The sequence below is a fragment of the Hibiscus syriacus genome, unplaced genomic scaffold (genome assembly GCF_006381635.1).
Source record: "Hibiscus syriacus cultivar Baekdansim isolate YM2019G1 unplaced genomic scaffold, ASM638163v2 tig00112383_pilon, whole genome shotgun sequence".
Classification (NCBI taxonomy): domain Eukaryota; kingdom Viridiplantae; phylum Streptophyta; class Magnoliopsida; order Malvales; family Malvaceae; genus Hibiscus; species Hibiscus syriacus.
In genome coordinates, this window is record NW_024063319.1 from 1,232,057 (window position 1) to 1,304,145 (window position 72,089).

At 33.7% G+C, this 72,089-nt stretch overlaps 2 protein-coding genes and 1 long non-coding RNA gene across 4 annotated transcripts; all 3 read right to left on the reverse strand.

Annotated features, from left to right (window-relative positions):
- Positions 1 to 2,617: 2,617 nt before the first annotated feature.
- On the reverse strand, positions 2,618 to 5,721 carry LOC120178877. 2 transcript variants are annotated; one of them, XM_039184653.1, is made up of 5 exons: positions 5,494 to 5,721; positions 4,248 to 5,395; positions 3,363 to 3,782; positions 3,064 to 3,275; positions 2,618 to 2,972 (listed from the first exon to the last, which is right to left on the reverse strand). In XM_039184653.1, the coding sequence occupies exons 1-5, from the start codon at positions 5,643 to 5,645 to the stop codon at positions 2,715 to 2,717; spliced, it is 2,190 nt and encodes a 729-aa protein (XP_039040584.1). In that variant the 5' UTR covers positions 5,646 to 5,721; the 3' UTR covers positions 2,618 to 2,714. The 2 variants fall into 2 exon arrangements, with proteins under 2 accessions (XP_039040584.1, XP_039040585.1); XM_039184654.1 differs by having other exon boundaries at positions 4,248 to 5,400; positions 5,507 to 5,678.
- Positions 5,722 to 19,075: 13,354 nt separating this feature from the next.
- Positions 19,076 to 32,271, reverse strand: LOC120178887. Its single transcript, XR_005521560.1, has 3 exons — positions 32,160 to 32,271; positions 31,947 to 32,044; positions 19,076 to 19,086 (listed from the first exon to the last, which is right to left on the reverse strand). It is a non-coding gene; the product is annotated as an uncharacterized LOC120178887 (long non-coding RNA).
- A 9,570-nt stretch (positions 32,272 to 41,841) lies between these two features.
- LOC120178886 (zinc-finger homeodomain protein 11-like) lies at positions 41,842 to 42,817 on the reverse strand. The gene is given in 2 exon segments (XM_039184661.1): positions 41,842 to 42,493; positions 42,495 to 42,817. Coding segments are annotated over 2 exon segments (633 nt in total). The 5' UTR covers positions 42,735 to 42,817; the 3' UTR covers positions 41,842 to 42,100.
- Between the last annotated feature and the right edge of the window lie 29,272 nt (positions 42,818 to 72,089).

The following is a 72,089-nucleotide window of genomic DNA, read 5'->3' on the forward strand; positions in this document are numbered from 1 at the left end:
AACCCAAACAGGGACCGATTCAAGACCTTTGTTAACATCCCCGACGACCATTTCCCCAGGACGATAGCTTTCTGCTGAATATGCTAGAGCCAAATTCTAAAACCCAGTCCTGAACACAGCGAGAAGGAAAATTTTGAATGTAAACACTCGGTGCCAGAAAACGAATCTCTACCGACCCTTCTTGCCCCCACAACTTATCGGCAGTCTTTTGAAAAATTCCCAAATTCGTAGATTTGCCCAAAATATACCCAGAAGAGAATTTATCTCACTGCTATGTTCCCTCAACTAAAACTTCCGTAGGGGGCTTAACTAAGACTTTCCCATCCCTCTCTACCGAAGGAAAATAACGCAAAGATTGACTTAAGAAAAGGACTTTCCAGTCATTACTTGAAGACAGAACGTCGACTACATGTCCAGCAGAACCACCCCCACAGCTGAAGACAGAGCTTCACCTGGCATAGAACCCCCCCCCCCACAACTTCATGCAACGACGGAAAATCCAACAAATTGGGGTCACTAGATCCACGAGCATCCAAATCTCGACCAGCAACAACTGAATCCACCACGAAGAGAGCCAAAACAAGAATCAAAGCAAAGAATGGATTTAATCAAACGGGTGGTGTGCCCAAATAACATGAACTCTCATTGTTAATCTGAAATCCTTTACCGATAATAAAGCTCGAAAACTGAAGCTGAACCCAAACAAGCTTACGATATAGTGATGAGAAAAGTCAAATAAATGAAATTGAATCGGTAAGCTTTAGGACCAAAGCTGACTGCCCAGAGCCGAGGCGGAACCTCAATTCCCCCAATTCGTATCTAGAATGTATGGATGGATCTGTTTCGCAATTTATCTATCCATCATTTCCAACAAATTTACTAATTAAAATTAGTAGTTAACCAATAGATTTATTTGTTCCTAAAGCAAAGCAAAGTGTTGGAAAATTGCGAATCAAAACTCAAAATTTGAACGAATTCTGAATGCTACAAAAAAGTGTGGGATCTGCCATCTCTTCTTGGTGGTAAAAACAATGCCATCATTATCCACCTCAAATTTGATTCTTCTTTTTATTTTGGGTAATCTATACATTTAGTACTTAAACAAATATTAGTTTTGTTTCATTTTATTACCTAAACTTTCATTTGTTTCAAAACCACACATGACATTTATTTTTCGTTTTATTTTAGTGTCTTGTCATTAAAAACTTAGCAGGTAGAATATATATGATACTTTTTTTATGGGTAAATTGTATTATTCATCACTAGGCCCGTTTCTGAGATTTTGATGGCCCTTGGGCGAACCAAAAAATTAAGCCCCTATCATGGATTTAAATTACAACTTTTATTTATATTTTTGACCGCATTGCGTTTATCACTATTGCAGATATAACAGATGACATTGCAGTCACTACAAGTATCGTAATTGTGAATTTTTAATAACATATGTTATTGTGGACATAGCAATTGTAGATATCGTAATTTCAAATGATATCGTTGTCACTGAATAACGGTCATTCTTGTGGTTACTATGCTCCTAATAACAAGTATTGAAAAAATTAGGCCTTTGGTAACAAATGTTAGAAAAAAATATTGAAAAAATTGGACACTTATACAAATATTAAAAAAAGTTATAAAAATAGGCCCCTAATAATAAATATTAGAAAAAAATAAACTCATAATAATAAATAATAGAGAAAATTAACTTTTATAATAAGTATTAAAAATAATTGGACCCTATAACAAATATAAGATTAATTTTATAATTATAATATACAATAAAAATTATGGGCCCCTGCCCAGGCCAGATACGGCTCTGTTTATCTTTCAACTATCTTTTCACTTCTATTGAGTCACTAAAGTTCAATTTTTTTTAATTTAATTATTTAACTTTTAAATTACTCTTAATTTAATCACTCTAACTTTTAATTTTTTTAATGATATATTAATAAAATAATAATAAAAAATGCATGTCGCAAAAATTATTAATAAAATAAATTAGAGTGATTGAAATAGGAGTATTTTGAAAGTTGAGTAGTTAAATTGAAATTTTTTAAATTTTAGTGACCAAAATAAGAGTGAGAAGATAGTTAAGTGATTCATGTAATTTACTCATAAAAGTGTAATTCGGGTACTAAAATGAAACAAAAAATAAACGTTGAATATAATTTTAAAACAAATGAAAGTTTAAGTATTAAAACTAAAAAAACTAATAATTTAAGTACTAAATCGTGTAGTTTACCTTTTTATTTTTAATGCATGTTTTTCCTCTAAATTTTGAACATTACAATGATTGTTATTTCATTTTTTTTACTTTTATTCTTTGTATTTTAATACTACTTATTAAAAAAATATTTTTTTAACCTCACAATTTACATTATAAAAATTAAACTCGAATCACCTCACTGGTTAAAGAGAATTTTATTCTCTTTTAAGGTTATGAATTCAAACAATTGCATCTGAATTGTGCATATGCATTGTCAATAGTTAAGAAATATTATAAACATATACTACCTTATAATCATCTTTTACTACTAAACAAATATATAACATGTTGATACTCTTGGGAAAGTAAGAAAAAATGGTAAAGACCAACTAAATAAAGATTTTCCTTTTAGGTATCAAAATTCCAATATTTTTTGTATTGCAGTATAAATGAGGTATATAACATATTCACAACTGATAACAAGTATATTGGTGGTCTGTCACCACCAAAGCTAACATGGGAACAGTGTAAATAAGGGTTCTATTTTTATCTTCCTACTTCTTAAGTTAATCCTCTGTAATCTCTCATGACACCACACTAACTGATCCGTGCTTATTTTCACCATGTTTAATACTCTTGAAACCAATTTCAGCTCAACTTGAGCTATGAACAATGCATTATCTAATAGATTTCCCCCTTGTTGTTGCTTCTGCAACTTCTTTACTATGCAGTTCTTACTTCTCTGAATTTCCTTAAACCTTCTCTCCTTCTGCATATGAGAAAGAACAGCATGTTACCTCGAATATTCGAGTCGGGAAAAGCATGAAAAGTTGGTATTCAAAGAGGCTTAGGATGGAAACCTTGTGAAGATCTGCTCTGACATCCATCAAAAGTTCCAAGTCAATAGGGTCATGAGGAGCAACCTGTGCTTGCTGGGCAGTCTTTGGGATCACACTCGAATCGTCTTTTTCGGCGCGAATGAATTCCCATAAAACGTGCATCGATTCCTCTATGATATCGCTTAACATTTCATTCGACACGGCATCGTCTGATTTAATTTTCGAGCCATCATCTGCAGGAGCAGGCATCGTGATGCTTTTCAAGAATTGAAAACATGTTGCAGGCTCCAAAAGATAGATGAGCAGTTCACTTTAATTACCTTTAATGACTGGAACCTGGAGAAGATATCGAAGTGCACATCTGTTCTTCGTGTAATTCTCGATTCTGGGCCTGTTTTGAAAGGGTTCATCCTCTAGAAATCTTTGCACAAGCACTTGAAAACGTTGAAATTCCCCGGCAACTTGGTTATACTGATGAATGCCGAGGCGGTCGGATTCCGACAACATTTTTAGTTTTCCATATTGCCAGTGAAGTATTTCCCAGGAAAGACATACTTGTCCAACATAGACCGTCTCAAAATCCATGTACAAATCTCTAATCAACTTCATCGCAGGCTCAGCTCCAGCCTTCCGTTGTTTCAATAGCCATACATTTTGTGACAGAAGTGACTTAATTCCCGGTGCTGAAGCTTTTCCAAATGAACTGTTTACTCGAGCTGGGTCTTTTAGTTGAAGTAAACCTTAAGATAAATAAAACACAAAAGTTAACACTGTTCAAACTCGAATCTTATGAAAAACAATATTTATTTCTTACGACTGAGATTATTAAATGAATTTTCGTGTGACAATTTAGAAACATGGAAGTGGGATAATAGCAATCTGCGATGGCTAGAGTGGCTTTATCAAGAATTAGAGGATTGAAAAGGACATAAATGAACATTTATTGGAATAATAAAGATGGGAATAAATAGAGACGAAGACCCACCAAGCAATTTTAATTATTTTTAAAGATCCTCAGTCGTGATGGGGAAAAAACCTTCCACGGGTAAAGCCAGATGGCATTTTCTGGTATTTAAATAGAAAAGAAAAACAGAATCTGAATTTCCTAAATTTATGTGACTAATACCCTCCCACGATTACTATAACAAAAAAGAAATAAAAGCAGAAGAAGAAAAGAATTGAAATGAGGTTGATTGGGGACTTACTTATTGCATGCATGGTCTGGGAATTCAGAATGTCCAGTTTCTTCATCTTATCACAGTAACTCTTGTAAACCTTTTGAATCTCGGCAATATGGTCCTTGTGATCATATTTTTCATCAATCTGTAATGGCCCCAGTTGTTCCACTATCTTTGGAGACTCGGACTCTTCTAGAATAGTTGGAAGTCCACCGGTTCTTGCCATTTTCATTTCCATTCTCAGCCGCTCCATGAACTCGTCGTCCTCTTCATCCGACTCGAACTCCGAATCACCTTCATCGTGGACGCTTAAATCTTCTCCAGGCTGTGCTCCTCCCATTACACACAGTTCTATGAATTCATCGTCGGAATCATTGATTGGACCACTCGTGTCCGCTGCTGCTGCATCATCTGAGATGTTCCTATCTGCCGATATTTCATAAGTAATTGACTCTGCCTCAACCGTGTTTGTGGGGCTAAACATCAACCCTTCTTTGTTAGGTTCCTCTCTTTCGTGATGCCATTTTTCTATACACATGTCGATCACCGGACTCTCGAAAAAGTTGTCGAATCTCTCTTCTATGTCACTTCCGTGTTTGTCTAAACTCTCCTCCATGATGTAATTCTTAACTGATTCCTCTGCTTTTTCTTCAAAAATGTCTCCTTTTTCAACCTTCACGCGCTTAGGTTCATCCGACAACGTTTCAACAACATAATCCTTTCCCGTCTCTTTAACATCTTGTGTTGTGATGATATCATGTTCTGTGTCCCCCTCAACTCCAACCTTTGCATCAATCGACTTCTGTTCTTGTTTGATATGTTCAACAAAACCCCAGTCAAAGGAGAACCTCAGAGCAGATTCCTCTGGTTCTTCCTCCAAAACGTTTTGAAGCTTGAAACTTTCGTTTGATTTCTCTTCAACAAGATCCTCTGTTGCCAGAAAATTCTCCAAATCTTTTGCAACAGTAAAACTATCGCCAGGATCCGTATAAAACTCATGAACTGTAAAGCTCTCAGCTTTGGGTTCTTCAATGAATCCACTAAAACCATTCCTATACAAAAACTCGTACTTGCTTGAGCTTGCCGCCATGGAAGAAGAATTCTCTGCTTCTCTGTTCCCTTGATCACTGCTCTTTCTTTCTTTCAACTCATCAAAGCATTCATTAACTGAAGACCTGAAAAAAAAACCAAGCCAACAAAAAGAAAAAAAAAATTAATCCAATACCTTAGCCCCCAAGAAAAAATACAAAATCAACAATAAAACAGTCCAAACCTAAACAAGTATCCAAGTGTCGATCCAAAAACAAAAGCAATGAACTTGGAGAGAAAACCCCAGAGAGAAGCAACAACCGGAAGCATGTTTGTGTACAAAAACCCATGAATAAAAGCGGAAAGAAAATCAAGATGGGTTTTCTTCAACATCATAAACGATTACTCTATTGGCACACATGGATTCAATCCGAATAATCTCTCTCCCTAACAAAAGAGTAATGTTTAATGGAGAAAGTGGAGTATCCACTCTGATTTTGAAACGAAACCATAATTGAGGAAAGACGAGATTTATGGGAGGAGGAAGGAGAACAAAATTGCTTTGATTTCGATAATGATTCTTTAATCACAAAAGATTTTTTAAGTAAGAGTTGACAGACACGTTTTCGAGTTATTCAATTCTTCGATGATGTAAATGTGAAATATTATTATAATATCAATTTATTAATTCATTTATTAATATATTATTATCTCTGATAATGTGGAAAAATTATATACGAGATTTATATGTTACTGTCATTTGATTTATTTAGATTTTAAATTTAATATTTGATATTATAATAATATTTAAATCTTGTGGAGAATTTTCTAATGTCAGAATAAAGCAACAATTGATGATTAATTGATTTGTTTTGTTTGTCTTGTAATAACATTGAAATCGTACATCGTAGTACGTGGATTCTTCTTCTTGCTTCTTCTTTTGGTTTTCAATACTTAATAGAATAATTCAGTAAACCGACTTAACTAAATTATTTAAAATTTATTAATTAATTTTTTTTCTTTTAACTGTTAATTGAATTGAATTTAAAAAAAATAAACGAATCAAACTTAATTCAGTTAATTAGTCAATTAATCAAATTAAATAATATTTATAAATAATATATATTATACATTAAATATTTAATATTTTTCATTTATTCGATTATTTCGATTAAAATTAAGGTTTAAACACCCGCAAAATTAAATAATAATATATATATAGTAAATATTTAATAATTTTGATTAATTCAATTAATAATTAATTAATTTTAAGCTGAATAAGCCGATAATTTAAATTTAAAGGAAAAAATTATTATCTGTTAACCGATCGAACCTAAGATTAATCGACCGAAATTTTAATACAATTGATTAATTCAATTTTAACCGAATTATGAATATCCCTAAATCTGGTAATAGAATTATTATAATTATATTGTGGGATATAGAAAGAATGAGAAAACAAAGCGAAAGCTAACAATCTAGAACTAAATTTGAATCATCCTTTTAAATTTAAATTCTGAAATGAAGGACCATCATTCTGGAGCGAATGTATGGAGGGGATAATTACATATTTATTATTTAAAAAACTATTAAATTTAATTTAATATGTTAAAAAACGAAAAAAAATATTCAAAAAGTATTAAAATCTATTTTTTGATTGTAGATCAACATTACAATCTTCAAAAATAAAGTTAAAAAAAAGGCCTAAATAATTTAATCGAAAGTGTGAAATTCAGTCGGGTACGTGGTGGGATATATAACGACACCGTCGGGAAACTCACAAAAACCAAAACTAACACAATTATTGGGAACGCCACTGACGCCACCACTATATGTCCTCTATACATCCTCTCGACACTATTTTTTATTCGGGCAGACAAAGATCGATATCGATTCAAGATTTTTCTTTGAAAAGTATTTTTAAAATGTAAAAAGTCGTCACCAATCATTTAAGGTACGATTGAGATACTATAAAAATCGGATGATTTTAATAAAAAAATTTATTTTTATCAAAATACCGAATTTTAGGGTCTACAAAAATCCAGAAATCGGGTTTAAGAGTCAGTTACGCGTGGGGAAGGATTAGCACCCCCACAAGCGCCGAAAAATTAGTACCTAGTTGATTACCCTATATTTAAAATCGAAAATTTTGAGTTTGATCTTTATTTAATTTGAAAATTATTACAGATGCAAAGTTGAAAGGGGTATTCGTTTATCGAGACCGATATCATTCACTCCCAAGCGTAAATGTGGGAGATCAGTTATTGTGTCTAATAACTGAATATTGCCGTGTTTTTAGAAAATCATAATGCGATCTTTGAAAAGGATGTCGACCTATTTCGGGAATTACCAGTAGTCAATCCTTGAGCATACTTGTAGGAGATGTACCATTAATTCCTTAATAAGTGAACATTGTTTTAGGTTTGAAAATATAATGTGATCAAACAAATTTTTATTTATCCTAATTAAGCTAAGGGTAAGTTAAGGTTTTTTATAGCTTAAGGAGTCAAATTATGAAAATTAAAAGATCTAAAGCCGCAAACCAAGAAACGTATGTTCTAATATTAACCTTATTTAATTTTAAACCAATTATTGAATCGAATAATTGAGATGGTCTCTCGAGCATTTACGCGAGGGTCGACGCGAATTATCCTCTAAATTAAAAGACTAGTTTGAAATCTAACCTAAATTAGAGGTTCTAACATTAACTTAAATTAATTTTAATAAATATTGTTTCAAATAATTAAATTGAAACCTCGAGCAAAAGCGATGACCAAATTAAGAATTCACATAATTAAAGGACTAAATGTGAAATCAAGCCTAAGATGGAGGCTCTAATGTTAATCTTAATTAATTATGTCAATAATAAAGTTCTAATCGAAATTCTGGGATTAAAAGGTCAAGATATAAAAATATTAATTTCTAAAAGATTTAAAAGCGTAGGACCTAAATTGATAATTTCTAAAGTTGATGACTAATTAAAAACCTAATTATTATCTAAATTATTAAACTTAAATTTTTTTAGAAAATATTAATCATTAAAAAATTTAGAAGTCGAGCAATCAATTCGAGTAATCGGACATCTTATGCGAAAACTCAACTCGAATTGCTCCCTAATTAAACTAGAACGTCGTCCTAATTTCTAGATCATATTCAATTATTAATCCGGTCTAAGAACAAATCATGTAAAAACTTAACTAAATAAAACTAAAATAACAAATTTAAAATAAACAATAAACATGTAAAAATAAATAAATAAATAATAATAATAATAATAATAATAATAATAAAATATATGGATTAAAATTGCAATAAATTAAAAACACAAAGCCGAAATCAAAGCATAAAGCAAAAGGACCACAATGCAAGAAATCAGAATACAAGTATTAAATAAAATCAGTACAAAAATTAAAAGCTAAATTTTAAAGAACTATAATGTAATACAAAAAAATTGCACAAATTAAAATAACGAAAATATAAAGGACATAAATATAAATAACTGAAAATAAATTAATCAAATAAGACTATAAGTTAGAGATTAATTTTTAATTGCTGCTCAAATCATGAATATCAAAAAACATATCCTAGGGCGGGTCACACAAGGTCATATTAAATGTTTAACATTCACATTTCAACAACGAGGACCAAACTATAAAAAAACAACTAATTCAAATCAAACAGAAAAAGCATTATGGGGACTAAACTAAAATAAAAAGAATACCTAAATCGAAGTAAATAAAATGTAAATAAGTGACTAAAAAAAGAAAATGAAATTAATAAGTCAATTTCCAAATAATAATAATAATAACAAAGGAAAATAGTGGCCAAACTGCAAATTCACGTCTAAAGTAAGGGGATATTAATGTGAATAACCCATAAATTTCAACTAGCAATATTAATTAAATGTAAAATTACAGCCTGAGTACATGCATTTAAACAGAAAAATAAAAAGGACGAACATGTGACCACTTTGTAAAAACACGAGAAACGTACAGGGACTTAAAAAGAAATAAACCAAAAGTTAACATTAGAACATAAATTGGAAATATAACAAAATAAGGACAAACATTATAAATTAATAAGAAATTAATCCTAAAACAAGTGACTAAATTATAAACGCATGAAAAGTTGAAGATTTCGGAAGGGATTAGACCTTTCGGGTCAACACACACATACGGGGGTCGAAACGACGTCGTTTGGTCTGGGCTATAAATACCCATTTCCTTTCTCTTTTTTTCATTTTTCTCTTCACACTCTCTCTCATTGGTAAGTTCTCTCTCTTCTCTCTTTATTTCTCCAGAAGCCAGTGGAGAGCTCCACCGTAAGAGACATCACTGATCGGCGGCGACCGCCGCTCGTCATCGACGAAAAGGTAAGACGCGACCACTGTTCGAGATCTCTCTACTCCCCGAGCAAGGATCTGAGCTCTGATTCGCCAAAAACTTCCCCTATTGTTGTAGATCTGAGTTTCCTCTATAACCAATTGCTTTAGCGGAATAGTTTAGCTTTATTGTATATATATATTCTGGGTATACGGATTCCACTTCTTAAGCTTGTCAATGCGAACATGTTATAGTCCCGGTGTTTGTTGTAGGTCAAAAAACCTCATCGTTAGAGTTCAATTTCCAAGCAACTGACCTAAACTAGATTCACCTACTCGACCATTCTATCTGTGAAGATCATGATCATCATTGAACGTTATCAACAGAAGTAGGAACCCATTAGCTTAGCAATCTAATGTGCAAGTTACCCCATTTTATCAACCCCTAACACATACTTTAATGCCAAACCCTTGATTGACTCTACATGCAAGGAGACAGCTAGCTCGATCCCTTCAAGAGAAGGGTACGTATTCTGGTGTATATTTAGATTAGAATCAAGGGGTCCTTGTTTTGCTGGGGTTCAATCTTGTCATTTGTCAAAGATTTACAACCTCGATTATTAAAAAGCTTAACTAAGATGATATTCAAGGAATTTCAAGATTAATATTTTCTCATTGCTCATTTCCTCATAAGGAAACATTTTATTTAAAATTTTCTAACGTCAAGTGACTTACAAAATTTTTAACGAAAAGAGAAAGAAAAGAAATTCAAACAAGACAATATGTGAGTGCATCAAAAGTTCATAGTGGATGCAATGATTTTCTTGGTTTGCATCAGAATGCCCCTTCATTCATCGAATTTCCATGCCCCTAAATCAATTAAATTTTAAACCTTGCACTTCAATGCCCCACCATTCTCAATGAGGTGCCTTGATCTTCAGATGGTGATAGCGCCACGTCCATAGCTTTCAATTCTTTTCTAGGAACGAATGGGGTGACTTCATCTTACCTCAAAACCTTTGTCACAAGATTCTCCACGAGTTACTCTCGGGACCCGTGATTAGTGCATGTTGGGATGCAATGTATACCATGTAATGTACAATGTGTATATACTAATGTAAAAATGCAAAGATGCAAATGCAGATGCAAATGCAAATGCAAATGCAAAAATGCAAAAATGAGAGTGCAAAATACGAGATGCAAATGCAACAAGGAATTGTTCCAAAAAAATAATTGTTCCTTGAACAATTCTTGAAAAAACGAGAATTTCTCGATACATTGGGAATGAAAATCTGGTCCATCTGTAAGTTGCCTAGCTCCTGCGAGCATCTGGGTACTGTGTCGTCTTCAAAGCTTCTACTTCATTTCATACTTTCAGAAATCTTTTGAGCTGGTTCATGATCTTCAACTGTTGGCCTCGGCATCGAATCATCTCAAGTCCAACTTCTTACTCAACAGGAAAATGTCTGGCTCGTCTCCTTGGTAGGTAGACTCCCTCTTGACGCTACTCGATTTACGTAGAGCATCTTCGAAATCCTATCGATCCCTGCGAAAGGCATTGTTGTGACATTGTTTTTCAAGAACCTTCTAAACAATCAGTTATTTATGGATCAATACATTTGAATGATATGTCATGTTCATGAAAAAATGCAACAAGACCAGACAAAAAGAAATCAATGTTAGTAGAAACAAAACAAAAAAATCAAATTAGTTGAAATGATTAATCAAAAAAATGTAATCTTAGCAGAAATAATTAAATTCGACTCAAAGTTGAGATTGAAAAATAAATCATATAAAATAAATTAATAGCCCTAATCGCATGCGTTATAGTTCTGCTAGGTTATCCACATAGCTCTAGCGGGGTAGGCTCACTAAATTTTCTATATGAGGCTGGGTTCTAGCAAAGGATTCCCAAGCCATCTTTACAACCTGCTAAGGTTGCCCCCGATTCTGTGCCATTATAGGCTTGCAAATCGGATTTCGCTTAGGGGATCACACCACTAAAAGCGTATCTCGGAACTGATATCCGGACAGGCAACTTAGGATGCTTTCCAGAGATACTTTATCAGACCCACACAAAGAAGCTCAATGCTCCTCATGAGGTGTGACGTTTCTCCTTACATAGGTAAACCGGGTTAAAGCTCGGGCTTAGAGGTATGATATGCAACAATCTTAAATAATTTCATGGAAGTGTAAGCATTAAACAAAAAATCTATTTTTTATTTTGAAATAATATAATAAACCGTGAATTAAATAAGATCGATCTCGTAATTTTTAAAATAGTAAATACAGGGTAACCAACTCGTGGCTCGACTCTCAATTTGTTTTAAAAAAACAAAACGTCCCCAATGGAGTCTCCAAGCTATAGACACAATTTTTCTCCCGGGCAGGGAAAATACCTATACTGACTTCGGGGGTTTTCTCTTTGAAAAGTGTTTCGAAATGTGAGGAGTCACCACCAATCATTTAAGGTGTGATTGAGACACCATAAAAACCGGGTGATTTTAATAAAACATTTTATTTTTATCAAAACATCGAGTTTTGATGATATGATCTCGATTATGAATTTCGAATCATATATATGATTGCCCAATCGTGATTCTAGTAAGAAATTGAATTGCTTGCTTTGAATGGAAGATGATGGAAGTTGTATGAAATATGGATTGAAAAGAAAATGGATTGTGACCCTCTAACTATATGGAGATAGGAACCAACAATATAAATAGATGGAATCGAAGTGGAAGTAGATGGAACTTGACCCACTAGCTATAGATGAGCTAGGAACCAATGCTATAACAAAAGGAAATGGATGAAGACAACAAGACTATCTTGAAGCCGATAAAGTTCTACAAGAGAACAAGAATGAAAGCAACCTCTCAAAGATGTTTTATATATGTTCAAATATATGTCTACAAATGATCCCAAAGGTGCCTATTTATAGTGTTTCTAAGCAGCATATGAAAAGACTCAAAAGATGAAAAATTCTCATCGATTTAGCAATAAAATGCACTTGAATGCTTTGTCTTCTTATCTTCAAGGTTGGTTGAATATTCTAGATCATTTTGGGGATGAATATAGACAATTTGAAGCTGAATTTTACCTTAATTTCGTCCAAGGGGTGGAAGACTCTTGTTATTCCAAGCTGAAAATTGTCTTAACAAGTGAATTAAATTACCCTTCATTGCATGCTCCCTTGAAGAATATGAACAACCCTTGAACTTAGATGATAACAATCAGCTTTGAATGCCTTGAATGGCTGAATTAAGAGTCCTTCAATGGCTTGTCACTTGGCTGAAGTTGAAAAGGCTCTCCCTTGGCTCAAACTCATCCAAATCATTCATGCATAAAATTCCCGTAAAAAAATTTCAGCCTACACTGTCTTCAATAAATCGATCATATATCAAGCTCCCGATATCGGATTAATGTGATTAAAAAGGAGTTGGAAAGCTAAGAGATAGAGGAATAATTTAAAATTGATTTCTAGAACCAAACGCATCTGTATCGCATCCAGAATTAGAAGACATTCTGACTGACATTATTTCATATGATGAAACCATTCAACTTTTCTCATGCACCTAGACACAAAGGTGAACTTTATTCAATATTTAATTGAAAATATGCATGAAACAATTAAGAGTTAATTTAATAAACGAACTAGTTTGATGAATGAACTAGTTTAATTAATGAACTACTTCCCTAAATGAACTAGATGATTTAAATGCAATGCATGCTTGAATGAACAATACATTTATTAAATGCAATGAATGTTATGAAAACTTTAAATTCTCATGCAAACTCATGCATAAACAACGTAAAGTGTTCTTCCCTTATTATTCCTCATTCATCACATTCCAAACTTGATGTAAACATACTCTCCATGGCTGCTTGAAACTCCTTAGCCCTTGCTCGTATGATGGGGCCACTTAGGTACTTCTCCGGGTCTTTGCTATTGACGATCATATCAGTCCCTCCCTCTTTAAGGAGATTTGTCCCCAAATCATCACTTATATCATAAAGATACAAGTCAACAACATTGAAGGTTGTACTGAATTAAACTCACCTGGAAGATCTAATTGATAGGCGTTGTCATTGATCTTCTTGACTATTTGGAATAGTCCATCTCCCCGGGGCATTAATTTGGACTTTCGTTGAGCCGAAAACCTTTCTTTCCTCTTGTGCTGCTACACCTAATTCCCTGGCTCAAAAGTAATTCGCTTACGACCCTTATTTGCTTGCTGCTAGTATTGCTTAGTTCGCTTTTCAATGTTCTCCCTCACTTGTTGATGAAGTTTCTTAACAAACTCAACTTTGTTAAGTCCATCTTTATTCATAATTTGATCAACAGGTAATGGTAACAAGTCTATCGGTGTTAATGGATTGAACCCATACACCACTTCAAAAGGCGTACGCCCCTTAGTAGTATGGATTGAACGGTTGTATGCAAACTTCACATATGGTAAACTCTCCTCCTATGTTCTCAAATTCTTCCGAATGATGGATCGAAGTAATATGGAAATACTCGATTCACCACTTCAGTTTGACCATCTGTTTGAGGGTGGCAAGTGGTGGAGAATAGTAGCTTAGTACCAATCTTACTTCATAGGGCTCTCCAAAAGTGGCTTAAGAACTTCACATCCCGATCAGACACAATAGTTTTGGGAATACCATGTAGCCTTAAAATTTCCCTGAAAAACAAAGTAGCAATATGTGAGGCAACATTGGTTTTGTAACAGTGAATGAAATGAGCCATTTTGGAAAATCTATCAACAACTACAAAGATGAAGTCTTTGATGTTCTTTGTGCGTGGAATCCCTAGCATAAAATCCATTGAAATATCCATCCACGGTGCTTCCGGTATGGGTAGTGGTGTGTAAAGTCCATGTGGCATAACTTTAGATTTGGCCTTCCTGCAAGTAATGCAACGCTCACATAACCTTTCCACATCTCGTTTCATTTTGGGCCAATATAGATGTTCTTGAAGTATAGCCAAAGTCTTTTTTATCCCAAAATGTCCCATTAATCCTCCTCCATGAGCTTCCTTAATGAGCAATTCTCGCGTGGAACCTTGAGGGATGCGTAGTCTCCTTTCCTTGAATAGAAAACCATTATGCTTAAAGTATTTATCAATCGTCCCTTTCTCACAATCTTTGTAAATTTATCCAAAATCACTATTAGAAACATATAAGTCTTTAATAAAAGTAAAACCAAACAACTTAGATTCCAAAGTGTTTAAAAGAAAATACCTTCGTGAAAATGCATCGGTAACTATATTCTTCTTACCTTTCTTGTACTCGATAACATATGGAAAATTTTCAAGAAACTCTACCCATTTGGTATGCCTTTTGTTGAGTTTATGCTGCCCCCAAATATGTTTCAACACCTCATGATCGGTGTGAATGATGAACTCCTTAGGCCAAAGGTAGTGTTACCATGTTTCCATTGCCCTCACAAGAGCATACATCTCTTTGTCGTAGGTAGGATAGTTAAGCGTAGCTCCACTTAAATTTCACTAAAATAGGCTATAGGAAATCCACCTTGAGACAAGACTACTTCAATTCCTACACCTGATGTATCACATTCAATTTCAAAAGTTAAATTAAAATCAGGTAGATCAAGTAAAAGGGCATGAATTAAACAATCTTTAATGCTATTAAAGGACTTATCTTGATATTCCCCACAAAAGAATTTAGAATTCTTCTTAATAACACTTGTTAGTGGGGCGGCTATGGTGATGAAGTTTGGGACGAATCTCCAATAAAAACTTGCAAGTCCATGGAAGCTCCTAACTTGATAAATGTGTGTTGGTCGTGGCCACTCTTCAATGGCTTTAACCTTCTCTTTTTCAACCTCTAAACCTTCAGAACTCACAACGAAACCTAGGAATACAACCCTATCAATACAAAACATACAATTTTGTAATTAGCAAACAGTTTTTCCTTCCTCATAATAAGTAAAACTGACCTCAAATGTTGAACATGTTCTTCCATGGTTTTACTATATATTATAATTTCATCAAAATAAACCACACAAAACTTACCCAAGAATGTCCTAAGAACATGATTCATTAACCTCATAAATGTGCTTGGTGCATTAGTTAAGCCAAAAGGCATAACCAACCACTCATAAAGACCTAGCTTCATTTTGAATGTTGTTTTCCACTCATCACCTTTACACATTCATATTTGGTGGTAACCAATCTTAAGATCAATCTTGGAAAAGAGGTTAGAGCATCTAAGCTCATCTAACATGCCATCTAAGTGAGGAATAGGGTGACGATACTTTACCGTAATTTTGTTTACCGCTCGACAATCTACACACATGCGCTAAGTTCCATCCTTCTTTGGTACAAGTAGAACCGACACGACACATGGGCTAAGGTTTTCCCTCACGTAGCCTTTTACCATCAACTTAGATACTTGCCTTTGCAATTTTTTAGTTTCTTCGGGGTTGCTTTGGTAAGCTGGTCGGTTTGGAATGACGGCACCAGGAAAAAAGTCTATTTGATGTTCTATGCCACGAATAGGTGGCAACCCACTTGGTATTTCTTCCGGAAATAGGTTTTCAAACTCCTTTAATAAAGGCACAACAAAAGCAGGCAAATTTTGATCAAGGTAGTTAGTTTTCAAAAACATTTCCTTGTACATGGGCACAAGTGCTTCATTTCCCGTCATTAAACACTTTTTAAATTGTCTCTCTTTAGAAAGAATTATGATTTTCCTTCCCTCATTTTGATCACACTCTTTTTTTTACCTCCATTTTGGTCTTTCTCTCTTTGGCTCTTTCAAATTTTTATCTCAATTAAATTTGATCTTCATGGATTTGCTTTGGTGAAAGTGGAGCTAAAGTGATATTCCTTGCCCCATGGGTGAATGTATATCGGTTGGTATAACCATCATGGATCACTCGCCGATCAAATTGCCAAGGCCTTCCAAGTAGTAAATGGCTTGTGTACATTGGTACGACATCATATAACACCTCGCCTTTGTACTTCCCAATGGAGAAAACAATTTGAACTTGCTTTGTCACCTTGATTTCTCCTCCATCATTGAGCCATTACAGTTTATAAGGTTGTGGATGCTTTGTTGTTGCCAAGCCAAGTGTATCTACCATTAAGGTACTAGCAACATTAGTGCTACTACCTCCATAAATAATAACAAAGCATACATTTCCTCCAATCTGGCAGCGAGTATGGAAGATATTTTCACGTTGTTCATCTTCTTCATTAGATTGCACGTTTAGGCTCCTTTTGACAACAAGAACATCTCCTTCCACGGCATGCTCTAATTCTTCCATATCAATGGTAGCATCTTCATTCACATCCTCTTCTTGTTCCGATTCAACTTCTCCATCATCTAGAAGAAGCATGGTGTTGCGATTTGTACATTGGCTTGCAATGTGTCCTTAAAACATTGTATGTCACGAGAACGATTTAGAGTGGCAGCAAACTTACCCTTGCTAGTTTCAGCAATGGGCTTACTTCCTTTGGGTGGTCCTCCTCTTTCATGGGATGGCAATAGAGGAGTCTTCTTGTATGAACTTTACCCCCATTTTGAAGTTGCACTCCCATAAGATCGTGTGGCACCCTTCCTTTTGAGTTGTTTTTCCACCTTTATTGCAATATGCACCGTGTCTTCCATCTCCATATAATGTTGTAACTCAACCACGTTTATAATATTCAGATTAAGTCCCGCTAGGAATCTTGCCATTGTGGCTTCTCGATCCTCATCAATGTTGGCTTGAATCATGGTCACCTCCATCTCTTTATGATAATCTTTAACACTTTGGTTACCTTGTGAAAGGTTTTGAAGACGGTTGAATAACTCCCAATGGTAATTGGTTGGAATGAATCGCCTTCGTATCATTGCTTTCATTTTATCCCATGTAGTGATAGGATGTTCTCCATTGCGTCTCCTACTTGATTTCAATTGATCCCACCATATTAGTGCATAATCCATAAACTCAATGCCAGCGAGTTTTACCTTCTTGAGTTCGGAATAATCATGGCACCCGAGATGTGCTCTACCTTCTTTTCCCACGCTAGGTAAGCCTCAGGATCTGTCTTGCCTTAGAATGGTGGAATGGAAATCTTGATATTAACAAGATTATCATCCATTAATGGACGAAACCTTTGGGGCCATATACCTCGATTTCTCATTCTTTATTGAGATGAATGATCTTCTTCTGGTCTTTTCACTTCTTCATTTCCTCCTTGATTGGCATATTCTTGATCTCAGAATCCTTAAGTATGCTCTTCTTCAATACAGTCAATACGTTCATGGAAAGGTTACAACTCTTCCCTCAAAATCTTGGTCAATTCACACACCATGACTTGAATTTGTAGGTTTGGTTCAACGTTACCTGTAACTTGAGAATTGTCTCCCGAATGATGAGACATAATTAGTAATAATAAAATAACCTCACAAAAAAAACCTCACCAAACACTCCTAGAAAAGTCACTCCCACTCGTGTTTCACTCGGGATGGCTTTTACCCTTAATGATCACTCTTGCCTTTTACCACTCGTTCTTTGATTTCAAGTCCTTTTGGGAACTTGCTCAAGGCTTACAAGGTCTAGTTGACTTCGGCTGAAACAATTGTGGCTTGGTAGTAATGATAGTGAAAAGAAATTGGCTACAAGGAAAAGAGATGGTAAGTAAAGGTAACAAAATTGAATAATTGAATATAAAGATGAAGTAAATATTTTTTTTCTTTAAATATGAAAAGAATTACTCCCTCCCTCTTTAAACTTTTTTCTTTCTTTTGCTTTTTTATTATTTTTATTTGTTCTTGATTTTTTTATTTTTTACTAACCCTAGAGAGAGAAAATGAAACGATACGCTTATTGAATCGGCTAGCTCTGATGCCTAATGATATGATCTCGATTATGAATTTCAAATCATATATATGATTGCCCAATCGTGATTCTAGTAAGAAATTGAATTACTTGCTTTTAACGGAAGATGATGGAAGTTGTAGTTTGGATGTAATGATAGTATGGCGAAGGTATGGCGTGGAATATAAAAGATGGATTGAAAAGAAAATGGATTGTGACCCTCTAACTATATGAAGTTAGGAGCCAACAATATAAATAGATGGAATCAAAGTGGAAGTAGATGGAACGTGATCCACTGGCTATAGATGAACTAGGAACCAACGCTATAACAAAAGGAAATGGATGAAGACAAAAAGGCTATCTTGAAGCCGATAAAGTTCTACAAGAGAACAAGAATAAAAGAAATTTCTCAAAGATGTTTTATATATTCAAATGTATGTCTACAAATGATCCCAAAGGTGTCTATTTAATGTGTTTCTAAGCAGCATATGAAAAGACTCAAAAGATGAAAACGTTATCATCAATTTAACAATAAAATGCACTTGAATGCTTTGTCTTCTTATCTTCAAGGTTGGATAATATTCTAGATCATTTTGGGGATGAATCTAGACAATTTGAAGCTGAATTTGACCTTAATTTCGTCCAAGGGCTGGAAGAATCTTGCTATTCCATTCGGAAAATTGTCTTAACAAGTGAATTAAATCACCCTTCATTGCATACTCCCTTGAAGAATATGAACAACCCTTGAACTTAGATGATAACAATCAGCTTTGAAAGCCTTGAATGGGTGAATTAAGAGTCCTTCAATGGCTTGTCACTAGGATGAAGTTGAAAAGACTCTCCCTTGGCTCAAACTCATCCAAATCATCCATGCATAAAATTCCCGTAACAAAATTCCAGCCTGCACTGTCTTCAATAAATCGATCATATCTCAAGTTCCCGATATCGGATTAAGGTGATTCAAAAGGCATTGGAAACCTAAGAGATGGAGGAATAATTTCCAATTGATTTCTAGAACCAAACACATCTATATCGTATCCAGAATTGGAAGACATTCTGACTGACATTCTTGCATATGATGAAACCATTCAACTTCTCTCATGCACCTAGACACAAAGGTGAACTTTATTCAATATTTAATTGAAAATATGCATGAAACAATTAAGAGTTAATTTAATAAAAAAACTAGTTTGATGAATGAACTAGGTTAATTAATGAACTACTTCCCTAAATGAACTAGATTATTTAAATACAATGCATGCTTGAATGAACATCGCACTTATTAAATGCAATGAATGTTATGAAAACTTTAAATTCTCATGAAAATTCATGCATAAACAATGTAAAGTGTTCCTCCCTTATTATTCCTCCTTCATCACGTTCCAAACTTGATGTAAACATAGTCTCCATGGCTGCTTGAAACTCCTTAGCCCTTGCTCGTGTTATGGAGCCACTTGGGTACTTCTCCGAGTCTTTGCTATTGGCGATCATATCATTTGAGGTCTGCAAAAATCCAGAAACCGGGTTAGAGATTCAGTTATGTGTGGGGAAGGATTAGCACCCCCACAAGCACCCAAGAATTGGTACCTAGTCAATTACCCTATATTTAAAATCAAAAATTTTGAGTTCGGACTTTATTTAATTTGAAAATCATTATGGATGTAAAGTTGAAAAGGGTATTCGTTTATTGAGACCGATAACATTCGGTCCCCAAGCGTAAATTCGAGAGATCAGCTATTGTGCCTTATAACTGGACATTGCCTTAATTTTAAAAATCATGATGCAGTATTGAAAAGGATACTGACTTATTTCGAGAATCACCAGTAGTCACCCCCGGAGCATAATTGTGTGAGATATATTATTAATTCCTTAATAAGTGAACAATATCTTAGAGTTAAAAAATGCGATTGTAATAATGCAAAATAAAATATTTACAACAAGTAAAGCCAATAATAATTATTTAATATAATACAAATAATTACACAATATACAAAATATATATTAAATATAAAGGACTAGAATACACATTAGATAACATTACGGATTAAAATACACACAATAAAAATAAATTCATTCAATGATTTATGGGACCAAAATAAAAATAATAGAAACTTAAAGGACTAAAATAGCAAAAAAAATAAAATTAAAGGACTAAAATAGCAAAAAAATAAATTTGAAGGGTTGAACAGTAAATAAAAAAACCAGAGCCAAGATCAAAAATATTAAACATTACATGGTCTAGTAATAAAATAACCCATAAATAATATAAAGGACTAAAATGAAATAAACAAAAACATAAAGGACCAAACAGTAATTAAACCAAATACCAAAGAATGACTAAAATAAAATATGTACAAATGTCATGGCCAAATTCGAATATCGACAAAATTAACATAATAAGCAAGAACGTGACTAAAATATAAGAATTAAAACATCAGTGCTCAAAATCAAATAAAGCAAAACTTCATTAAATGGATGTAATAAAATATTACAAAGGAGAAAGGACTGAAATTGTGATTCCTTAAAAATTGAAAAATACGGGTGAGATTACAAAAGGCAGGAACCTAGGGTGTTATTATCCCCTAAATCGAAAACACTCTGAACCCCTTCCCCTTATACGACGTCATTTTGGATGTATTATATAAGCCCAAAATAAGGCTTTCTTCCCTAACCCTTCTTTATTTTCTCATTTCAGTAAAAAAAACAAAGAGATGCTCTCAACTTTCTCATCGGTGAAGGTATCAAACGCCGCCGCCGATGGCGCTTACGGCAGCGCTCACAGCGGCCGGAGGGAGCAAACGGTCCCAAAAACCTCCCCTTTACGTCCTCAACCCAAAACTCAACCCCCTTAACCTAAAATCCCCCCTAGAGTCCTAGATCTAGATCTAGGTTTTTAACCTTTGAAAATTTTGAAAGATGATGACCTTTGGGCTTCCAGATCTCCAAACGAGGTACGATTCTCTCCTTATTTTCCTTTTTCTCTCTCAGCTTTGTTGTTTTGGTTTGACTCTCTGTGTTTTTTTTTGTTCGAGCTCTCTTTTTTTCCTCCCGAATGTTTCCCTTTTTTTCATTTCTCTCACTGGTTTCGTTTTTATCTCCCCCTCTGATGGCTTCATTTTCCCACGAAATAGGGTTTGAGTGCCCTAGATTCACAAACCTGATTTTCCTCGAGATAGTGTTTGATTTGTTCTCCCTTTTATTTTATTTATCCTATGACTGTTGATATGTTTTCTTTTGACTGACAGATGATACTGATGGAATGACGGCGTCAGGGTGTCGGGCTGTGATGAGAGACTCGGCAATGGCAGTGGTGGCGAAAATATATCTTTAGGGTTTTAGAAACCCTATGGTGAATCGGGTTATCAAACTGGGCCAGTTTGGGTCCTCGAGTCTGAACTTCAGCTGGGTTGGGTTGTAATCTAGTCACTTGGTGGGCTTCGGGTTAAAGGTCTCTGATTTGATTATACTTGGCTTGTAATGACCTACAAAAAAATGTAACTTGTAAATAATAATAATAATAATAATAATAATAATATAATTAAATATTTTTTATACCCGGACAAAACGAGTGTCTACAAATAGTAATTTCTTTACCAAGAAGACTACTAGGTTCGTACTGAATATAACAATATTTATTTTATATCCAACCCTGTTATACTCTTGAAATGATTCTAGGTTTAGAAAATTTTGTCCTCCATTAATTATTTAGATTTAAATAATATAGTCTACACATATGCGTGACTCTGGAACTATGTATTTTTTTAAAAAAAAAAGAAAGAAAGAAAGAAAGAAATTATACACGTATGTTTAAATCTGGTCCCTTCCACCCACTAAGTATATACATGGATAGATCTACAGAGATGAGTGTGATCATCGTATCTTGAAAATTTAAAATTATCTCATTAAAGATTTTTGAGTAAAATACATCATTTTTCATTGAACTTTACTTTCTCCTTTTTTCACTAATTGTACTTTTATTTTTTTTAATTTACTCATTAAACTTTCGAATTGCTCATGTTTTGATCTATCTGAATTATTTTATTATTATTTTCATATAATTTGGTATTTTATTATTATTATTTAATATAAAAATAATTTAAAATAAAATTAGAATTTGACTGTCCACTGTTCGTTGATGTTGGATGCTACTATTGGTCGCCATCGACAACCGTAGATGGAGGTCATTCGGTCCTAAATTTTATGGGTCGATTTGCCTCGACTCTCTGAGTCAGAATCTAGTGGTTGTTTCATAGGAAAATATCCTAAAACCCATGAATTTTGACTGAAACATTTTGGATTCCTCACTTTTAATCTCCAATTCGTGGACTTCGGAACAAGTTCCAACAAAATGGAGGTCGGATTCAAATTGAGGGTGTCGAGGCAAATTGACCATAAAATTTGAGACTCAGCAACCACTATCTACGATGATTAACGAAGGCTGGTGGTGGCATCCAACATCGACAAATAGCAAATCACCAACTTCTGTTTTTATTTTATATTTTATATTAGATAATAAAAATACCATATTATACGAAAATAATAATAAAATAATTCATTCTATGAAAATAATAATAAAATAATTCATAACAATTAAAACATGAACAATTCAAAAATTCAACAAGTAAATTAAAACAAAATAATGAATAAAATAAGAGAGATAGTAAAATTCAATAAAAAAATAATGTCATTTACTCAAGTTTTTTTATAGAGAAAATCGCCTCAGTGACCAAAAATGACTTATAATATACGATTTTAACCAACTTTTTCCGGATTTGCCAAAATGACCAACAAAATCGCAATGCGATCGTTAATTCGCAACGCGATCTCCATTATCGCAAATTCGCGTTGCATTTCGCGTTGCGATAGTTGGAAATCGCGTTGCGATGGTCTACAGTGTCGTTGCGATTTTCCCAATTCGCAATGCGAATAAGTAAATCGCAACGCGAATTGGGAAAATCGCAATGCGATACTGACTATCGCAATGCGATACTGACTATCGCAATGCGATACTTACTATCGCAATGCGATAATACAAAATCGCAACGAGATACTGACTTTCGCAACGCGATTCTGACTTTCGCAACGCGATTTACATAGCGCCATTCGTATTAACGCGTATTTTTTTTTTCAAATTCCAAACACGAATTTTTTCTTAATAAATCGGAAACTGAACCGTCCACAGTAATCGCAACTCATAACCTCAAAGCCAAAATCACAACACTCAATCCCATCTCCATCTCTCACTCTCTACGGCGAAATCCATCCCCATCTCCGAAGATTTCCGTCCCCATCGCCGGGGAAATCCCTCACAACCATTCACAGTAAAAAATCCCTCACAATCATTCAGAAATGGAAAATCAACCTCCGAGGATTAGTTTTTTTTATTTTTATTTTGAAATTTTTGCATTATTTTAGGTTTTTCATATTGAGATTGATGATAAGTTTACTGGTAATTTCAATAATAGATTAACCATTTCACTTAGATTTCTTATTAAATTCATTCGATTGCTGCCAATACTGCTAAACTGTTTAGCCTGTGAAGTTAGTATTTGTCTTTGTTTTGTCTTTTGGTTGAAGTAATGCAGAAGAAGAATAGTTTCGAGAATGAAAATCGCAACGCGGAAATAACTATCGCAACGAGAGAATCGCAACGCGAAATAAAAAACGCAACGCGAAACCAAAATCGCATTGTGGTTTTCATTTCGCGTTGCGATTCTCTCGTTGCGATTTTCATTTCGCGTTGCGATTTTCATTTCGCGTTGCGATTTTCATTTCGCGTTGCGATTTTCATTTCGCGTTGCGATTCTCTCGTTGCGATAGTCATTTCGCATTGCGATTCTCATTATCTCGTTGCGATTTTCATTTCAACCAAAAGACAAAACAGTGTTGCAAATTTTAGTTTCAAGAATAAACTACTATTTATGTTTATTGTTTTTGGTATATCTTGACAGTGTAGTTTTTGGTATATCTAACTTGGTATGTTTATTGTTTTTGTAAAAAAAAATTTCGGCTTCATTGACATTAAGGAATAAAGTTAGCCTAGCCACTACAATTGCTTCGAAGCTTTCACCTGCACAAAGAAAATTGTTTTAGGAAACCTGCTTCGGGCCATGGCTGAGAGTACAGCATCCGGGTGGAGATGCTAATTTGACCCATTTGTGGCTTCAGACCATGACTAGAGATCTACCCGACAGTATAAAACGTGGTGAGGAAGAGATATGGTTTCATTTTCCACCGGCATATACTTGTTTTGGGCGGAAGGAGTTCTGCTTAATCACTGGTCTACGATTCGGACACGATGATGTAGGCCGGTACACTCGTCATATCACCCGCCCATCATGGTTATCCAGGGTTTTTCCTGATGAGTCAATAGAGAAGTCGAACTTACACATCGACGACATGAAGAAATTGTTTAATAAGAAAGATGGTTTTACTCGTATGAATGACGTCGATGTTGTCCGAGTATGCCTTCTACTACTTTTGTATGCTGGCTTTTTAGGCAGAGAGGCCAGACAACCTATTCCTCAGGAGCTAATATTATTGGTAGAGGACCTAAATGCATGGAATCTGTTTCCGTGGGGTTCGTATATATGGAAAGCTACCTGGACTAAGTTGTCGTCTGCCTTTGATGACCGCAAAAGTTTGCGGGGCGATGGGTCGAAATACACTTTGTCAGGCTTTGTTTGGGCCTTTAAGGTAAGAATTTCTATATAATGTTTTCAAAATTATAATTAATTATTTAATAATTATTAATGTTTGTTATTATATTGTTTGTAGATTTAGATATTCGAGGCCTTTCCCGCCATGAAGACATATGCAATAAAAACTTCAAATGATATTCCCAGGGCTATTTCCTGGAAGAGGAAACATCTGTTGGATTGGGAAGACTTAATACCATATGCGACAATAAATAATGTAAGTTAACACAAATACTATCATATATAAACAAGTTATTAATAGTAGACGTTTAACTTTGTTTGAGTTTTTATATTTTTAGGAGGCCAACATTCCATTAATGAGACTGACACCCACGGAGGCTGAGCTTGCCACTGATTGGTGGCAAGCTAGTCAGCGTTTTCTTGATGGCACGAATGATGAGCAGCCTCCACTTCCTCCACTTCGAGAGCCATCACCTCACCCAGAGCCATCACCTGATCGACCCGACTATACACCTCTACAACGAGAGCCATCATCTATCCCGTCACATCATCGAGCCTCTTCTCCACCATCACCTTATGATAGGCGACCGAAAAAGATGCCACGACTTCTATCTCCCTGTTCTCCACCTCCAAGGGATGAGTCAAGGGAGTTACGTGATGAGGTCAATGCCTTGCGTGAGGAGATCGGTACTCTATGCGATAACGATGGTGCATGGCGTGTGGAGGTGTCTACTTTACGTGGTGAGGTTGCCGCTCTACGTGAGATGGTAGTATCGTTGCAGAATGAGGTTCATACTCTACACAACGAGGTAAATTTAAGATTTTCCATATTTAACTTGATGATAAATTTACTCGTAATTTCACTTAAATTAACCATTTCACTTAGATTGCTTAGTAAATTTATTCGGTTGCTGCCAATACTGCTAAACTGTTTATTAACACTGTGAAGTTAGTATTTGTCTTTTTGTTTTGTCTTTTGGTTGAAGTAAATTTATTCGGTTGCTGCCAATTCTGCTAAACTGTGTATTCTTTAACACTGTGAAGTTAGTATTTGTCTTTGTTTTGTCTTTTGGTTGAAGTTTTGAAATATATTTGTCTTTGTTTTCACTGTTTAAATATCATGTCCGTTTATTTACTGATATTTGTATTTAATTATTTAGCAGACCGATAAGGTGGATGCTTTACGTCGGGTTTTTCTTGCACGACAGAGTTCACGCATCAGACGGCGTGCACGTGCTATTAAGTCTCCGTATACCCCAATAGTGCGAAGACACCGCAAGAAGAAGCCCGACTCGCCTGTCATCCCTCAAGAGTCCACTCCTATCGTTGAAGAGGCCCCTATCATTCATCGAGAGTCCCCTCTCACCGTTCAAGAGGCCACTGTCATCCCTCAAGAGTCCACTCCTATCATTGAAGAGGCCCCTATCATTCCTCGAGAGTCCCCTCCCACCGTTCAAGAGGCCACTGTCATCGTTGAAGAGGTCCCTCCCACCATTCAAGAGCCCGATTCACATGGCGTCATATGTAGGATTCTTGAGAAACCCTCTGACGTGCTGGACATGATGGATTCAAGTTGGCTCTCGTATGAGTTACCGGCCAGTACCATACCGGTATCTGAAGTGGAGAGGGAACAACTACCGGACACAATTCTGGATAACACCCTTTGGGCTAAGATCGCAGTTGATTTTTATCTACATGAGCGAAGCCAGGGGTGTTTCACTGACATATGCAAGCTCAATGATGATATCTATTTGTTGCTTGATCGGTCTTGGTGGGGCGTATTATTAGGGGTCGAAGACAATGGCTATTTCGATGGAGGGGTAAGTCTTATATTTTTCTTATATTTTAATTTGATTATTTTTTTGTAAATTTATGTAAGTTACTAATATATGTCTTTTTTTGTAAAACAGCATATCGATGCGTGGGTGTCACGTCTTCTAATAATTAGGAAACTTAAGGAAAATAAAAGAAATACACGATATACAATTATGCCGACGTCTTTTAACGCCGTTCACTTGAAGAATCAACGAGATGAATCATTTGCGTTGGGCAATGGACAAGCTAAACTTTATCCTGCATGGTGGGAGGTCGATAAGGTTAGTGTTTATTTTAGATTGAGTTTAAAGGTATTCATAAATAAGAGCTCCAATAATGTTGAAGGCAAAAAGTACTATCGCAATAATTTAGCCAGAATGAGTCCAATAATTAATCCCATCCAAGAATTTAGCCAAATGAGAGCTTCATCCCTTGAAAATATCTCTCAAATCAGACAGTGATATGTAATTGATCATGCTGTCATATACTATTATCTTCAGGGATGGGAGCTGAAGTTGGACGAGAAGCCAGTGACGACGTTCCAAAACAGGGATAAACACCTGCAATCATAAGTAATAATTCATTTATTTGCGCACTTATTTATGAACACCTTTAAAAAATTTAAAAAATAAACACTAACCTTATCGACCTCCCACCATGCAGGATAAAGTTTAGCTTGTCCATTGCCCAACGAAAATGATTCATCTCGTTGATTCTTCAAGTGAACTGCGTGAAAAGCCGCCGGCATTATTGTATATAGCGAATTTTTTTTATTTTTCCTAAGCTTCCTTATTATTAGTAGACGTGACACCCACGCATCGATATGCTGTTTTACAAAAAAATACATATATTAGTGAATTACATTAATTTTTAAACAAATTAATCAAAATCATATATAAGACAAATATAAGACTTACCTCCCCATCCAAATAGCCACTGTCTTCAACCCCTAATAGCACACCCCACCAAGACCGATCAAGCAACAAAAACATTTCATCGTTGAGTTTGCTGATGTCAGTGTAACACCCTTGGCTCCGCTCATGTAGATAAAAATCAACTGCGGTCTTAGCCCAAAGGGTATTATCCACAATTGTTTCCGGTAGTTGTCTCCTCTCCACTTCAGATACCGGAAGGGTACTAGCCGGTAACTCATACGAGAGCCAACTCTCATCCATCATGTCCGGAACCGGTGGGGGTTTCTCAATACTTCGATATATTACCCCATGTGAATCGGGCTCTGGAATGGTGGGAGGAACCTCTTCAACGATGACAGTGGCCTCTTGAACGGTGGGGGGGAATCTTGAGGGAGGATAGGGGCCTCTTGAACGATTGGAGGGGACTCTTTAGGGATGACCGGTGAGTCGGGCTTCTTCTTGCGGAGTCTTCGCACCATTGGGGTGAACGGAGACGTAATAGTACGTCCACGCCGTCTGATGCGTGAACTCCGTCGTGCAAGGAAAACCCGACGTAAAGCATCCACCTTATCGGGCAGCTAAAAAAAATTAATACATAAATCAATAAATAAACAGACATGATATTAAACAAAGACAAATATGTTTCAAACTAGCATTGTATTCACCCAAGTCATTATTCTATCATAGTTCACAAAATGCTCAGATAACATTCCAGAAGTAAGCACTTATATAAACATTTAAAAGGACAACATATATAAACATTCCAGAAGAAGAATAGTTTACTTTCGCAACACGAAACTTAAAATCGCAACACGAAAATGACTATCGCAACGCGGAAATGGCTATCGCAATGCGAAATGAAAATCGCAACGACAAAATCGCAACGCGAAACACAAATCGCATTGCGATTTTCATTTCGCGTTGCGATTTTGTCGTTGCGATTTCATTTCGCATTGCGATTTTGTCGTTGCGATTTTCATTTCGCATTGCGATAGCCATTTCCGCGTTGCGATAGTCATTTTCGTGTTACGAAAGTAAACTATTCTTCTTATGCAAATTGAAACTTGAATGGATTGCATTACTTCAACCAAAAGACAAAAACAAAACCAAAAACAAATACTAACAAAAACAGTTTAGCAGTATTAGCAGCAACCGAATGAATTACGAGTATGAAAAATCTTAAACTTACCTCGTTGCGTAGAGTATGAACCTCATTCTGCAACGATGCTACCATCTCACGTAGAGCGGCTACCTCACCGCGTAATGTAGACACCTCAACACGCCATGCACCATCATCTTTGCGTAAAGTACCGACCTCCTCACGCAAGGCATTGACCTCATCACGTAACTCCCCTAACTCATCCCGTTGAGGTGGAGAACAGGGAGATAAACGTCGTGGCATCTTTGCCGGTCGCCTATCTTGCGGTGATGGTGGAGAAGAGGCTCGATGATGTGACATAATAGGTGATGGCTGTCGTTGTGGAGGTGTATAGCCGGGTCGATCAGATGATGGCTCTGGGTGAGGTGATAGCTCTGGGCGAGGTGATGGCTCCCGAAGTGGAGGCTGCTCATTAACCGTTCCATCAAAAAAACGCTTACTAGCTTGCCACCAATCAGTGGCAAGCACAGCTTCCGTGGGTGTCAGCCTCTGTAGAGGAGTGTTGGCCTCCTAACAATATAAAAGCTCAAACAAAGTTAAACGTGTACTAGTAATAACTTGTTTATAAACATATGGTAGTATTTATGTTAACTTACATTATTTATTATCGTATACCGTAGTAAATCTTCCCATTGCAAGGTCCGTTTCCTCTTCTAGGAAATAGCCCTGGGAATATTATTTGAAGTTTTTATTGCATATGTCTTCATGGCGGGAAATGCCTCAAATATTCAAATCTACAAACAATATAATAACAAACATTAGTAATTGTTAAATAATTACTTATAATTTTGGAAACATTATATAAAAATTCTTACCTTAAAGGCCCAAATAAAGCCTGTCAAAGTGTATTTGGAACCATCGACATGCAAACTTTTTCGATCATCCAAGGCAGACGATAACTTATTCCATGTAGCTTTCCATAAATACGAGCCCCATGAAAACATGTTCCACGCATTTAGGTCTTCTACCAATTTGATTAGATCGTTTGGAATAGGTTGTCTGGCCTCTCTGCCTAAAAAGCCGGCATGCAAAAGAATTAGAAGGCATACTCGGACAACGTCGACGTCATCCATCCGAGTAAAACCATCTTTCTTATTCAATAATATCGTCAGGTCTTCCACGTGTAGATTCGGCCTCTCCAGCTCAGGAAAAACCCGGGATAACCATGATGGGCGGGTAATATGTCTAGTGTACCGACCTACATCATCGTGTCCGAAGCGTAGACCGGTGATTAAGCAAAACTCCTCCCGCCCAAAACACGTATACGCCGGTGGAAAATCAAACCATATCTCTTCATCACGACGTTGTATAGTATCTGGTAGATCCCTAGTCATGGTTTGAAGAAATAGGTGTGTCAACATCGCATCTCCACCGGGATGTTGTACTTTCAGCCATGGCCCGAAGCAAGTATCCTCAAACATTTTTCTTTGTGCAGGTGAAAGCTTCGACGCAATTGTTTTGGCCAGGCTGACTTTATTTCTTAAGGTTAATTGAGCCAAATAAAAGTTCTACAAAAACAATAAACACATACTAAGTTAGATATACCAAAAACTACACTGTGAAGATATACCAAAAACAATAATAAACATAAAGAGTAGTAGTTTATTCTTCAAACTTAAATTTGCAACACTGTGAATTTCTTATTTGTCTTTGTTTTTTGGTTGAAGTAATGCAATTCATTCAAGTTTCAATTTGCAGAAGAAGAATAGTTTCTGAAAATGAAAATCGCAACACGAAAATGACTATCGCAACGCGAATTTGACTATCGCAACGCGAAACTAAAATCGCGTTGCGATTTTCATTTCGCGTTGCGATTCTCGGTTAATAATAAGCAATCTAAGTGAAATGGTTAATCTATTATTGAAATTACCAGTAAACTTATCATCAATTTCAATATGAAAAACATAATAATAATGCAAATTTTTTAAAAAGAAAATAATTAAAAAAAACTAACCCTCGTTGGTTGATTTGGTTGATTTTCCATTTCTGATTGTGAGGGTGGCTTTGAGAGATGGAGATAGACGGATTTCGTCGGAGATGGGGACGGATTTCGTCGGAGATGGGTGAGAGAGTGAGAGATGGAGATGGGACTGAGTTGTGATTTTAGGTTTTAGGTTATGAGTTGCGATTACGGGATATACTGTGGACGGTTCAGTGTTCCAATATATTAATATTCGTGTTTGGAATTTAAAAATAAAATACTTGGCCAGGATACTAATGGCGCTTTGAAAATCGCATTGCGATTATGTATTATCGCGTTGCGAAAGTCAGAATCGCGTTGCGAAAGTCAGTATCTCGTTGCGATTTTGTATTATCGCATTGCGATAGTAAGTATCGCATTGCGATAGTCAGTATCGCATTGCGATTTTTCCAATTCGCGTTGCGATTTACTTATTCGCATTGCGAATTGGGAAAATCGCAACGATACTGTAGACCATCGCAACGCGATTTCCAACTATCGCAACGCGAAATGCAACGCGAATTTGCGATAATGGAGATCGCGTTGCGAATTAGCGATCGCATTGCGATTTTGTTGGTCATTTTGGCAAATCCGGAAAAAATTGGTTAAAATCGTATATTATAAGACATTTTTGATCACTGAGGCGATTTTCTCTTTTTTATATGTCGACTTCTTTTCATTAAACTTAAAGTCGACCGTGTAATTCAAACAAACAAACAAAAGGCTTAATACCTCGGTTACCAATTATATCATTTGTACCAAATTATCTTTTAAAGTATTTTTTGAAATATTTTATTCTTTTAATTGTAAATCGTTATCTCATCTCGTTTATCTCAAATAGTTAATACTGTTAAAAATCTCGAATCAATCAGAACACTTCACGTTAACTTGTAATTTTTTCTTTTTTATCTAAATAAATAGAAAATAAAAATAAAATAAATAAATAAACAATATCCCTAAAATACCCCTCTTCCCCACCCGCAATCACCTCCACCGTCAAACCCTTATCCCATTTCCCATAGCTTTATGAAACACACGGAAAAAACAAATCAAACTTATAAAATGGTAATATAGCACATTATTCCTCTGTTTTACTCTCAGATATCTTCCTGTTGCCGTATATCAATCCATTATCCTTCCATCCAATTCACACCCAAAAGTCGACAATAAGCTTTAATTTCAACATAAATCTGAAAACGAAACTAACATACAAGAAACCCCCTCCCCCCAAAGGGCATTAAATCAAACACCTGGGGATCAGGAATCGGTTTCCGTTTCTCTATATAGCTATAAGGATCCGAAGCTGTGAGAGCTGCCCGTTCCTACAAAATCAACGATGAATCTTTTGTTTTAAAACAAAAACAAGTGTGGGTGAAGAGTTTGGTTAATGCCGGAGCTAATTCCAACCATGGATCCGGGGGTTTAACTAATCTTTGAAAACCCAACAATTTTTCCTTTCGGATTATAAAGATGTTAAACCAATAAAAGGAGGATCATCATTTTGGTCTCTCATGGAACATCGAAAACCATGGAGATGTGGAAATGGAGCATCGGTCATCGGTTTTCACTGCCTTTGATTGAACTGAAAAAACGAAAAGGAAAATGGATAAAGAGACCGGGGGGGAGAGATTGGGGTACAGTGAAAATAGAAAAAAAAAGAGGGTGATGGGGAAAGGGAAGGGGTTTGGAGGTCGAAGTGGGTGAAAATAGGGGTATTTTAGGGATATTGTTTATTTTATTTTTTTATTTGATTTTTATTTATTTAGATAAAGAAATAAAAATTATAGTGTGATGTGGCGTGTTCTGATTGGTCCGAGATTTTTTTTAAAGATATTAACGATTTTGAATAAACGGAATAACGATTTATATTTAAAAGAGTAAAACATATCGAAAAATACTTAAAGAGATAATTCAATACAAATAATATAATTCAAGGGGAATAGGACATTTAAGCCCAAACAAAAAAAATGATATTATTGTTGGGCATAACGGCATGTATAGGCTGTAGATTAGACGAGACAGACTGCGAGTTATTTGAGATTGACTCGGTTAAAGCTTGATCAACACTCGAATCGAATGAATTCGACTCGAACTCGACTCAAATTCTTAACAAGCTAAAACGAACTACTTAATACTCGACTCGAAAAGCTCACGAGCTTCTTGAAAAAATGTTATATTATAATTTTAGATTTTTTTAAAATTACATTATTAAAAATATATTAAAAATACATTATTGATAATTATAAATTTTTAAAAATATATTTTAAATGTAATATAAGATTTTTGTAGCTTCAAATTTGAGTTTGAGTTCGAGCTAGAATCTAATTCAAGCTTGAATCGAGCTTAAAATCGAGCTTCAATCGAGCTCTTGAATTTTTTTTTGAGTTCGAGCCTTTTCGAGTTCGGGTCGATTTTCAATATTATATTTCAAGTTCGAGTTAAGCTTGATAATTTGTAGCTCTCGAGTTTTCGAGTCGAGCCTAATTTTAAACTTTTCGAATTCGAATCGAGCTTAATAATACTCGAACTCGACTCGGCTCGTTTTCAGGCTTAGGCATGTATAGGAAATTTGCTTAATTTTCGCTTAATTTTCAATTGCCACATAACGATGATGCATCTGGTAATGAAATGACAAACGTCAATGCGTGAATAAAATTATTGTTGAATTTGGAAGCCGTTTGATTTCTTTGTTGTTTTGCTTCTTCTTTTCTTGTTTCCACCTTCTTCCCATTTTTCGCCGCTGTAATTGGAAATAAGTTGAGACAAATGGGATTTATTGCAACAATTTCCTTTTTCACGCCTGGATTTTTATCAACAAATTTTAGAACAAATAATTGAAAATTCTCCATTGACATTTTCCTTTTCTTCCAGATTTTAAGTTCGTTGTTCACCAAGAGTAAACATTTTCTCACTCTTTCTCTAAATAGAAATTATTTAGAAATAATAATGTTGTGATTCTTACATTATTAATTTATAACGTTATGATAATTAAAATATCATTGTAAAAGGAATTATTTTTTAAATTTAATTTATAAATTTTAAATAAATATTAATTTAATCTATAAATTTAATTAAAATCTTCCATCCTCGGTCATCCTAGTTGTATTGAATAAATTTTAATACAAATATTTGTGTTTCGTATTATATAATTACATGATATTTAAATTTACAAATTCTGCATAATTGTATCTAAATTCTTTTACCTATATTTTTAATTTTGGTAAGTACAAGGCAATATATGTTTAAATATAATTATCGTTGAACGTTCACACTCTTAATATTTTAGTGCTTGAATCTAAGACTTCAAAAATTATAATAATTCTTTTACGATTGAAATAATTCGATTCGTGCTTATTTATTTAATATTAGCGAGTTGTAAATGGCACAACTTTGGTATTTGTGAATCTAGATTTTCTTTTATTTAGTTTACACTCAGATAATTAAATATAAATGAAATATGAACTATTAAAATTATTTAACTTCTTAAAAATTATGTAATTAGAGTTTCCGTTGATGTGACTTTGCTGAAACTAAATCAAGATGCTTGTCCTTTTTTTTGTAGCTTTAATCTTTTTTTTCCACGAAAATGTTGTCATCCTTTACATTTTCAACAAATTTCGTGTACTCTGAGTTTGATTTAGAATCTAAAACTTAACAATGGGCGTAAATTTGATTCATTTTCTTTAAATACAATCGCCTTTGTAATTTTACTTTTCTTGCTTCATTTATCGCTCTGCTGATCCCTGGCAGACTCAAAGCAAGAAGAGATAGAAGCCATCCATTCATGGTCTGCTTCAAGATTAGTCAGTACTAGCCTCATGTATTCGTTTTCTCAGGTAATTCCCACTTCTTTTTCCTTGGTTCCGTGTTTGGCAGATGAGAAAGTTTTGAGAAAGAAAAAATGAAGAAGAGGAGAGTATATCGTTATTCTTGTTTGTGGTTTGTAAACGGAATATTTCCGTGTTCGGCAGATTATGTTAACGTTGTTAAAAATGGGTAAACTAATCAATTGACCACTTAACTATTTAGTCTTTTTACTTTTATCACTGATCTTTTAATTTTATCAATCACACCACATAATTATTTAATTGTTTCAATTAAACTACTAACAGTTAAGAATTGCTGGAAATGATGATGTGGCAGTTAAAAGAATTGGCATAATTCTACTTTTAATCCTTGATATTTATATATTCTATTAACTTGATCTTGATTTAAATTTAATTTAATAAATAACCATTCGATCAGAATCTGACACATGTCAACATATAATCATGACACGTGTCATCAGTTTATTTGAAGATTTATTTTATTAATTTTAATTTATTTAATTAAATTAATTTTTTATCCAACCAAATGGTGACACATGTCACCATCTAGTTGAAGGAAAAATAAGCTACAAAGAAGACATAAAATCGTGTTGTGGGCAGACTCAAACCTGGGTCACAGGGGTAAAGGGTACACGCCAATCCCACCCTCAAGGTTAAGTTATAAGATGCACAACCATGTGTATATGTTGACATGTACAGAAAATAATTTTAAATTGAATAATTTTAAATTACTTAATAATTTTTATTAAATATAGAATGTATGGAAAATATAATGATTTAATTTATTTTTTATATTTTATTTAAAAAAACTAGTATTTAAAATATATTTATATATATTTAGTATTTTTCATATATATTTTGATAAAAATATATATAAAAATATTTTAAATATCAGTTTTTAGAAGAAAAATAAAATATAAAAAATATAAATGAATCATATATTTAAATATAATTTTTAAATTGATTATTTTTAAATATAAATTAATTTAAAAATAATCAATTTAAAAATTATATATGTAACCATTAAACTATAAATGCAAAAATAAAAATAAATATTAAATTTAGTTTTAAAAAATACATATTTTAATTTTAAATTTTGAAGGTGGCATTAATTCTAGTATCATTATATATTAATATGATTGTGTATCTATTAACTCAAACTGTGAGTTTAGTTTAGTCTAGCTTAGTGGTTTGGCATGTGCCCCTCACTCATGTGCCCCAAGTTCAAGGCTGCCTAACAACACTATTTTATGTCTTCTTTGTAGCTTATTTTTTCCTTCAACTAGATGGTGTCATGATTATATGTTGACATGTGTCAGATTATGATTGAATGGTTAATTTGTTAAATTAATTTTAAATCAGGATCAAATTAATAGAAAATATAAATATTAAGGACTAAAAGTAGAATTACGTCAATTCTTTTAATTGCCACATCATCATTTTTGTCAATTCTTAACGGCTAGTGGCTTAATTGAAACAATTAAATAGTCATGTGGTGTGATTAACAAAATTGTAAGATTGGTGGTAAAAGTAAAATGACTAAATAGTTAAGTGGTCAACTGAGTAGTTTACCCTAAAAAATATTGAATTAGAAATTGAGTAAATTACATTAGATACCACCAAACTTTAGGTGTTGTATCGTTTATACCACTAAACTTTTAATTTTGTCAATTATAGAACGAAACTTTGATTTTTGTTTCAATTATACATTGAACGTTAAATCGTAAACGAAATGATGACGTGGCTGATAGCTGTTGATGTGAGTGACGATTGCTAACATAAACACCTCACCAAAACGACATCGTTTTGATATGGTTGTTAACGAGTTAAAGTCCCAGTGGTATAATTGAAACGAAAATCAAAGTTCAACGCTATAATTGGCAAAATTGAAAGTTCAGTGGTATAAATGATACAACGACTAAAGTTCAATGGTACTTGGTACAGTTTTCCCCTAGAAATTTTAGGAACGAACTGTGACCTCGGTGGCAAAAAGAAATTATCATTATTCTTTGAGTTTATGGATTCAAGTATCATGAATGTCAGGTATAAGCGCTCAATGTCAAATGGTTGAGAGTTATCATCAATGATGCCAGACTTTGGCTTGATTCATAGGTCAAATTGATATTTTATCAGAAGTTCATGAGTCAAATTAAAAAAAACTTTTTACTACCATCCCATTACCAAAATAGCAACCTAAGTAATCGAAGAATCCATTGAATAACATTAGTGGTGAAAGAGAATATTATTCTCCCTAAAAGATTTAGGTTCGAGCAGTTACATCTACATGGTAGAAGTATGTTGTTAATAAACTAAGAAAAATTCTAAATAGATAGTAACTTGTAATCACTCTAGAGTACAAGGATACAATTTTATATATGTGACTAAAACGTTGGTTTTTAAAATTAATAACTAAAAGTGAACAAAAATAAAAACATAAATGCATTAATATAAAAAGTCATAAATAAAAATTTAAAGGTTCAAACCACACATTATGCAATCTATTATCACTATATAAAATAAACTTTAAATTTATAAATTAAAGTTTTATTCTATTTATTAAAAAGCAGGAAGAGAAGTGTTAAATTTGATTTCATTGGAGTGAATTCATTTTGTCGGTTTGTCAAATTGTTAATATTTGTTCTCTCGTATTTCTTTAAGTCATGAGTTCTAGATTAATTAAAACCACCCATCTTTCTTCTTATTAGGAACACTCATCTTTCTTCGAGTCCTCCTACTTCCTTCTAAATAAAATTAGGATTAGATTTCAAATTTTTCAAAAAAAGGATTAATTAAAAAAGAAGTGCCCAAACTATATCACTTTCTCCAAATAGGTGCCCAATTTTTTTTAATCATCTAAGTGTCTAACGTTACAAATGTTACCACTTTAGGTATTCAAAGCATAATAGTCGTTAAATTTTGTCGTTAAAGGACACATTTCATGTCCTGGTAATTTTAAATTTTTTATTTAAAATAAAAAATGAAAATTATATATATATATATTTTAAAAAACACAAAATTTTCAAAAACACTTTAAAAAGCCCCAAAATTTTGAAAATCCTCATTTCAACCCCTAAACCATGTCAGTCACCGCCCTTTATCGTCGATGAAGCTTCACTCAACCTCACGTCCACCCGACGATCGGTAACCCTATGAAAATGCAATCAATCGATGTGTGTACCCCGACAAATCCTACACTGTAAATTGCGACCCCACGTGACCTTGGAGGCCAATTGACAACAAGTATGAAGACATATGATTATGAATATGGAAAGGACTACATTGAGAGCGGTGGTCATTGGGGCTAGCAATGGATCGGAGATGGGTCGGGTGGAGCTTCATCCGCCCCATCACCCGCGGTCCAAATCTCCATCCACACCATCCATCACCCACAAAAAATTTCATCCATATCCGCTCCATCCATCATGAGCGGGTGGAGCGGATGAGAAATGGATGATACTATGAACAAAACCTATTTTTACATCCTAAGCTCAAATTCTTCTAACATTCATAGAAACCAAACATTGATACTCAAACATTCATAGAAACCAAAACATGAACAATACATTTTCATCAAATTCAAACAAAAACAAAATGGAACACAGTTTATATAGTCTTGTGCACTATGTTTGTGATACATTTTTCAAGTGAATAGATGCATCATGTATAGTCTTGTACACCAAATATAATCATCAAATCTTCATCAACAAACTATCACTTCTCAAAAGTCCTCTCCATCCTAGTATCAATAGGGATAAACCAATATTAAAAAATTAGACATATTTTCAATGGGATAAAAGTCAGAATTAAGAGAATAAGAATATTTACAATCATCCGTTTATTTTTTTAATATAATATAATATATATATATGGATGGATGGATGGATATATTAATGGGTGGATGGATGCTGCGGGTGATGGGTCAAAAAAATTTCATCCATATCCGACCCGACCCATCACCCGATCCATCAATCACCCGCCAATCATCCGTTTCACAGCGGGTTTTCATCCATTTATTCGGGGCAGGTGAGTGGATAATCCACTCACCCATGGATAATTGCCAGCCCTAGTGGTCATGGACGGTAAGGATGATGTCAGTGGGTTAGGGATTTAGGATTTTTAGGGATATGAGTTTTTTAATAATTTAAGAGAAATTATGCTTTTTTATAAATATAATAATATATTTCATTTTTTAAAAATAAAATTTTCAAAATTACCAGAATTTGACACATATCACTTAACGAATAAATTTAATGATAGTTACGACCCAAACAATTAGAATGGTAACATTTGTAATGTTAGGCTCCTAGATAATTAAAAAAATTGAGTAATTATTTATAAAAAGTGATATAGTTTGAACAATTATTTTATAATTAAACAAAAAGAAAGAAAGAAAAATTTATTGCTCATGGGTGTTCATATGGTCTGAGTTCAAGTCAAAAGAATAATCTCTTTATGATGACAATGAGAGTGTTCAACAATTCTACAAATAGTAACTATAATACAGAATAACAAAGTTAAAGGATGCTGAGCAACACCTTTTTAGAGCGAAATCATTGAAATGAAGAAGAGAAAAACCATAACTCACACTGGATTTTGAGAGGAATTTGTCCGGCCTTTAAACCCACTAAATTATATTTATTTTACGACTTAAGGTTACTTTTACTTTTGTAATAGATATAATTTATCATTTTTTTATAATTTTTTGTATTAATTTAGCCTTCTAAGTTGTTTAGGGACATCATCCTAACCCTCAAAATCTATTGACCGTTTTAATCAACAGAACCGTGAGTCTTTAGTGTCTGTCAATTAAGGAATTTTATTAAAATATTTATTGAACACAACGGTTATTTTTTTAAAATTTTATTATTTATTTTAGTAAGATTAAGGGTATTTAAAAATTTTAGGGTTTTTTTAACCACTATATTTAGTAAATATTTTACATATTTTATTATTTATTTTTTAAATAAATATCACGCCATCATCAATCCACGCTTGCAATATTAGCTGAAGTGTAAATAGTTGACACCCACAAACGCAGATAACAAACAATTATGTTAATCAAAATAGATTTCGAGGATAAGGATGATGTCTCTAAATAACTTTGAGATTAAATTGATGTGAAAAAACCATAAAGATGGAATTTATAAATTAAATATACTACAGAGACAGAAATAATTCTCAAATCTTATTTTATCAAATTATACCTTTAAAATATTATTTAAGTTGCTCTACAACGATTAACTCCATTAAGAAAAAAATCATACAACTAACGTTTAGAAAAACCCTAGTCGCTCTCTCCCTTTTTTTTTCTTTACAATTTGTGTCATTTTTTATAGATCGAATCAACTTTTTCTTCTTTAATTTTATTTAGCCGACAGTGACATCAATTTTGATACTGATTGTTGATCGTCGATTGTCTTTTTTCTTTGTTTATTTTTTTATTTTTTTAATAAAAATAATTTTGTTTCTGTGACACGTTTATCTATGCGTTTGTGGCATATTTATCTACGTCTTTTGGTAGTTTTCTATTTTTTGGATGTTGTTTTATTTTATCTTTTTTCTCAGGGTTAGATTTGACATTGCCACGACTAATTAAAATGACACTTATTTGTTATCATATTGATCTTCCCTGCATTGGACACTCGAATTGATTTGGATACGCGTTTTACGTTTGTGGATAGTTTTCTTACATCACTCGACTCTAATTTGCGATTTGTCGGTGGTCTTTCAGTAGCTTCATCCTCTTTTGTGGTTTGTTTATCGATGTAATCAGATTTGTTCATATCTTTATTTTATTCGAGCTTTATGGTTAAGTTTTTAAACATTTTCCTTATTTGATCCTTATGTGATTTTGGTGGCTAATTTTTGTCTAAATAATAATAGAAAAATATCATAATTATATTTTAGATTTACAGTTATACTTATAAATCTTCATTGTAATTTCGAATATTTTCTATTTTTAATAAAACTATCGAATTTCAATAAAAAAAACTCCATTAAGAAAAAATATAATAGAATTAATTTAGGGGAAGACTGTGCTTTAAGCTTTCCTTTAATCTCTCTTGAGTTATGACCCTCGTGCCAGCCCAGAACACAGACGTAGATTGGGCTGAATCATGAAACATGATTGGTCCCAATGGATGTGAGGGAATGTCGAGATGGCTACTACTGCTGCTTTAGATATGGGTCTCAGGCCGTTGAGGATTTTGTTGAAAAGGGTTCCCGAGGTTTTAGCTTGTAAGGCTGCCGAGAACAATGTTTTCTTCTTTAATAATTTGAGATGATTATAAAATAATATATATTCAAAATTTTCTTAATCTCCGTATATATACAACTACTTGAATGGATGACTTTTAAGGAGGGCAAATGGACAATAGTCTTTTCTATAACAACAATGTTGAAAAAGCCAAAGAAAAAAGAAAACAAAGATTATCAACATAAACTCTTCAGTTGCTCAAACCCATAATTTCTAGGTTGATTCATATTTTTTATTACCACTAAAATTACTTGACGGGTTAATCTTATTCATATTTTTAATATTTAACAAATGAAATTAATAAAATAATACATGAATGAACACAATTAGAAACTTCGTTGTGCTGGCTTATGATTAGTTACGTTAACTAAAAGCAGAAAAAGGAAAGTTGGCTAAACTTTAAAGTACTATTTTATTTTACTTGACCTTTAATTAATCATATCCCGTTTGCCTTTAAATAATCAAATTATAATGAGTACAAATATATTCAACACAAAATAGGAAATGGAAAGTGTAATGATTATAAAAATAAAATATGGCAATTTTTCCGAATTAAGAAAGTTTAATGAAAAAATCTGGGAATTTAAATCAGTCAGGGTGTTGAGGCTGTGAACAATACAAACTTATGAAAAATAATAAAACATTTTGCTTCGAAGTAAGTAATTCTGCATAAATGAACGAAACACAATAATACCATTTGCATATGGTATGTTTGTTCCATTTGCCGATACCCAGAATTAGAACAAAACCAGCAGTTTTTGGACAAGAAATGCAAAAACCAGCAACAAAGGCAAGAGATAAAGAGAAAGGAGACAATCAACTCAGAGGTAGAAAACAAAGAATTTATGTTCTACTAAAGACGGAATTAACAATGACAAAATAAATCTCTTTAATTGTTATCCTTACAAGTCATATCCTCTGTTTTCATCTGCCACCACCGGTACTTGATTACTAATCAGCAAAAAAGATCAAATAACACAAGTCCAGTCCATGTATGTAAAAGGAGCAGCTAAAATCCGCTGCTTTCTATCAAATTCAGTATCATTTTTTTCCTAAATTAAGATACAGAGGACCCATTATTAATAGAAACATGAAGCTGAATACCACCCTACCTGTTATTGTTGTCGCGAAGATTGATATCACCAACTGCTGATATATCTTTCTTGTTAAAAGTGTTCTTGTTGTTATGCATCCAAACCTTGAAAACGCCTCTATCGACCCCAACTTCATAGCAAAACTCTTTTATCGATCTTTCTTCACTCTTTGCCATTCTCCAACCAAGCCTCTCCGCGAAAGCATGCATCTTTTCTTTCTGTTCCTTTGTAAACTTTGTTCTTGACCTCTTTCTCCCATTGTTGTTGTTGTTGTTGTTTATCCTCGGCATCGAAGGATGGGAGCTGTCGAGCAACGGCCCGGAGTATGCAGTGGTCAAGGCCAGCAGCATGTGCGGTGCAGAAGTACTGTAGTAAGAGTATGGCACAGGTGAGGGCGGGGTAGTGCTATGTGGGGCTTGGACTAGAGCTAGCACTGGGTGGCGGTGGGAGGCGGCGGATGAAAGCAGGGCCATCGTAAGGGTCACGGCGGTGGAAGTTGCGGTGGCAACCACAGGCTGCACATTTGAAGGAGGCGGGGTCAGTTGGGGTGGATGAAGGGCTGGGCATGAACTCTCCACAGCCATCGAGGGCATGCCCACCCAAGCTAGCCGCATGATTTTTGAGGCACTCTTTGTAAGAAAGCACCATTGGTGATAGATTATGTAGCCGGTGCAGAGGAATAATAATGACTTGGGGTCTCTAAAATCAAAGACTAATCCTGTGGGTATGGGGTGGTTTTAATTTTGATTAGCTCCATTCCATTTGCCCATGAAGGGAATTAAAAAAAGGATGATGATGCCTTGAGACGTGGTGAATTAGAAGGACGGTGGGGGACCTTTTGTGGGGTTAGAATTTTCTTGGTTTTTGCCTTACGAGTCATGGGCCGTGATTGTGAACTTAATTATGATGATGATGTGGTGCATGACAAAAGTGATGGTGTTGGTTATAATGAAACTTATTATGACATTTATTGAAGGTAAGATGAGACATGAATAATTTAGGAAGTAAAAGAAACAAAATAAAGATAATATGGAAATCTAGATGTAGCAGGTATACGAGAAATGGAAGGACAAATGGCATCAAATAATTTGAAGTTGAACCACTAGTTCACGCCCCCTTTGATGTTTCTTTTATTTTTCACCGACTGATTTTATTATCAGAGTGAGTTATGTGCAGTAAATAATACACCACGTTCATCCAATTGGAGATTGCACCAGAAAACATAGTACGTGTATGGTGAATATGGACTTTCTCTACTAACTGTGGTAACACTAAAATTTGAATTCTTCAATTTTTTTTAGATAATTATTTATTTTATTAATTGTGTTAGTCGGATATAAAATTTTATGTTATTAAGGGTAAATTTTCAAAATTTGAAGGGAATGTGTATTTATAAAATTATAGGGGAAGGAAAATATATTATAAATAAAAAATATTTATAATATATGATAATTTGAAAATTTCATTGGATGACTACTTTTACCTGCCCCTTTAATCCTTCCTTGATTTTGACCGCCCTCAAATATTATCTTATTCATTCCGTACAAAAATTTTATATTATTAAAATATATATTTATCCTCAAAAAATAATTTTTGATCCACCAGTGATCTTGTCCCTAAACCCACCTTATTTCACACCCTTATTCAAAGTTGACTAGGTTGTTTATAATATTATTCCAAATTTGTGTGCTTTGTTTGCAAGTGAATATTGGATTGAAAAGGTATTGTATTGAATGTCTTGTTTTACAAACCAAGCAATGACCTAGAGTTAGATCAATCAAGACTTGTACTAGTGTTTAAGATTTTATGAAGTGGCAGAATTTGAGGATTTAAGCTGCACACGGCTGCATTAATCTAATTCATAACATAATAATAAAAATAAATAATAAAAAGGATAAGGATAAATCGAGAGAGACAGGTGGGGCAACCTTCCCTAAAATTTTAAAATGATAATATATTTTGGATTTTTTATATATATTTTATTAATTCTTTACATCCTTCAATATTTTATAACTTCAAATTTACTTTCCTAGCATAAATTCCTCCCTTGAAAAGAGCATTATCATCCTCTTGATCATGCCTCTCCTCGCTTCCACGTGTTGTCCGTAAAGCAAAAAGTAACATAATTAAAAGGATAGAGATAAATTGAGAGGACCTAAAATTTTATAATGATAATATATTTTAAATTTTTATGTATTAATTTTTTCATTCCTAAAATTTTAAAAGTTAAAATTTATTTAATATAATAAATTCCTCCCTTGAAAAGAGCATTATCATCCTCTTGATCATGCTTCTCATCTCTTCCACGTGTTGTCTGTAAAGCAAAAAGCAATATACTACGACAACCAGGTGACCTAACTCATTTTTCCATTTTCTTCATCTAAATTGTATTTGAACTCATATTTAATTTATAATTATCTTTATAATTTTATAAATATTTGAATAATAATTGAACGAGAATCAAACAAAATCTATAAAACCAAATCGAATATTATTATTGAGTTTGATTTTAAGAGGTGATATTTTGTCTTTTATGCTTTACGACTCATGCTAATCCTTATTCCTCAATCATGTGCTATTGCAATCCAAGAAAAAAAATCTAAGCTCCAATAACTCAATCATGGAATAGATGAGGAAGCATCAAAATTTAAATTGATTTAGGACAAAGATTTCTTAATAAAAGCCTAAAAGGGCAATAGAATTAGAGTCCCATAAAACTTGTTAATGGATAACGGCAATGTACTGACAATCATGTCATCATCAACGACGCACGCGCATTTCCACACAAGTAATGCTCTACCATTGAAACAAGCTTTTGACTTGCTTCGAAAACAACAAGACTTTTACCAATTCTTCCATTCTCACCCTTAAAGCTTCTTTGCACATAAACAAGGGAGAGGACTCCTAACAAAGTGAAATTTTTATGTGACATACCCAAACTATGGGGTCGATTCGATGATTGTTTTTTTAAAAGGGTTTATGAAATGATGACAATCGTCACCAATTGTTTATAAAGTTAGATTGAAACACTTAAAATATGTAATTTTAATATTTTATTTCATTAAAAATACCAATATTTTGGTTTGTGAAATTAGAAAAACGGATTTGGGAGTTAGTTACACATCAAGAAGGATTATCACCCCACAACGTCCAAAAATTTGTATATAGTCGATTATCCTATGTTTTAAAATTAAAAATTTTGAGTTCGATTTTTTTATTTAATTTAAAATCCATTATGTATGCAAATTTAAAAATGGTATAAATTTATTACGAAAAATAACAAATACTCCCAAGAATAAGCGAAAGTTTCATTATTGTTGAACTATGTTTTGATATAACAATTCAAGGCAAAATAGTTTTTGGACTTGAATTGAATTTACAAAATGTTTTTGGACTTAATTGAATTTATTCAAAGTTTTAAAAGGTTTCAAAAATAATTCAAAGTCCATTAAATTTGGATTTGAGCCAAAATGCTAAAGGGTGTCAAAGTGCATCCATGCATCCTTCTGTGCATCAATGCATCAAGGCTGTGCATCGATGCATCCTGTTGTGCATCCATGCACGAAGGTTGAAACGGCTAGTAACGGCTAGTTTATTTGAATTTAATGAAGGAGTATCGATGCACCATGATAGTGCACCGATGCACCATGTCATGAGCAGCCTTTTTGAGTAGAAAATTCATCCCCAAACGGCTCCAAAACATCCCCAACGGCTATATACAACATCAAACACATTCCAAGCTATAAATACAAGCTAAGGACACTTGAAGAAGAAAGAGAACAACTATCCAAGCAATCAAATACAAGAGAAGAGTTTTTCATTCTGATTTCATCTTTCTCTTGTAAATATTTTATTCTTGTGAGCTCAATCTTGTAAACACCTACCTTAGAGAGGTTTTCTTGTTTACTTATTTTATCATTTTGTAAAAGGGAAAGGTTCTAGCTTATCCCGTCTAAAAGCTAGGGAAAGGTTCTAGTTTAGCCTAGAAAAACTAGGGAATTGTAAGGTTATCTCTTTGTCCTCAAAAGAAAGAACAAATTAGTGAATTTGTTGGAAAATCCTTGGTGAGGAGCTAAGGTAGTGGATGTAGACTTGGTTGAGAAGTCGAACCACTCTAAATCGCTGTGCAATTCTCTATCTTTTAATCTTCTTACTCCCTAAACACAAAAAACCGATCCCGACCCTCTTTGCAAGCAATTCCAGTTGTCGATTCGAGCTTCCGAAGATCCCAACAATTATTAATCCCAATAAATAAACATTGCCTCGATAATTTAGAAATCATGATGCGAGGTTTTGGAAAAGAGGTTAATTTACTTTGGAAATCAATAGTGGTTACCCCCGGGAATATTCCGAAAGATACACCATTAATCCTTAATAAATAAACATTGCCTTGTTTTGAAATCGAATCATGCAGTCAAACAATCAATTATTGAATATAACCATACTAGGCGAGTTAATTAAGATTTTTCTATAACTGAAGTGTCAAATTATAATTTTTAAAGGACATAAATGATTAAATCTAAAATATAGGCTCTAATATCAAACCTTACCAATTTTAGCAATTTATTGAATCGAATAATTAAAATGGAATCTTGAGCATAATTGTGAGGACTAAATTAAAAAATTCTCCTAATTAAAGAACTAAAGTGAAACTAAACCTAAATTAAAGGCTCTAATTATGATCATAAACACTTTTAAGCAAATTATTGGGTCGAATAACTAAAATAGAACCTTATACATAAATTCTAATACCCAAAATTATAGCCTAGTAGTTTCAAGTTTACTCGAGAGGTATGTAGACTTCGTGGAGTTCATATTTAAAGTAGTCGGGCTAAGTGTGGGCTTAGTTGGTTTTGAATTGGGCCCATTTGTTCATAAAAGGGGGATTTTTGCTTAGTGAAAAGATGAGGGGGCCAATAGTGCAATTTTCCCATTTTAAAAAGATTAGAGCTTTTATAGCTTATTTAATCATATTCTCTTCATTTTATCTTTTCTCATTTCCTTCTCCTCATTCTTCTTCAAGTGCCATAGCTAAATGTGAGTCCTTTAAGAAATTTCATGCTTCTTTTAAGCTTCAAATTCATCTTTAATCCCTCCAACAACCTTGTATTAAAGATTCAAGCTTGGCATCTCAGGATTTACTAGAGAAAGGGGGGTTTATCATCGAAGCCTTAGAGAAGAGTGATAGCTAGCAAAAGGAGTTTTATTTTAGGATTCTAACAGTAAGGTAGTGTATTTTTAATCATTTATGATGATTTGTTAAGATTTGATTATTTTATTATTTTAAGGTTTATGCTTGATTTCATGATTAGATGGCGTTTTTAGAGTAAAACATGTGTTTTAATGTCACTTTATAACCCTAAATAACTTCATAAAGATTTAGCACATGATTAAGAACCAAACTAAGACCTTTGAGATGATTTTTAAGTGTTTCCCAAGCTTAAACAAGGCAGTTATGTGTTCGAGTATTGATATTGGATGAACTGGGATGATTTTTGGGCATTTTATAAGGAGAATATCAATACTCTAAGAAGGAGTATCGATAATGCAACCCTAGTATCGATACTGAGGGTAACAATATTGGTACTAGGAGGAATGTTAGAAAACAAAATACTTTGTTTGGTACTGATACTCAAAGGGGTATCAATACTTGACCTAGGAGTATCAGTACTGCATGTAGGGTATCGATACTACTAACTTTAGATTGTTAAATTCGACTTCGTTAAGGCCCGAAAGAGTTAAAGATGACCTATAATGGTGGAACTTAGTGAGGAACTTAACGGCTAAAGGTGCCTAGAATCATGCTTAGTTAAAAGTGGGTTACGACTAAAGTAAGCATATTAGACGTAATACGTCCAGGTATCTTCAATCGAGCATGTATCGAGTAACTAAGAATAAGAGATCATTGTAGAGGATGTACCAAAAAGTGGTATGATAAGCTAATCAGATTATGAAGTAGAGGAATCGTGTACTACGAGAATGTTTATGAATGAAAGACGTGAAAGTTATCCCATTAATTGAAGGGTGAATTAAGGAAAATGCGATAAGAGCGATTAGAGTGTCACTACCCATAAATGAACCTGAGTCAAGTATCGAGACAGCTAGTAATACAGCCAGTGAACAACAAATGTCGTAAACGTCGTAAAACCATAAAATGCATAGGACCTCATTAAAGGCAAAAATACCTAAAACACCATTCAATATTAAATTACCATAATAGAGCAGCTTAACAGTCTAATAAATATAACAAACAAATAAACCTTTCAACTGTAATGCCATAAAATATTGAATTAGGGACTTTATTGTAAGGATCTAAGATTGAGAATTTATTTAAGCAATTTATAAAAGATAAGAATGAGTTGGGAATAATATTTTAAATCTAAATTGTAGTAATTGAGGAATAAAGGGACATTTTAGTCAAATGGGAATTAGACGAATTTTAAATTCATTCTTTTAAGGAATTAAAGTATATAGTAGGAAGAAAAAAAAGAAAAAAGGGAGATAAACTTGGTTAACTCTATTTCTTCTTCTTTTTCCCGTGCTTAACTTACCTCCATAGCTCAAAGGTGAGTTTCCAATTTATTAGTTTACTCCTTTGTTTTTGTTGGGGTTTTGATGCTTTGAGTATACTAGAAGCTTATGGAAGGATAAAAAGGGATCAAAACTAAGTTATGTAGGAAATATTAGAGATTGAACAAAATGGGTTTTTGATAGATATGTTTAAATAAGAATGTTTATGGATGTTTATTGGTAGATTTGAATTTTCAAATAGATATATAAGAGATTAGAAGCCTTGGTTTTGATTAAAACATATTAGAAAAAGTGGTTTGATTCTTAGAATAGAATGTTCTTGAATGATTTTAGATGTCTAAGAGACTAAATGAAGGAAAGTTAGTAAGGTTAAGTACATAAGTGTTATAGGGTAGTGTTAGGGGTAAAGGAGATGAAAATTGCCCAAAGATGAGTAATTTTTGAGTGAAAAACTAGAAAATCTAGGTAGGGGTATCGGTAACCTATGGAACAGTACCGATACCCTAAGAAAGAATTAGGCTAAATTATATAAGAGGTATCGATACTAATTCAACCAATATCGGTACCCAAGCAATGTGGTATCGATACCCTAGTAAGGGTATCGATACCAGTAAGCATCGAATCTAATTTGGGTATCGATACCTAGAAGGGGTATCGGTACCATAACTTAGGTTATCGATACCATGATGAGGGTATCGATACCAGGTTATTTCGAAGCTAATTTTGATATCGATACATGAAGGGGGTATTGATACCTTAATAGGGTAGTATCGATACCATAAGTAGGGGTATCGATACCTAAGAGCAAAAAATGTTAAGTTAGGGCTGATAATGTTGTAGGAAGTTGATAATAAGCATTTTGATAAATTTTAAGTTAAAATTGTTAGGAAACATACTAACAATTGACATTATGCATGTCTTTAATGAATGTTAAATAGACCGCAAACAAGCTCCTGAGTCAAGTAAGTCGAAAAACAAGGGCCAAGCTCCGGAATAATTATCTTCTCATTTTGGATATCTAAGCGAGGCGAGCCAGGTGAGTGCATTTAATTATGTATGTATACACTACAGTAGTCATGTTAGTATGATTTATTGATGTTTGTATAGTGAATTACCAAATGACACTTTGTGTGCTAAAAATGGTAATGAAATCATACTAAGTGTATGAATTTCCAGATAGGGCACTTGGTGTGCTAAAATGGTAAGGAAATCATACTAAGTGTAGGAAATTCCAGATAGGGCACTTTGTGTGCTAAAATGGTAAGGAAATCATACTAAGTGTATGAAATTCCAGATATGGCACTTTGTGTGCTAAAATGGTAAGGAAATCATACTAAGTGTATGAATTTCTAGATAGGGCACTTTGTGTACTAAAAGAGTAAGAAAAACATACTAAGTGTATGAATTTCCAGATAGGGCATTTTGTGTGCTAAAATGATAAGGAAGTCATACTGTCTGTATGAAATTCCAATTGAATTTATAGATGCTAGTAATGTTTGAAAAATGAGGTTAAAAGTATCAGTGATACAAATTATAGACTTATTTATTGTATTTAAAGATTCATTGGAATGAGAAGTATAATCTAATAACTTGTGATTAGAACTTTACTTGTGATTAGTCATGCCTAACTATGTAATACTTAATGTTTGCTTATTTCACGCTAGGTTAAATACATCTGAGTAAGGAGATCTTTTGGACATTCAGTCAGATTTGCCTCATCAGTAACCGTATGACATACTTGTCTACTTTTTGTTATATTTTAGTTGGCATGTAATATGTTTTAGTAAAAACACTCTGATAATTAGTTAAATAAATGGTTGTAAAATGATGAGGTGTTTAAACATCTCTTTTGTTGTTTATTTAAGTTAAGTTATGTTTTAATTTAAGTGAGTTAAATGTTCTATAAAAATGAAACAAAATTTTACGTGTCTTCGTATTAAGATCCTTAATATTAGTAATGTGATATATGTGCCTTGTATACATATGGGTATACGAGAGATGGGTGTTACATTTATTGGTATCAGACCTATATGTTTAGTCGATTCTCGGCCGAATCAAGTGTAATTTTTATATAAAAAGAGTTTACATGCCACTAAGATTGTCAAGGTTACTGATATGGTATAGAATGAATATGAAAGATGTCTCTCCTTACTAACATAATTACTATTTTATGAATGATATCATAGATGTCTAATTCTTCAAAATCAAGAAGAGTGGCTGGGCGAGAAAGTAGAGACGAATCGGGTAGTGAGAGCTACGAAGAGAATAGCAAACATCCGATTCCGTCTGATAATGCCAGTGCACCGGCACCTCAGGGCATGTATGTTCCAGAATTCAGAACTTTTATGCAAGCTCTTGACACTATTCTAACACAATTTCAACCTCCTCCGCCTCCCCCTACTCCTCCAGTACCGCGAATGCTAATCCCAAAGGAGTTAAGAAGTTTGGGAGTTCTTGAGTTTAGGGGAGAAGAAAGTGAAGGCCCGATGGACGCGATCTTATTGTTGAATGATGTTAAGGCAATATTGAAAAGTTTGCAATGCTCTGATCAGGAGAAACTAGGTGGAGATGTTTCATTACTCAGAGGATCGGTTCGGGTGTGGTGGATAAATACGACGATGTATGCGTTGTCTGAGCAGGTGAACTGCCATTTCATCCAAGAGGAGTTCAAAAATAAGTATATTGGGGAGCACTTCATGAGATCGATGTTACTGAGGTTTTTGAGCTTAAAACAAAGGGTTTGAGCGGTGCATGAATACAAGGTCGAATATAATAAACTCAGTCGTTTTGCTACAAAAGTTATTCCAATTGATAAAGCTTATTGAGATTGGTTCATTGAGGGTTTGAGGCTAAAGCTAAAGGAAATGATGTTGGCATTAAATCTGTCTAACCTACAAGAAGTAATAAATAGAGCAAAGGCGATTGAAAGGGCTCAAGAGGAGACACTAACAGCAGATCAGAGTATGCAGATGAGAAAAAGAATCAGAACGTCTTCATCTGTATAATATGCAAAAAGGGGTAAGGGCTCAGGGTCTAAATTCACCATTAGAACTGATCATTCTGTAGCTTCACAGAAAACTAAGTATTCTCAGTCCTATGCTGCTAGCTCAGGTAGAGCTCAGAGAGAGAAACCTTGATGTCAGACCTATGACAAGTTACACGGAAGAGTATGTAGGTTGATTTCTGGTGTTTGTTTCAATTGTTGTGAAGAGGGTCACTTTGCTCGAAATTTCCCGAAGAAATATGGTGACAAATTAGTACAATATGAGAGATGGGTAGCAGTAACTAATAGAAGCAGAGGGAGAGGAAAATCTGGTGGTCAATCTGAGGCTGGTCAAAGACATGAGACTCGGGGAGTGGCTCGAGTATATAATATTAAGACAAATGATGATGGAATGATCCAGAGATTATAACAGGTACATTTCACCTTTTTGATGAGCATATTTTTGTTCTAGTGGATCATGGTTCTTCACATTCATACATTAGTACCAAACTGATTAAAGCTAGAGGAATTCCCTTAGAACCAATTGCTAGTGAAATGATAGTGATAAATCCTATGGGTCAAAGTGCAAGGGTAACTAAGGTGTGTAGGAAATGTCCAATTAAGATTCAAGGGGTAGTATTCTTGGCAAATTTGATGGAGTTTTCCTTTGATGAGTTTGAAATCATCTTGGGCATGGATTGGTTGTCTCCACACCATGGATGGGTAGATTGTCGTCAGAAGCGATTATTCTTAAAGGATACAGAAGGCTCTGAAATTGTGGTGATAGGGGAGAAGTCACAGTCCATGTCAAATGTGATATAAACTATGACAGCAAAGAAAATGACATCAAAAGGATGCATTGCTTTTCTTGCTAGCGTGTTAGACACTCGATTATCGGGTGCACGACTGCATGATATTCCTACAGTTAAGGAGTTTCCAGAAGTTTTTCCTGATGAGTTACCAGGTTTACCTCCATATCGTGAAAATGATTTTAGAATAGAGGTTTATCCGGGTACTGAACCTCTTTCTTTGGCACTGTATCGGATATCTCCAACGGAGTTAAGGGAACTAAAGGCTTAGTTGCAAGAATTACTCAAGAAAGGATTTATCCGACCCAATGTCTCTCTGTGGCGAGCTCCTGTGCTATTTGTGGAAAAGAAGGACGAGTTTATGCAGTTATGTATTTACTATCGTCAACTGAATAAGGTAACAATAAAGAACAAGTATCATCTTCCAAGGATTGATGATCTATTTGACCAATTGAAAGGCGCAATAATGTTATCTAAGATAGATATGAGGTCAGGGTACCATAAGTTAAGGATCGAAAAGGAGGATATTTCCAAGATGACTTTTCGAACTCGGTACAGACATTACGAATTTGTAGTAATGTCGTTTGGATTAACAAATGTTCCTGCTGCATTTATAGATTTAATGAACCGAATTTTTCAACCATACTTGGATCAGTTTGTGGTAATGTTTATAAATGATATCCTGGTCTATTCCAAGTCAAATGAGGATCATGACGCTCATCTTCGAGTGGTCCTTCAGATACTTTGTGACAAGAAGTTATATGCTAAACTGTCCAAATGCGAATTTTGGTTATCTGAAATTTCCTTTCTTGGTCATATAGTGTTGGCAGAAGGTATTAGAGTCGACCCTAAGAAGATTCAAGCTATAGTAGATTGGCAATCTCCCAAGAATATTACGGAAGTTCGGAGTTTCTTAGGGCTTGCAGGTTATTACAGACGATTTGTGAAGAATTTTTCAATGTTATCTCTGCTACTAACTAGGCTTTTGAGAAAGGATGTGCCCATTTGTTTGGACTGAGAAGTGCCAAGAAAGCTTTGAGAGGTTAAAGAGAATTGTAACTGAGGCTCCAGTTCTTGTTTAACTCGAGTCAGGTAAAGAATATGTCGTGTATAGTGATGCCTCCTATAATGGGTTGGGTTGTGTACTGATGCAAGAAGGGAAGGTCGTGGCTTATGCCTCCAGACAATTGAAGACTCCCGAGCAAAATTACCCGACGCGTGATTTAGAATTGGCTGCAGTGGTTTTTGCTTTACAAATCTGGCGCCATTATTTGTATGGTGAGCATTCCCGTGTTTACACAGATCATAAAAGTCAAAAAAAATTTCTGACTTAAAAAGAGCTAAATTTAAGGCAGAGAAGATGGATAAAACTTTTGAAACATTATGATTTGATTATTTACTACCATCCAAGAAAAGCGAATGTGGTAGCGGATGCACTCAATTTTAAAACTTTTATAGCTTTGAGGGCTTTGGATGCACATATGTCCGTGGATGGAGATGGTGATGTGACTGCCAAATTAAAGTTAAAACTGATACTGTTGGACCGAGTAAAAGAACTACAAAGGAGAGATAAAAAGTGTTTGATGAAATTAGAGTTGATTGAAAAAAGAAGAGAACAAAGATTTTGAAAGAAAATATGATGGATGTCTATATTACCGAGGAAAGCTTTATATTCCCGATGATAAGGATCTGAGGAGAGATATTCTTTACGAAGCTCATTATAGCCCTTTGACTATGCACCCAGGCTGGAATAAGATGTATCAGGATTTGAAAAGTCGTTACTGGTGGCCTGGTATGAAAAGAGCTGTCACAGAGTTTGTTGCCAAATGTTTGACATGTCAGCAAGTGAAAGCTGAACATAAAGTGCCATCCGGGTTACTTTAGCCTATATCTATTCCTTAGTGGAAGTGGGAGAGAGTCACGATGGATTTTGTTTCAGGGCTACCGTTGTCACCGGGTAAGAAGAACTTGATCTCGGTAATTGTAGACAGATTGACCAAAACGGCTCATTTCATTCCAGTTCGAGTAGATTACCCAATAAATAAGTATGTTGAGCTGTATATAAAAAAGATAGTTAAACTACATGGAGTTCTGATTTCGATAGTGTCCGATCGAGACCCTAGGTTTACTTCAAGATTTTAGAAGTCTTTTCATGAAGCATTGAGTACTCGAATAAATTTTAGTACAACTTTTCATCCCCAAACAGATGGGCAGTCAAAGAGATCTATTCAGATACTGGAGGATATGCTTAGGGCATGTGTGATTGAATTTGAGAGATGTTGGGAAATATATCTGCCTGTAGCAGAATTTGCGTATAATAATAGTTATCAAATATGGGAGAAAATACAGAACATCATTAAATTGGTTTGAATTGAAAGATCGAGAATTGGTTAGTTCAGATTTGATGAAAGATATGGAAGATAAAGTAAAGATTATTAAGAGTAATCTAAAGATAGCCTCAGATCGACAGAAGTCTTATGCAGATTTAAAAAGAAAAGAAATAGAATACCAGGAGGGAGATAAAGTATTTTTAAAAGTATCGCCTTGGAAGAAGGTATTACGATTTGGGCGAAAAGGAAAGCTAAGTCCGAGATTTATTGGACCGTATGAGATATTGAAAAGGATTGGACCCGCGGCTTATCAATTAGCTCTGCCTCCAGATATGGACAAGATCCACAATGTTTTCCATGTATCGATGTTTAGGAGGTACATATCAGATCCCTCACATGTTATCACTCCTGAGGAAATAGAAATCCGACCAGATTTGACGTATGAAGAAGAACCGGTACAAATTTTGGCGAAAGAAACTAAGGAATTGCGTAGTAAAAGGATTACGTTAGTTAAAGTGCTTTGGAAGAACCATAAGGTGGAAAAGGCTACCTGGGAGAGAGAGGAGGATATGAAAAAGAAGTTCCCACATCTATTTGCTTCAGGTATTTCTTTAAAAAAATCGGAATGAATTTTATTAAGGGGGAGAATTTGTAATGCCCCAAAATATTGAATTAGGGACTTTATTGAAAGGATTTAAGCTTGAGAATTTATTTGAGCAATTTATAAAAGATAAAAAGATAAGAATGAGTTAGGAATAATAGTTTAAAGATAAATTGTAATAATGGAAGAATAAAGGGACATTTTAGTCAAATGGGAATTAGATGAATTTTAAATTCATTCTTTTAAGGAATTAAAGTATAGAGTATAAAGGAAAAAAAGGAGATAAACTTGATCAAATCCATTTCTTCTTATTCTTCCCGTGCTTAACTTACCTCAATAGCTCAAAGGTGAGTTTCCAATTTATTAGTTTACTCCTTTATTTTTATTGGGGTTATGATGCTTTGAGTATACTAGAAGCTTATGGAAGGATAAAAGGGGATCAAACTAAGTTATGAAGGAAATATTAGATATCGAACAAAATGGGTTTTTGATAGATATGTTTAAATATGAATGTTTATGAATGTTTATTGGTATATTTGACTTGTCAAAGAGATATATAAGAGATTAGAAGCCTTGGTTTTGATTAAAACATATTAGAAAAAGTGGTTTGATTCTTAGAATAGAATGTTCTTGAATGATTTTAGATGTTCTAAGAGACTAAATGAAGGAAAGTTAGCAAGGTTAAGTAAAGAAGTGTTATAGGGTATTGTTAGGGGTAAAGGAGATGAAAATTGCCCAAAGATGAGTAATTTTTGAGTGAAAAACTGGAAAATCTAGGTAGGGGTATCGGTAACCTATGGAACAGTACTGATACCCTAATAAAGAATTAGGCTAAATTATATAAGAGGTATCGATACTAATTCAACCAATATCGGTACCCAAGCAATGTGGTATCGATACCATGGTAAGGGTATCGATACCAGTAAGCATCGAATCTAATTTGGGTATCGATACCAGGTTATTTCGAAGCTAATTTTGATATCGATACATGACGGGGGTATTCATACCCTAATAGGGTAGTATCGATACCATAAGTAGGGGTATCGATACCTAAGAGCCAGAAATGTTAAGTTAGGGCTGATAATGTTGTAGGAAGTTGATAATAAGCATTTTGATAAATTTTAAGTTAAAATTGTTAGGAAACATACTAACAATTGACATTATGCATGTCTTTAATGAATTTGAAATAAATCACAAACAAGCTCCTGAGTCGAGTAAGTCGAAAGATAAGGGCCAAGCTCCGGAATAATTATCTTCTCATTTTGGATATCTAAACAAGGCGAGCTAGGTGAGTGCATTTAATTATGTATGTATTCACTACAGTAGTCATGTTTGTATGATTTATTGATGTTTGTATAGTGAATTACCAAATGACACTTTGTGTGCTAAAAATGGTAAGGAAATCATACTAAGTGTATGAATTTCTAGATAGGGCACTTTGTGTGCTTAAACGGTAAGGAAATCATACTAAGTGTATGAATTACCAGATAGGGCACTTTGTGTGCTAAAATGGTAAGGAAATCATACTAAGTGTATGAAATTCCATATAGGGCACTTTGTGTGCTAAAATGATAAGGAAATCATACTAAGTGTATGAATTTCTATATAGGGCACTTTGCGTGCTAAAATGGTAAGGAAATCATACTAAGTGTATGAATTTCCAGATAGGGCACTTTGTGTCCTAAAAGAGTAAGGAAAACATACTAAGTGTATGAATTTCCAAATAGGGCACTTTGTTTGCTAAAATGATAAGGAAGTCATAATGTTTGTATGAAATTCTAATTGAATTTATAGATACTAGTAATGTTTGAAAAATGAGGTTAAAAGCATCAGTGATACAAATTATAGACTTATTTATTGTATTTAAAGATTAATTGGAATAAGAAGTATAATCTAATAACTTGTGATTGGAACTTTACTTGTGATTAGTCATGCCTCACTATGTAATACTTAATGTGTGCTTATTTCACACGTAGGTTAAATGCAGCTGAGTAAGGAGATCTTTTGGACATCGAGTAAGGAGATATTTTGGGCATCCAGTCAGGGTTGCCTCATCAGTAACCGTTTAACATACTTGTCTATTTTTTGTATATTTTAGTTGACATGTAATATGATTTAGTAAAATCACTCTGATAAGTAGTTAGATTAAACAGTTGTAAAATGATGAGGTGTTTAAACATGTATTTTGTTGTTTATTTAAGTTAAGTTATGTTTTAATTTAAGTGAGTTAAATGTTCTATAAAAATGAAACAAAATTTTACGTGTCTTCGTATTAATAACCTTAATATTAGTAATGTGACATTTGTGCATCGTACGGGTATATGGGAGATGGGTGTTACATCAACAATATTGTAGATGAGAGGATGAGAGAGAGAGAATATATAGTGAGGGGATGACCTTACTTTAGTATGTCGAGTTATGCTAGTGTGTGGCGTAGCTTCCTCAGTTTCCCTAGTGGGGCATTGCCAATAGTGTATAGTTAGGCTACCTCAGTTTCCCTCGTGGGACATTGTTAGTATTTGTGGCTTTGAGCCCTCTATTATGCATGTACAGTTGTATCGGTTCATTACAACATATATCCTAAGAGCTTAAATTGATGGTTGTGTGAAACCAAGCCAATACTTCAGTTGAGCAAGAATTATACTGATTTTATGTGATTATCGGGTTCCCCTTCATGATCTACCTGATTACTATGTGAGACTAGGAGTTCATTTAATAGCTTAATGGGAATTTTACCGAAGCTATGAGACTATTGAGTTCACTCAATTAATTAGCATCTGATGGATATGTAAGACCATATACTAGTAGAATATCGCATTTAAATAATACACAGTAGTGTCAATGACATATTCAGATAATACATAGCAGTGTCAGTGTCATATTTAGATAATACATATCAGTGAGTCCTGTGTCACATTTAGAGAATGCACAACAATCGTAGTCATTGGGGTTATAGACTCAATAGAGGTGTACTAATGGAGAGACCCTTAACAAATAATTAAGGGAAGTGTGATACTCATACTTTAGTAGTAGAACAATTGAACCTTTAGTATGTAGCACTTGATTATGATCATGCATACACCTCATGCATAGTACTATGTCTTTAACAAGGTTATGTTTATAAGACTCATAATGTTGCTCTAGATTAACAATTATACTGCTAAGCTTTAAAAGCTAAATGTTTGGATGTTTTTCGTTCGTAGCTTATTAGTTTGAGCCGTACGAAGAGCACTGTTGTAGTAGGGCTTTCTGTATCTCTTCTAGAGTACGGTACTATAGCTTTAGAGGGTATGTGTATTCATAAGACCCTTATTATTATATTAAGATTTTATAACTCTGAGTTGCATTATTTTGATTTAAAATGTGTTACGGAGCTCTGATTTATAAAAATATTTTTTTATAACTATCATGTATGTCAAATCTGATATCATTCAATGTGTTTTGAAAAGAAAAGAAATATGTTTTGAGAATCAGGGGTTACCTTGAAAACCCAATGTGACACTTTAGGCTTAATCGAGTTTAGGATGTTACATTTAGTGGTATCAGAGCCAAGTTGAATCAGTCTTAGGACCAGTGGTCAGTTATAGTAAGGTTTCAATGAATACATGCCCCTAGGAATTGAAGTATTCATATAAGTCTAGAATCCTGATGGTGCTCATTTTCTTTATTTGTGTTGTAGAAATTCATGATAGCCGATATTTTCTAGCATAGTCTCGAAGATATGATGGATATCTTAGCCTCTTATCCTGATAGCGTCAACGATGAGTTTCTGCCTAGGGTAGAGGTCATGGGTCCGGTTAGGTGCGAAATTCGTGGTGGCAACATTCTTTAGAGGTTTGTCCTTCACTCTTAAAGAGATTGTGGAAGCCATTCCTAGAGCTCAGACTATTTAGTCGGCCACCTAGATTACTTTAGCACAGATAGAGTCCCTAGTAGAGAGACTGATAAGATACAAGATAGTTGACTTCTTTGGTTCATACGATGATGATCTTATTTCGGTCGATCAGTGGTTGACAGAGACCATAAGGACTTTTAGGCTTCTTCACCTTACCCCGAAGAGTAAAAGATCGATCCCTCGATGAAAAGGATTATCACTTTCCTTAAAGGATTGATCTCTTTCTTGCAACAGTCGAATTATTTGAAAAATGATATGTTGAACCATGTTTTATAATATTTTGATATAACAAATTAAAACAAAATGTTTTTGGACTTCATTTAATTTTTTCAAAGTTTTCAAAAGTTTTTCGAAAATAATTCAAAGTCCAATAAAGTAGAATTTGAGCACAAAACTATCTTTCACGTATGAAGTACCAATACTGCTCTTACAGTACCAATACTATATGAACAATACTGATACTATTCATGTGATACTGATACCAAAGGTAAGAGAAGTATCAATACTTTCAAGGTAGTATCTATACTACCAGCTTGCTCAAATTTTAAAATGCAAAATAGGTATCGATACTCAAAGAATTATTGATACTACTTTACATAGTACTATCGATACTATGAGCATAGTATCGATACCGTTAGGCCCAAAGACTAGTAACGACTAGTTTTATTTAAAAATAATAAAGAAAGTATCTATACTCATTAAAGGAGTATCGATACTCCCTGTCCTAAACAATTTTATTTTACAGATAAAACATCCCCAACAGCTCCAAATCACTCCCAACGGCTAGAAACAACCACTATAAATTGTTGTGCAAATTTCATTATCTGTATAATCCTTACTCCCTAAAATTTAAAGTGCCAATTTACCCCCTCTTGGCACATTTTCAGTTGTCAATTGGAGCTTCGTAAATCCTAATAATTGGTATTAGAGCTTGACTCATTAGAAGGTTTAATCACCTTGAGACGATCCTTGAATAAGCTCTACCGATTTCTAATACAACCGACAAGAAGATGGCTTCGACATCTAGTTCTTACTTTATTGAAGACTCTCAACCGATCAACAAGACACGTTATTTCAATGGAGCAAACTATGTCTATTGAAATATTAGGATGATGCTTTTCATTCAAGCCAATGATTTGGGATCTTGGAAATCAATCGTTAAAATATAGTCCATTCCAATCGATGAGATGAATTATTGGAGTGATGGAGAGAAAAAGAAGTTCAAACTCAATGCAAAGGCTATTCACATCCTCTTTTGTGCATTAGGCCCGGATGAATATGGAAGAGTCTCCTCTTATTCTAATGCCAATGATATTTGGGACAAACTCCAAGTCACTCATGAAGGAACCAATGAAGTGAGGGAAACCAAATAAGTCTTCTCAACCATAGCTATGAGAATTTCAAGATGAAACCGGATGAAGACATCAAAGCTATGACATATAGAATTTTCGTAATTGTCAACGGTCTTAAGGGATTTAGAGTAATGGTCCCTAACGAGAAGTTTGTAAGAAAGATGATCTACTCTCTTCCAAAGTCTTGGCAATAAAAGAAGAAGGTGATTATCGAAGATAAGAACCTCAAGTCACTCACTCTTAATGAGCTTATCAGTTCTCTCATCATTCATGAGTTGATGGTAAAGGAAGAAGATGATGATGATGAAAAAAACAATAAGAAGTAGGTAGGAATTGCCTTCAAATCCACCAATGAGAGAAATCAAGAATCAAATGAAGAGGTGGATGAAGACAATAAAGAAGAAGAAGAGATAGCCAAGCTCTTCAAAAGATTCATGACTTCTAAGGAAGTGAAGCATGAATCGATCAAAAAGAAGATTCCCTCGGTGTGCTTCAATTTTCAAGGAATGGGCCATATCAAGTATTATTGTCCCCTCCTAAAGAATAAGGGATCAATTAAGAAGAAGGAATTTGTGGCAGGAGTGATGAAGATGAAGTAGCCAATCTATGCCTCATAACTATCGGAGAAGATTCAAAATTATCTTTTAACTCAAATGAATTAAATTCATATTCTTTTGACGAGTTACAAGATACTTATAATGAGTTGTATTTTGAATTTGAGACCATGATTTCCATATATAAGAAATTAATTTCAAAACTTAAAGTTAAAAATGATTTGGTTTTAAAAGCACAAGTGATTTTGAAAAACAAAATGAATCTTTGAAAAATGATTTAGAGCTTTCAAAAGTCAAAATCAATGATTTAGAAAAAGAAAATTTTGATTGGAAAGTTAAACTTGAGAGCTTAACAAAAGAAAAAGAATTAATTTCTAAAAACAACTCATTATGTTTAAAAATGGTAAAATGCTCACATTGCCATTTTTCATAGTCATTTGGAACATACTTGTCCCATAAAGAAAATAAAATATTTTGAACTATGTTTTGATATAATAATTTATGGCAAAATGTTTTTGGACTTGAATTGAATTTATTCAAAGTTTTCAAAGTTCACAAAAATAATTCAAAGTCCATTTAATTTGGAATTGAGCACAAAAGTGTTTTTATGAATAGTACTGTACTATATGAATAGTACCAGTACTGTATGAATAGTACCGATACTATGTGAACAGTAATGAACAGTATCAATGCTAAAAAATATCAAATGTAAAATGTGTATCGATACCTCTACAGTGTACCGATACACTGCAATAGTAAGTTCAGCCCAACGGTCATAAAATTCGACTCCAAAACACTTGAAGACACTTGAAGAAAATGAATCCCCAACGGCTCCAGAACATCACCAACGGCTATATACGACTTCAAACTCATTCCAACTTATAAATACATGTTCAAGACACTTGAAGAATATATAGAACAACTATCCAAGCAATCAAACACAAGAGAAGAGTTTTCCATTCTTATTTTTACATTTTCTTTCATTGTAAAGGGGTTTTGGTTCTAGCTGAGCCCGTGAAAAGCTAGGGAAAGGTTTTAGTTTATCACATGAAAAACTAGGGAGTTTGTAAAGGTTATCTCTTTGTCCTTGAAAAAGAAAGAACAAATTAGTGAATTTATTGGAAAATCCTTGGTGAGGAGCTAAGGTAGTAGACTTGGTTGGGAAGTCGAACCACTATAAATCACTTTGCAATTTTTTATCTTTCAATCTCCTTACTCCCTAAACACAAAAACCGTTCCGACCCTCTTTACAAACCATTTTGATTTCTGATTCGAGCTTCCGTAAAATCCCAACAATTGGCATCAGAGCCTAACTCGTTAGAAGGTTTAACCACCTTGAGACGATCCTCAAAGAAGCTCTACTAATTCCCGACGCAACCGACAAAAAGATGGCTTCAACCTTCGGTGCCTATTACATTGATAATTCACCTATTATGGATTCACAACCGGTCAACAAGCCACCATTCTTCAATGGAGAAAATTATGCACATTGGAAGAATAAGATAATGTATTTTATTCGAGCCTACGATCTAGGAGCTTGGAAATCAATCATGAATGGTTACTTCACTCCACCTGGTGAATACGACGATTGGAGTAATGAAGAGAAGAAAAGGTTCCAGCTTAATTCTAAGGCAATCCATATCTCCTTTGTGTTTTAGGCCCAAATGAATATGGAAGAATATCATCTTGTTCTAGTGCCAAAGAGATTTGGGATAAGCTCCAAATCACTCATGAAGGAACCAACGAAGTGAGGGAATCAAAGAAAAGTCTTCTCAACCATAGCTACAAGAACTTCAAGATGAAACCCGGTGAAGACATCAAAGCTATGACGGATAGATTTTCTGTGATTGTCAATGGTCTCAGGGGATTTGGAGAAGTAATCCCTAATGAGAAGCTTGTAAGGAAGATGATCCACTCTCTTCCAAGTTCATGGCAATCGAAGAAAACCACCATTATCGAAGCTAGAGACTTAAAGTCTCTCACTCTCGACGAGCTAAATGGTTTCATTCTCACTCATGAGATGATGTTGAAGGAAGAGGAAGAAGGTGAAAATAAGAAAAATAAGAAGAATAATGAGGTAGGCATTGCCTTCAAATCCACTAATGAAAGCTATCAAGGTTCAAGTGATGAGGTAGATGAAGACGATGATGAACAAGAAGATGAGATGTCAAGCTCTTAAAAGAGTTAAAGAGATTCATGACTTCCAAGGTAGCAAATCATGAATCAACAAAGAAGAAGAGTCCCCTGGTGTGCTTTAATTGTCAAAGAATGGGGCATGTCAAGTATGATTGTCCCCTTCTAAGAAAGAAGGGATCTTCTAAGAAGAAGGCATATGTGGTAGCTCATGAAGAATTTGAGGTATCTTCTAACCCAAATGAATTTAATTCATTTACTTTTTATGAGTTACAAGATGCTTATAATAAGTTGTATTTGGGATTTGAGACCATGAATTCCAAATATACAAAATTAATTTCAAAACTCAAAATTGAAAATAAATCAATTTTGAAAGCTAGAGTTGATTTTGAAAATCAAAACAAAATTTTGAAAAATGATTTACAACTTTCAAAAAATAAAATAAATGATTTAGAAAAGAAAATTTTTGAGTTAGAAGTTAAGCTTGAAAGCTTAACAAAAGAAAAAGAATTAATTTCTAAAAAAAACTTATTATGTTTAGAAATAACAAAATGCTCACATTGTCATTTTCATGGTCATAAGGAACATACTTGTCCTTTGAAGAAAGGAAAACGTTTTAAAATTAGACAAGTATGGGTTCCGAAAGGAACAAGGGCATTGAACCTAACGTCCAAAGATCCAAAGCAATTTGGGTACCAAAATTAAAATAAATGTCTCTTGTAGGTGTGTGGGAGCAATGGTGATGAAGATGAAAAAATCAAGATGCTTTAGCCACACATGAAAAAGGAATGAGTAACCTCTAAGCTTAATGATTTTAATTCTGGTTATTTTGTTGCTCATTTGATTTTAATCATGCATGAGTTTTTTGTTTTAAATAATTATGTATTGTTTTTAATCTCATGTATGTTGAAAACAATTGATATTATGAACATTTTAAAGTTTTAATTATTTTTCATAATTTTTGTTCATCATAATAAATTTTGGTAAAAATTGGTTTTAAATGCAAATGATATATCTCTAACAATTGATATCAATTTTTTAAATACTTTGATTTTATAAATTTTAAATTTTTGACCTAAATTTGAATGTTTATACATGTGGCTTAAATTAAAATGATATCTCTCTAACAATTGATATCAAATTTTTCAAATGCAAAACATTTTTGGAACACTTTATGCATATGCACATAATTTCAATAATTGATATTGCATAAAGTATTTAGACTTGGATATATTGAATTTCATGTGCTACTAACATGTTTGTTAATTTTTGATGAAATTCAATATTGTTTAAGTGTCAAGATTTTAAAGCTAAATTTTGTTTGGAATGCACTTATTGAGGAGGAGCTTTGATTTTTCAAATGATTTTAAGGTAAAATTTAACACTTACTCTCCATATGTTATTTTAGAACTTTAAAGATTGAATTATTTTTTATATAACAAAAAGGGAGAGAAGTATTGTTTAAAAATTTCATTTTCTTAATGAAAAAGGGGGAGCTTAATATTTTCATATATTTTCCAACAATTGGTAACAATTGGTATCCTTTTGTAAACAATTCGTATCTTTTTCATTAAACATTTTATTAAGGGGGAGTTTTGCCAAAAACAATTTCTCAAATGTTTTGTTATATCAAAAAGGGGGAGATTGTTGAACTATGTTTTGATATAACAATTTATGGAAAAATGTTTTTGTACTTGAATTGAATTTATTCAAAGTTTTCAAAGTTCACAAAAATAATTCAAAGTCCATTTAATTTGGAATTGAGCACAAAAATGTTTTTATGAATAGTACTAGGGGTGTAAACGAGCCGAGTCGAGATCGAGTATTGCTGAGCTTGACTCGACTCAAAAACTCTAAAATAAAGCTTGATTCGACTCAAAAACTCGCGAGCTTTAAATTTTCAAGCTCGAATCGAACTCGAAATCCTGAACTGAAGCTCGTGAGCAGCTCGAAAAGGCTCGAAATGAAAAAAAAATCTTAAACTTAACTCGATTGAAGCCTCAAACTCAAACTTGAACATGAACCTTAAATACATGAAATCTTACTGTATTTTTTTAAAAAATCAATATATAAATATTAATATTATTAATAATTTATTTTTTAAAAATAAGATCTTAATATATTATATTTTCGAGCTTCTCACGAGCTTTTCGAGTCGAATATCGAGTAGCTTGTTTCGGCTCGTTAAGAACTCGAGTCGAGCTCGAGCTCTAGTCGAGTCCATTCGATCCGAGTATTTATCGAGCCTTGATCGAGTCGATCTCGAGTAGCTCACGATCTATCTCATCTCATTTACAATCCTAAATAGTACTGTACTGTATGAATAATACCGACACTGTATGAATCTTACCGATACTGTATGAACAGTAATGAACAGTACCGATGCTCAAAAACATCGAATGTAAAATGTGTATCGATACCTCTACAGAGTACCGATACACTGCTACAATAATTTTAGCCTAAAGGTCATAAAATTTGAATTTAATGAAGGGGTACTGATACATCTTGACAGTGTACCGATACACCCCGTTCTGGGCAGTTTTATTTTGGAGAAAATGTATCCCCAATGGCTATATATGACTTCAAACTCATTCCAACTTATAAATACATGTTCAAGACACTTGAAGAATATATAGAACAACTATCCAAGCAATAAAACACAAGAGAATAGTTTTTCATTCTTATTTCATCTTTCTCTTGTAAATATTTTTGTTCTTGTGAGCTTAATTCTTGTAAACACCAACCATAGATAGGTTTTCTTGTTTACATTTCCTTTCATTGTAAAGGGGTTTTGGTTCTAGCTGATCCCGAGAAAAGCTAGGGAAAGGTTCTAGTTTATCACGTGAAAACTAGGGAGTTTGTAAATGTTATCTCTTTGTCCTTGAAAAAGAAAGAACAAATTAGTGAATTTGTTAGAAAATCCTTGGTGAGGAGCTAAGGTAGTGGATGTAGACTTGGTTGAGAAGTCGAACCACTATAAATCACTGTGCAATTTTCTATCTTTCAATCTCGTTACTCCCTAAACATAAAAACCGTTCTGACCCTCTTTGCAAACCATTTCAATTTTTGATTCGAGCTTCCGCAAAATCCCAACAAAATATTTTAAAATTAGACAAGTATGGGTTCATAAGGGAACAAGGGGCATTGAAACTAATGTTCAAGGATCCAAAGCAATTTTGATACAAAAATCCAAATGAATGCCTCTTGTAGGTGTGTGAAAGTGGTGGAAGTGAAGGTATTCAAATGATCTAGCCACACTTGAAAAAGGAATGGGTAACCTCTAAGCTTAATGCTTTTGTTTTTTTTATTTGGTTGCTCATGTAGGTTTAAGCATGCATGAGCTTTGTTTTTAAATAATTTTATATTTTTCATTTCATGTTTTTTGAAAATATGATATGATGAACATTTTAAAGTTTTAATGATTTTCCCATAATTTTTAGTTATCATAATGAATTTTGGTCAAAATTGGCTTTAAATGCAAATGATATCTCTCTAACAATTGATATCAATTTTTCAAATGCTTTGATTTTGCAATTTTTTTTTAAAAAAATTGACCTTAATTTATATGCTTATGCATATGTTTTATTGCTAATGATATATCTCTAACAATTGATATCACTTTTTCAATGCAAAACATTTATTTTGGATAACTTTATGCATATGCACTTAATTTCAACAATTGGTATTGCATAAAGTATATTAGACTTGGATATATTGAATTTCATATGCTAATAACACGTTTGTTCATCTTTGTTGAAATTTAATTTTTTTTAAGTGTCATGCTTTTAAAGTCAAATTTTTGTTTGAAATGCTATTTTTGAGGGGGAACTTTGATTTTTCAAATGATTTTATACTAAAATGTATCACTTACTCTCCATTGTTATTTTTGAACATTAAAGTTGATTTATTTTTTATATAACAAAAAGGGGGGAGAAGTATGGTTTGAAAAATTTAATTTCTCAATGAAAAAGGGCGAGCTTTTAACATTTTCCAAAATATGTCTCTTTTTCATTAAACGTTTTATTAAGGGGGAGTTTTTCCAAAAATAATTTTTCAAATGTTTTGTTATATCCAAAGGGGGAGATTGTTGGACCATGTTTTTAATATTTTGATATAACAAATTAAGGAAAAATGTTTTTAGACTTAATTGAATTTGTTCAAAGTTTTCACAAGTTTTTCAAAAATAATTCAAAGTCTAATAAAGTAGAATTTGAGCACAAAACTATCTTTCACGTATGAAGTACCGATATTGTTCTTACAATATCGATACTATATGAACAATACCGATACCAAAGGTAAGAGAAGTATCGATACTACTAGCTTGCTCAAATTCCATAATGCAAAATAGGTACCGATACTCAAAGAAGTATTAATACTACTTTACATAGTAATATCGATACTATGAGCATAGTATCGATACTTTCAGGCACAACGGCTAGTAACAACTAGTTTTATTTAAAAATATTAAAAGAAATACCGATACTCGTTAAAGGAGTACCGATACTTCCTGTCCTGGACAATTTTATTTTACAGGGAAAATATCCCCAACGGCTCCAAATCACTCCCAACGGCTAGAAATGGCCACAATCCCATTCCAACATATAAATACAAGTTCAAGAAACTTAAAGAAGGGTTAGAACACCTATCCAAGCAACCATACACAAGAGAAGAGTTTTTCACTCTTTATTTCATTTCTCTTGTAAACAGTTTTATTCTTGTGTGCTTAACTTTATAAACACCCTACATCTAAGAGGTTTTCTTGTTTAATTCTTTTTACCTTTTGTAAAGGGGATTGGTTTTAGTTTAGCCAAGTGAAAACTAGTGAGTTGTAAAGGTTACTCTTGATCCTTGAAAAAAAAGAACAAATTAGTTAATTTGTTGGAAAATCCTAAGTGAGGTGCTTAGGTTATGGATGTAGACTTGGTTGATAAGTCGAACCACTATAAATTATTGTACAAATTTCCTTATCCCTATACTCCTTACTCCTAAACTTTAAAGTGCCAATTCACCCCGTCTTGGCACATTTTCGATTGTCAATTTGAGCTTCGTAAATCCTATCAGGATCAATCCCTTTCACCAAAGGATCAGTCTTTTGTGCATTAAATGTTGTTTTTGGATCTAGATAACGACTATAATGATCCCAAAAGACTCCAAACGGCTAGAATTGATGGAGATTGTATAAATTGAAGGTCAAAGCGTCCCAACATCAACAAGAACCATATTGAGCCAACCTTCCAACATCAAAGTATTCTTTTGTGTTTAATTTTTCAAATTCTTTTATTTAAACACACTTGTGAGCTACATTATTTCTTTTGCTCAAGTGTGTATTGGGTGAGTGCTTAATTTGTGAAAATATATTAATCTTATGGGGTTTTCTCATTTGTTTGCTTTATTTGTATTTACTATTTGAGAGAGTGTGTAGTCAAGGTTTTAGGGTATAAACCTTGAAGTGTTTGTAAGGTTACACCTTGTTCTTAAAGGTAAGCAAATATAGTAGATTTGATAAATTCTTAGTGTGGATGCTAATGTAGTGGATATAGACTTGGTTTAGAAACCCTTAAAATCTCTCAACAAATCAAATCGAACCTAATATGTTCCCATCACGCTGTCACCATCGCTGCCTACCTCGACTGTCGACCTTGGTTGACCGTTGGTCAGGGCTTTTCAAAGAGAGGCCTTGTTGGACGATTCAAACGTGGACAAAAACTTTGTTCGTCGTGAAAGGATATTGTCGTCGTTTTTTTAATTGTGCTCACCACGAGTTGGTCGATTAGTCACTGTCGTCGGTTGTGGTTGCTATCACATGTCCCCTTACCGGCTGACCATGTATGTAGTTGGACCAAAATCTTTTTTTTATCGATAACCCAATCTTCGAACCCAACCCCGTTGTTAACTTTCGATTCAAACCATAAATATTTATTAACGCTGTTAAATTGTTTGATTAAACTGGAAATTATGTATTGAAATATGAATCCAGTCAACGTAATTTTTGTAAGAGATATTGAATCATAAACGGAATTACCGTCCCTCTATCGTTACCCGCTAATTTTAAATCGACTCGAATTGCAAGAACTGATCGTGAGTTTAGTAGGTACTTTGGCTTAGATTTAGTTCATCGATAAATTAGGTTAATAAAATTATTATGGGATTATTTTTGTAGTACTTGACTTAGATCGACCCACTACTCGAGCTGATTATGGGAAGCATTATTGTAACACTCATCTCCCATATACCCTTCCAAACATGAGATATGGATGTCACATCACTTTAATAAGATGTTTATCATTTGAAAACCGGTAAAATTTTGTTTCAATTCGATTAACCACAAAATAAGATATTTTTAAAAGAAACATGAAATCTTCATTTAATTACATTACAAAATGTTTACCATAGTTTAATTACATGCCAACTAAGTTCTTAAATTGAATAAGATTATCCTACTGTTACTGATGAGAGTTAACCTTAACTAATGATACCCACTACTACTGTTGCACTCCTTACTTAATTATCTCCGCTTTTACCTACACGTGGAAATAACATACGTTAAGTATTTACTTAGTGAGACATAATATAAAAAAATAACATTTGTATATACATAAGTATGTCCTTTTTATTTAATTTATATTAAATCATATATTCCTTAAGGATTCTCTGATCTTCCTCATTTAAACTGTATTACATTCACAATTATCTTAAATATTTTAGTATGCCTAGCATACCTATCTTCTTCCATATTTTATCTTCTCCATTTATCTCTTTAGTTCTAAACCTTTATTTTCATTGATAGCATCCCATCATGCTTATAATACACCATTATACCAATTCCATTATGGCATCCTTTCATGCCTTTTATACACTAATATACATTTTTTTATGGCATCCTTTCATGCCTTTTATGTTCTGTTTACATTTTCTTTTATAACATCCAATCATATTAATTATGCATTGTTGTACATTATATATATATATAACCCCTTCATATCACAATACATTAAAATTCATTTATTCTCTCACTCAACAGTGTTTAACCCTTCATCTAACTGGCATAACTGACACATTTCTGTCAATTGCACAACAAGGCCAATACATCTTTTATTTTGGAATAGCTTCTATTCTAATACTTACTTTTAACATCAATTAACTCTCTTTTAATTTATTAAAAACCATATACATTTGCACCCTTGGTGCTCACATGGTAATTTACCAACTTCTTATTTCTGTTCATTTATTAAGATGCACACGTAGTTCTTATACCATTATTCCTCAACCATTTCTATAATCTATGTGGTTGACATACCCATTACCAATATAAAGATTCATTTTTCTTATTATGAAATTCTTATGTTTATACACATATATATCTTATACGAAAATTCATACACTTAATATATTGAAATTGTCATAACCATTGGTCGTAAATCCTTATTTTCATTAAAAATTCCATTCACCTTTATCATATACCATTATACCTTTTTCATTATAACATACTTTTATGTTGATAATACACCCATATGCATTTCAACTTTGGCATCCTTTCATTGCTAATAATGCACCCATATGCATTATTTTGTTATGCTGATAATGTACCCATATACATATCTGCTAAGGCATCCTTTCATGCCACTAATACACCCATATGCATTATTTTGTTATGCTAATAATGTACCCATATACATATCAGCTAAGGCATCCTTTCATGCCACTAATGCACCCATATGCATTATTCTGTTATGCCGATAATGTACCCATATATATATCAGCTAAGGCATCCTTTCATACCACTAATGCACCCATATGCATTATTATGTTATGTCGATAATGTACCCATATATATATCAGCTAAGGCATCATTTCATGCCACTAATGCACCCATATGCATTATTCTTTTATTCATTAGATACTCTAAAACTCATGAATAAAATTCTTTCCATATCTTAAATAAAACTTAGTAATTATTGTAAAACATAATTTACAATTTAAACATTTTAATTGTATTGATTTCATACAATAAATGTACTCACCTGGCTTTCCTCTCTAAATATCCAAAATTAAGGATGATTACTTTGGAATTTTACCCGTGCCTTTAGCCTTACTTACCTCGAGAGCTTGTTTGCGATCTATTTCACATTCATTAAAGACATGCATAATATCAATTGTTAGTATGTTTCCTAACAAATATAACTTAACTTTAATCAAAATATTTATTATTAACTTCCTACCACATTATCAGCCCCAACTTAACATTTCTGGCCCTTCGGTATCGATACCCCTACTTATGGTATCGATACTACCCTATTAGGGTATCGATACCCCCTTAATTTATCAATACCAAAATTAGCTTCGATGTAGACTGGTATCGGTACCCTCACCATGGTATCGACACCCCTATACTATGGTATCAATACCCTCTCTAAGTATCGATACCCAAATTAGATTCGATGTTTTAATGGTATCGATACCCTTACCATGGTATCGATACCCCATTGCTTGGGTACCGATACTGGTTGAATCAATATCGATACCTCTTATATAATTTAACCTAATTCTTGCTTAGGTTATTGGTACTGTTTCATAGGTACCGATACCCCTACCCAGATTTTCTAGATTTCCACTCAAAATTTACCCAACTTTGGGCAATTTTCATCTCCTTTACCCCTAACAATACTATATAACACTTCTCTACTTAACCTTACTAACTTTCCTTTATTTAACCACTTAAAACATCTAATACTCCTCAAGAGCATTTTATTTTAAGAATCACACCATCATTTCTAACTTGTTATTTCACTCAACAAATGCTTCTAATCTCTTATAT

Coding starts and splice junctions, on each gene's coding strand:
- LOC120178877 (XM_039184653.1), bottom strand. CDS start 5,645: ATGATGTTGAAGAAAACCCATCTTGATTTTCTTTCCGCTTTTATTCAT. Junction 5,396..5,493: donor ACACTTGGATACTTGTTTAG/GTTTGGACTGTT, acceptor TTTTTTTTTCAG/GTCTTCAGTTAATGAATGCT. Junction 3,783..4,247: donor CCAGACCATGCATGCAATAA/GTAAGTCCCCAA, acceptor ATTTATCTTAAG/GTTTACTTCAACTAAAAGAC.